The 60,832-nt window shown below is 43.0% G+C and overlaps 1 long non-coding RNA gene across 2 annotated transcripts; it reads right to left on the bottom strand.

The window, feature by feature from the left end:
• Positions 1–1,411: 1,411 nt before the first annotated feature.
• On the bottom strand, positions 1,412–42,307 carry LOC140730690 (uncharacterized). Of its 2 annotated transcripts, XR_012099659.1 has the most exons (4): positions 42,140–42,307; positions 17,952–18,066; positions 3,443–3,574; positions 1,412–3,251 (listed from the first exon to the last, which is right to left on the bottom strand). It is a non-coding gene; the product is annotated as an uncharacterized lncRNA (long non-coding RNA). The 2 variants fall into 2 exon arrangements; XR_012099658.1 differs by having other exon boundaries at positions 1,412–3,574.
• Between the last annotated feature and the right edge of the window lie 18,525 nt (positions 42,308–60,832).

Genomic DNA, 60,832 nt, shown 5'->3' with positions numbered 1-60,832 from the left:
GGCGACAGCAGCGATGGTTCAGTGATAGTGCCTATAATATTGGACCGTTCCTACAGTGTTGACTCCTCACGCGGCAATGCTACTCCCCAGTTCAGCAGCAACACATACTTAATCCAGTCACCCTTGTTCCCATTCACAGTGACCCCGAACGACCTGACTGTGGAAGCCAGTAGCTCTCCTCTACCTGATTCGAGTTCTACCCCTTTAGATATCCTAGATCCGATTCTTTTTTACTTATGGTTGTTCAGCGTGTAAATCTAATGATTTTGAGACACTGACAAGAGAAAATCTGCAGATGAACTCAGCAGGCCAGGCAGCATCTATGGAAAAGAGTACAGTCGATGTTTCGGGCCGAAACACTTAATCAGAACTGGGGACCCTTCATCCAGTCCTGATGAAGAGTCTTGGCTCGAAATGCCGACTATACTCTTTTCCATAGAGGTTGCTCTCGCATTTTGTGTGTGTTACAACAGTCTACACCTGCATCCCATACCATAGATTCCTTGCTGGCTGCGCATCAGGCGGCCAGCGCAGAGGAACAGCAGCTTTGGAAAAATAACGCTGCCCCCGCGATGGCGGCGGATTATGGTCGCACCTGATGGCCCCGTAGTTTCCTCTACGCCCTTGTTAGACTGGCACACGGCCAAGGACATGCAGGAAAATCAGGAGTGACACACCAAATACGACAGCAGTAGTTTACGTCAGGACTAATAGTAGCAGCAGAACAGCTGGTTAGAACTTGAGATTTGCCTGGAAATCCCCTGTTAAATTTGATCATCTGCCCACTCCAGAGGTACCATTTGTAAATCTACAAATAGATGTTGTGCACATGCCAGCAAGTGGGGGTTATAAATATCAGTTAGTAATAATGGACATGCTTTCTAAATGGATAGAGGCCTTTCCCACACGAGAAGGTGACATTAGGATGACAATAGTGACAGAGGAACGCACTTTACGGGGGATTTAACTAAAGCATTGGGACAAGCCCTGGGATTCTCCTGCGGGTGGCACAATAATCGGGATTAAAAGAAAGGATGAATGGAGTACTGAAAGACACTCTGGCCAAAGTATATCCAGAGGTGGGGTTGAAATGGCCTGAGGTGCTGTTAATTGCGCTGCTACCTTGAGAAATTATACTAACAGGACCACCAAACTGACCCCTTTTGAAGCACTGATGGGACGACCTATGCCCACGGGTACTAGACCCCTTTTGAGAAGTGCCCGACCAGCACTGATAGGGTCTGATGAGAAAACCTTAGAATAGTAAAGGCTTAATTAGTGTTTCCTAACATTTTTAGCCCAACACACCTCCATAGCACTTTCATTCTTGCCAACGCCACCAAAGCACCTTCATGTTTTCAAAAACTCCAAGTGTAAAAATGTCTACCATATGCTAACATGAGAAAAATGATTGTTTTAATTTTTTATTTCTCTTTAAGCCTAGTTTACACGGTACCTGTGCGCTGTACAACAGCTTCGATATCAATGTGATCCTTGAGCTTGATGGTTTTTAGCAAGAGTTGAAATATCTGGTTCAAGTTGTGACAGCAAACACCTTAAGTCCCCACACATAACAATGTCCAAGCAGTTTCTGATTTTTGTGAGTATGTGGTTCACTGCACTGAAGCCTCTTTCAACAAGGTAGGAGGATGGAAATGCAATGAAGAGCAGTTTGGCTCTTCTCCAAAGACCAGGAAACTTTGTACGACTATGTCGCCACATACCACAAAAGCCAGCATTTTTAAAAAGCATTCTTTGCTTCCTTTATCATTCTGAATTTTGATAATTTATTCTTGCAAACTCTCCTCCTGTTCTTCCACCTTGCAAAGAAATAGGTTAGTTACCCAATTTTGAAAATCCTTCTTCAGTGACTGCAAGTGTAAGCAGTACTCTTGCAAATCACCATCTGTGAAAGAGAGTGCCATACTTCCCATGCAGGGAAACTGCGAGAACATTCTTTTCCCAGTGCTTTGCTTATATATTTCCAAATTTCCAATAAAAGTGGACACTGCACTTTTTGTCTGGGTAAAATTGAAATTCTCGCCCTGCAGTTTCGTATTTAGAATACGTGTTCTTTGTCGTTCAGATCGGTTAAGTATTCCACAACTCTGCATAGAAGTTCAACCATGTTTCCCAAACTCTTGTACTCTTTGAGCAAAAATTCAACAAGTGTCAAAAAAATCAAAGAAACGTTTTAAGCAGCAGCCTTTTGACAGCCAACGCACGTCAGTGTGAAGAAGCAAGCATTCAAACTCTTCATCTTTATCTTTGCCTAACTGTCGAAATATTCTGCTATTTAATGGATTGGTTTTGTTGATAGCAGATATTGAAAACAGTCACCGGCTGAGGTTTTTGGCTGCGAGATATTGACGATCGATTGCAAACAGACTTGGAATTTCTTTCTTCATAAATGCCGCTAAACTAGCACGGTGATCTGTCATATATGGTGCTCCATCTGGTACACAAGCAATCACGTTCCTAATCGGAATATTTTTGGCCTCAATATACATTTTGAGCTCGTCATAGATTGATTTTCCGTTGATACTTGTTTTAACTTTTTTACAAAAGAGAATCTCTTCATAAACGTATCCATTTTTGATAAACCATACATATGCCATTTGCAATACCACGTGGTCTCGCAGTTGACTCATCCAGTTGTATCCCACATTCCGTTTTTGAAGCTCTGTTCACAGTTGATACCCAATGTCTTCCCTCAGTTTGTCAATACGCCGAGCTACAGAGTTATTACTCAGAGGAAATGATTTTAAAATACCGGTATCCATTTTGAGAACAGTGGTGAGGTATTTCTGATACGGCAGGCAGTATTAATTTTTCACCGATTGTATGAGATTTTCCACACTTTGTATCATTTTGGGAATGTTATAAGAAGCAATGAGACCACTATCAAGGCCATTTTTAGCTTTCTTGGCAAATGACTCGAGTGTGCAACGTTTTTCAAATGCTTCTTTCATCTTCTGGAACTGAGTAATGCCATAAGTATCCGTTTCGGGGTGTCTTCTACGGAAGTGTCCCTGCAATCGTCAGGGTTTCATGGCTTCATTAGACAGTACAGTGTTACAATAAGACACGTGTGCGTGGCTGATCCGACAGGAATAGAATAAAACCATACTCCAGGTATGCAACATTGTATTGACGCACTGTCTGTTTCCAAGAAGGATTAGAATCCAAGGCTTCACCACCTTCAGAGTTACAGAGAAGGTGCCGTAAGTATTTATCCATCATTAACGGGTCTAAATAAAAATAAAGAATTAACACGAACTGGGAATACCTATTGCATGCTGACGACGGCAGCAAATTCACGCGGATGGAACGATAGTCGCGGCAGCAAAGGAACGGCGAGGCGGCGATGACGACGGTAACAACAGTGACAAGGATGGAATCTGAATGTTAGTCGGGGTAGAGCTGGTGTTCGGCAAGCTACCTTTATACCATTCCAGCTGGCGCGGTTGACCAGTCACGTCGGGTCTGGTAATCCCCAAAGCAGGTTCACGGACTCTCCGGCTCTATTTCACCCTTTGGCACTGTACCGTTGCGCTACCTGCTTTCCGTAGACCTGCAGAGAAAGTTGAGAGGGTGTACTTGAACTTCCCAACTGTTAAATTGCATGAACTCGTTCCGTGCCGCGTGTCAAGGCATCCCGGTTGCCAATTTATGCGTCTCCAATAATGTCTGGGTGGTAAAGTCAGATGAGGTTGCCGGGTTTCAGACACATTGTGATGATCGGTGCTCGCCGCCCACAGAGCGATGATTCTTCCTGTGTTCCAGTGACTCATCTTTCTTTTTTGGAAGTGCCTGCTCTACTAAAGGTCACTCAGGTCTCCTGCCTCAAGTTAGGGTGCCGCTCTCTCTCTCTCTCCCTCCCTCCCTCTCCCTCCCTTCCCCCCCCCCCACCCTCTTCCTTCCTCCTCCCTCCTAGGTGGAAGGGACCCTGTCAGCTGCTGCTAACCACCTGTACGGTGGTCAAGGTACAAGGCAAAGCCGACTGGGTGCACGGAACCCGGTGCAAGCTGTATCTACCCAGACAGCTGAAAAGTGATGGTGTCAGACAGATAACACAGGTCGATTCATGGGAATGAGTAAGTGTGGAGGAAATATGGTGGGGTGACATTAGTTATGGAGCTCTTTAAAGTATTGGCCAATTGCCTCATTGATACAAAGCTGCAGACAAAAAAGGTCAGGTATTGAGCTTTCCCATCAAACTTCAGTCTCAATTCTCTAAAACATTACTTGAGGCTATTCCTAACACATTAAATGTGACAGGAGTACATGGATGGAAAACATTTCACTTAACAAATACTTATTGCCTTTCTTATGTAGAATTACCTTCCATTTCATCTCCACGCCCAACACCTCTGCCCAACAGGTTTGATAAAATTCTCAAAGTTAAAGATGAAGACAAAGATTGTCTGTATTTGTTGAGTGTACATCAGAACATATAATGAAATGCGTCATTTGCATCAACGACCGACACAGTCTGAGGACTGTGCTGGGCAGCCAGCAAATGTCACCTCACCTCTGGCACCAACGTAGCTTGTCCACTGAGCAAGCTTCCAATGAGTGCGGCTCAAATATTATTGCCAGCACTACCTGAGGCTGCGTGCGTGCACATGGACCAACACTGCATGCAAAATACTGACTCACAAAACTTTCCTAGTTCCCCCACTAACCTACCTCACTACCCATTCTCCGCACACTCCTGTCACTCCTACCACCTATCCCCAATAGGGGCATTTCATAGTGGCAGAGTTACTTCTGAAGCCATGTGCCATTTGGGTGAGGGGAAACTCACCCATCTGGTTGGAAGCCCAAATGCTCACCTGGGGAATGTGCAAACCTCACACAGACATTGCTGGTGATCAGGACTGCACTAGGATTTCTGGAGCTATGAGGCAGCAACACTACTAGCCATGCCTCTATAATGTTCAGCAGATCAGGCAGCATCTACGGAGAGGGAAACAAAGTTAACTCCTCTTACTAACCAATAACCTTTCATTGCATTTGGAGTATTGTGAGCAATTTAGGGCCCTTTATCCAAGAAAGGATGTGCTGGCATTGGAGACGATCCAGAGAAGATTCATGAGAATGAACCCAGAGATGAAAGGGTTAACATATGCAGTATGTGTGATCTTTCTGGGCCTGTACTTGCTGGAGTTTAGAAGAATGAGGGAGGATCTCACTGAAACCTATCAAATACTGCAAGGCCTAGACAGAGTGGATGTAGGGAGAGAGTTTCCTGCAGGAGGGGAGTCTAGAACCAGAGGGCACAGCCTCAGAATAGGAGGACTTCGCTTCACAACAGATAGGAGGAGGAATTTATTTAGCCAGAGGGTGACAAATGTATGGAACTCATTGCTACAGATGGCTGTGGAGGCCAAGTCATTGAGTATATTTAAAGCGGACGTAGATACGTTCTTGAGTAAGGGCATCAAAGGATAAGGCGGGAGAATGGGGTTGAGAGGGATTGCAGAGTAAATTCAATGGGCTGAATGGCCTAATTCTGCTCCTATGTCTTATAGTCTCTCATCAGAACCCTGCCTTCAGATAGGGCTGTTCCTGCATGGTGAATGGCACATGTCTCTGGATGTTTTGATGTACATGTCATATATCATCCTCCTCTTTTGTTCTTAACTGGCTTTTTAAGGACTTAATTGAATATATTAGGGGAATGCTTTATAACAAAGTTGATATTGACTTCAGTTTTGAGTTGGAGTCCATGCCAATGATACAGCTCAATCATACAAATATCCAACGACCATTTCTGTTTAAAAGTGGAGATAAACTGAAGTAACAATACGACTCCTGACTAAACAAATATTTGTGCACTCAATTAACCAGTGACTCAGATCAAACAGGAACATCGAGTTAAATAATGAACATAACAGTTCGTTCTGACAAACCTAATTAATCATAATCTACTGGTTTCATTCAAAACAGATCTGTGGAACATTTAAACACAGATCCAAAAATTGTATTTATATTGTTGGTGTATTTCAATCAAACATTTTACCTGCAAAATATGTATGGACAATCTCATCAACCTGGGCCTCTAAGGGTAAATAAGAAGTAGAGGGGTCAGCAGTCACAGGATGCAGTCTGGAAAAAGAACCACTGAGAATATTTTTAAATATAAATATACGTATGGTGCAGTGTGATATGCTCCAGAATCCTCCTGAAAAGGCTGATTCAACAGTTATGACACTGGGTATGGCATAGACACAAAATGCTGGAGGAACTCAGCGGGTCAGAGAACATCAATGGAGAGGAATAAACAGCCGACGTGTCAGGCCAAGACCCCTCATCTGTTTTGGTGAAGGTCCTGGGCCCAAGATGCTGACTGCCGGGTCCTGGTGCAGGGTCTGGGGCCCGAGACATCAACTGTTTATTCCACACCATAGATGCTGCCTGTTCCTCCAGGATTGTGTGTTGCTCTTGATTTCCAACAACTACAGAATCTCTTGTGTTTATGGATATTGATGAATACATTCAGTGTTGCAGTGAAAGAGGAAGAAGTAAAACTGACGGGGGGGGGGGGGGGTTCAGCCAAGGAGATGGCTTCAGTGTTGGTAACAGCAATGTGGGAGCTGCAATCCCTTCTCAGAGAGGTAAGATAGGGTAGGTGGGTGGGTATCTCTATCTCAGTGTGTTGTCATCACGTTCCAATATCTCTGTGCAGTTCTCTTTTGATCCCATCATAGCAACTCAGGATGTACATCAACTTCCCTGATACTCTCCAACAAGTCACTGAGGACGTTAAACATTTTGAAGGAGGCCTAAGACTATCCTGGGTTGTTAAAAGGGCGTACAGTGTATTGGCCTTTACTAGTCAGGAGGACGAGATCAAGAGCCATGAGGTAATGTTGCAGCTCTATAAAACCCTGGTTAAACCACATTTAGAGTATTGTGTTTAGTTCTGCTCACCTCATTATAGGAAGGACGTAGAAGCTTGAGAGAGAGTGGCAGAGGAAATTTACCAGGCTGCTGCCTGTACTAGAAAGCTTATTTTATGAAGATAGAAACATAGAAAACCTACAGCATAATACAGGCCCTTCGGCCCATGGTGCTATGCTGAGCATGTACTTACTTTAGAAATTACCTAGGCTTACCCATAGCCATCTATTTTTCTAAGCTCTAAGTACCTACCTGGGAGTCTCTTAAAAGACCCTATCATATCTGACTCCACCACCATCTCTGGCAGCCCATTCCATGTACTCACCACTCCCTGCATAAAAAACTTACCCCTGACATCTCCTCTGTATCTACTTCCAAGCACCTTAAAACTGTGCCCTCTCATGTTAGACATTTCAGCCCTGGGGAAAAAGCCTCTGACTATCTACACGATCAATGCCTGTCATCATCTTATACACCTCTAACAGGTCACCTCTCATCCTCCGCCGCTTCAAGGAGAAAAGGCTGAGTTCACTCAACCTATTCTCATAAGGCATGCTCCCCAATCCAGGTTGAATGAGCCAAGGCTTTTCCCTCCGGAGTAAAGGAGGACGAGAGGTGGCTTGATTGAGATGTACAGGATGATGGAGGCATACAGTAGATCACGTGGATTGGCAGAGACATTTCCCCAGGGCAGAAATTCCTAATGTCAAAGGGCATAATCTTAAGAAGATTGGAGGAAAGTAGAGGGAGGGGAATGTCAGAGTTATATTTTTTTCTAACGGATGCTGAGGGTGTGGAACATGTTGCTGGGGTTGTGGTGGAGGCATATTCATTAGGGGCATTTAAGAATCTTAGATAAGCACATGGCTGATAGAAAAATGGAGGGCTATGTACGAGGGAAGGGTTAGATTGACTTTAGAGTACACTAAAAGGTCAGCACAACATGATGGGCCTGTACTGTGCTGAAACATTCTATGTTCCATGCTGGGAAGTTTCTTTTATATCCACCTGGACTGTTTGTTTCAGGAGTTTGGTGCCAGACACATTGACAATATGAGCCACTCACCAGAGCAACCAGAGTACGGTCAAAATCACATGAAGGGTAGTCACAGTGGCTACTGGCAGTAGCAGCAGCAGTAATAGTTGATCGGGTCAAGTATGATGTTCTCCTAACATGTTGACTATTGGTGGGTCTTCAGGTGGCTGTAGAGGCTGATCCACATAACTCTACAATGTTCAGGTGGATTCTCTGAATGGAGTACGCCCGTGTGAGGTTTTGTTCAACGTGGGGCGGCTGATGCACAGGCAGCCATTACACACTCCTTGACAGATCTGGGTCAGGACCCAGCGGCATGGACTGAAAGATAACTTAGTACCCTTCACCACTGCAGGCTTCCTCCACCTTCGCTGCTGTTGTGATGTGACCTTCCACCTGCTCAGCTGTTAAGGTCTTGGTTGGATCACTCATTGTCTGGAACCTCACCTTTCCTCCATGGGTGACCCTATCAGGAGATAAGTGCCATAAGCTCCAAAAGACATTGATCTCAGGAACTCACAAGCCTGTCCACCATTGCAAGGTGATGCTCCTCGGAGATGAAGGGTGAATGACATGGAAGAGGTCACTGACAATGGTTCACCTGTCTTGCCACTGAACTGGGAGGATTTCACATCAGCACAGGTAAACACTGCAAACTCTTTCCTCTCTGAACCTCCCACTAGTTTTAGGGTTGTCCTTTACATTTTAGACTAAGTGGCTACAAGTCAAACTATTTTGGAAAATCCATAAGACAAGGGAGCAGAATTAGGCCATTCAGCCCATCGAGTCTGCTCCACCATTCGATCATGGCTGATTTATTACCCCTCTCAACCCCATTCTCCTGCCTTCTCTCTGTAACCTTTGATGCCCTTATTAATATAGAACCTATCAAGCTCCTCTTTAAGAATATCCAATGGTTTGGCCTTCACAGCCATCTGTGGCAATGAATTCCACAGTCAAAGCAGCACAGGATTTATTCTAAAGATGGTTAGGCACCGGTGAATGAAATGAAACAGAGGGACTTAGTAGTACAAGTGCATGGTTCATTGAATGAACAATGCCAGGTAGACAGGGTGATGAAACTGTGTTGAATACAGGAGTTGCAATGTTATTTTGCAGTTGGTGCTGCTAAATTTGGAGTACTTTATATAGTTTTGGTCATCCGTTCACATAAAAGATGTGATTAAACTAGATTAGTCCAGAAATAATTTACAAGAGGATGCTGCCAGGACTAGAGGGCCTGAGTTATAGGGAGAGGTTGGCCAGGCTAGGTCCTTACTCTTTGGAACATAGCAGAATGAGGAGAAGCATGGTAGCGTAGTGGTTATCACAATGATTTACAGCATGCCAGGAATAAGACTGAGGTTCAATTCCCACCGCTGTCTGTATGTTCTCCTGGTGATGTTGTTGGTTCCCTCCCGCACTGAGGTTAGTGAGTTGTGACTATACTATGCCCCCAGCATGTCCCCAATGCACGCGATGCTTTTCACTGGATGTCTTGATGCACCTGTGACAAATAAAGCTCACCTGTAAAGCTTATAGAAGTGCATAAGATTGAGAGGTATCAATAAGATGGATAATAGCAGTCTCTTTTCCAAGGTAGGAGAGTCCAAAACTAGGGTGCACAGGTTTAGGATGGGGGGTATGATTTTAGAGGAAGTTGAGGAGCAACTATTTCACAGAGTCTGGTGAGTATACAGAATGAGTTGCCAGAGCAAGTGGTTTGAGGCAGGTACAAAGGAATCACACAAGAAGCACTTGGATAGGTAATGGAGGGGAGAGGCCTGGAGGGAGAAGTGCAGAATGCAGGAAATTGGGACTAGGAAGTTGTTGTGCATCTAATAGTTTAGTAATATTTGAGAAATATTATAAATATATTGTTTGATTAAGTATTCTTTGTTGTTTGCATAGTGTATTATGGGTTGTCTGTAAAAGTACACAAATGGCATTCGTTATCGTGCCAACATGTCACACGTGCACACCTCACTTAAAGTAAAAAAATGAAGTTTGACTTGTACTTTGGACTCTCGGTCTTTTCCTTTAAATTGGTGCTATGGTTTGGAGTTACAAAAGAGGTGGAAAGCATGGTTGTCATAGACTCGTTGGGCCAAAGGGCCTGTATCCATGTTGTCCCACTTTGTGACTCTAAGTGAAAACACTTGTGACAAATCTCCAACCCAACTGTTCTGAAAAACACATTGATGACAGCCAGCATAAAAGTTCCCACTTGGTTGAAAACAAGTCAGCATTTGCTTCACATGCCAATTATGAACACAAATCTAATCCAGCAGTTATTCAAAGCCTTCAAAATAACTGATTTTTGTTAGCAGAAAATTTGTCTTGGCATTGTTATCTGCTTTTATGTTAACAGCTCTTCAGTTGCATAGTTGAACCATTTCATGCATCACGAAAGAACAAACACAATTTGGTCACACATTGAGTTGTTGCAGGGCATATTTGCATTCTTTTGTGCACTTAAGGCTGATTTATACTTGTGCGTACGGGCTACACTGTAACCCTGATTTTCACTTCTGCGTCACTCTACGCCGTAGCGAGCATGCAAAATGCTAGCTGGCGGAGGGGTTTCTATGCCATTGTGTTGAGTTTCTTTGTGAGAAACATGGACGAGGAAATGCATTTCAAACATTTTCACATGTCGGCAGGTAGATTTGACGATTTGGTTAATCTATTTCACATCGGTGTACGCACAGCCTACAAGCATGGCGGAGAAGAAGCAACCGGAAATGCTTAGGAGGAAATGCGATGCTACCAAGCGGACCAATCACAGTTGTGTTGCAGTCTGCATCGCTGCAACGTGTGAGTAACTTTTCTGGAGAGGTGCACGTCACCCTGCAGCGTAGGGTACGTGATACCTACGGTGTAAATGCGACGCACAAGTATAGATCAGCCTTAAGTTGTTGCCACATGATTGGCTGATTAGATTTTCCATTAATAAGTACAGGCGTACCTAATAAAGTGGCCACAGAGTGTATATTCAAACATTGTAACAGTGGAAACATGATAAACAACGTCTGCCCAGCAGGGCCCCACGAATAACAGTTCAGTAATAACCAGATAATCCTAATTAGTAATGTTGATTAAGCAATAAATGTTGGCCAGGACATCAGAGAGAACTTTATACCTCTTCAAATTGATGTAATGGGATTTTATTTTTTAATGTGTAGGAGGGAGCAGCTGAAGATCTCTGCTCCATGCCTTTTATCTGACAGCAATTCTGTCAAGACAGACAAGGGAGCTTGCCGCTGAGAATGCATGGCAGTACTTTGGTCATTTTCCTAGTCCATTAAGCTATGCAACACACATTCTTCCTACCACAGATACACTCAGTGGCCTCTTCATTAGGTACAGCTGCTCATTAATGCAAATAACCTAATCAGCCAATATGGTCAAGAGGTTCATTTATCGTTCAGACCAAACACCAGAATGAGGAAGAAATGTAATCTAGGTGACTTTGTCTGTGGAATGATTATTGGTGCCACACGGGGTGATTTGAGTATCTCAGAAACTGATGATCCTTTGCGATTTTCATGCACATTGGTCTCTAGAATTCTATAGAGAGTGTTGTGAGAAACAAAAACAAATCCAGCGAGTGACAGATCTGTGGGCAGAAAATACCTTGTTAATGAGAGAGGTCAGAGGAGAATGGCCAGACTAGTTCAAGCTGACAGGAAGGTGTCAGTAACTCGAATAACCACGCGTAACAGTGGTGTGCAGAAGAGCATCTCTGAAAGCACAACACATTAAACCTTGAAGTGGATAGACCACAAATGTACACTTAGTGACAACTGTTTTAGGTACTTCCTCTACCTAATGAAGTGGCAGCTGAGCGTATGAAGAGACAACTTACCGCCAGCATCCTGTACTGTGCTGTGTTCTAAATACAACCTATCATTTTTGTTTTGGTCAAGGTTTTGAAACCTTTCTAAATACAAAGCAGCTACCATAGTTTGCATCCAAGGTTGAGACAGTGGAACTGCCCCCACGCAATGGCTTTTCACTTTTAAAAACTCTTTTGCACAGATTTCTTTATGCAATTCACATAGAAAGACTACGCAAATCTAAGGGTAATCGTCAGACACGATGGACAACCTATCACATTTTAGCATTTTTTTTTAATGGTGTTTCATTGGCTGCAGGGTATTTTGGGATATCCAGAGTTTATGAGAGGTTAGGTACAGAAGCAAAGCTCTGCTCATTTCTACCAAGGGTTATGGCAGAAGCCACAATTTGTCTCTGAGCCATAGGGAATGGGGAGAGATGAGTCTGGAAACTCACAGGCATGAAATCAGCTAACATCCCACTGGACATACCAAGGTGATGATGTAAAAACCAGTATTGTCATGACCACACACTTCCTCCACCATGACTTCTACCTACCCTGAAAACCATCAGATCTCTGGAATAACAATTTGTCTCTACACCACCTATAGCCATTTTATTAGACCCATATACCCAAAGACCTTGTACTCAATGACTCAGCCTCCACAGCCATCCATGGCAATGAATTCCATAGATTCACCACCCTCTGACTAAAGAAATTCCTTCTCATCTCTGTTCTTAATGGAAGTTCCTTTTGTTTAAGGCTGTGCCCTCTGGTCCTAGAATCTCCCACTATAGGAAACATCTTAAGCCTTTCAATATTCAATAGGTTTCAATGAGATCCCCTCCCCACTTCATTCTTCTAAACTCCAGCTAGTACAGGCCCAGAGCCATCAAATGCTCCTCATTTGTTACCCATGTCATTGCTGGAATCATTTTTGTAAGCCTCCTCTGGACCCTCTCCAATGCCAGCACATCTTTTCTTAAATTAGGGGCCCAAAACTGCTCACAGTTCTCTAAGTGCAGCTTGACCAATGCCTTATAAAACCTCAGAACTGTATTCTTGCTCTTATGTTCTAGTCCTCTCAAAATAAATGCTAACATTGCATTTGCCTTCCTTACCACTGACTCATCCTGCAAGTTAACCTTTGTGGAATCCTGTATGAGGACTCCCAAATCACTTTGCACCTCTGAGTTTTGAATTTTCTCCCCATTTAGAAATTAGGCTACGGTTTTACTCCTTCTACAAAAATGCATGACCGTACACTTCCCTACACTATATTCCTTCTGCTACTTCTTTGCCCATTCTCCCAATCAGTCCAAGTCCTTCTGAAGACCCTCTGCTTCCTTAACACTATCTGACCTTCCACCTATCTTTGTATCGTCTGCAAACTTGACCACAAAGTCATCAATTCAATCAGCCAAATCATTGACATATAACGTGAAAAGGAGTGGTCCCAATATTGACCCCTGCAGAACACCACTCATCACCAGCAGCCAACCAGAATAGGCCCCCTTTATTCCCATTCTTTGCCATCTGCCAGTCAGCCAAATCTTCTATTCATGTTAGTATCTTTCCTGTAATACCACGGGCTCTTATCTTGTTAAGCAGCTTCATGTGCGGCACCTTGTCAAAGAACTTCTGAAAATCCAGGTAAACAACATCCACTGACTCTCCTTTGTCTATCCCGCCAGTTATTTCCTCAAAAGAATTCCCAGCAGATTTCTCAGGCAAGATTTCCCCTGAAGAAAACCATGGTGACCCTGGCCCACTTTATCATGCGGCTCCAAGTACCCTGAAACCTCATCCTTAATAAAGGACTCCAACATCTTCCCAAGCAGTGAAATCAGGCGAACTGGCCTATAATTCCTTTCTTCTACCTCTCCCTTCTTAAAGAGTGGAGTGGCATTTGCAGTTTTCCATTCCTCTAGAACCATTCCAGAATCTTGTGGTTCTTGAAAGATCACTACTAATGCCTCTATAATCTCTTCAGCTGCCTCTTTCAGAGAGAGAAAAAGAGAGAGATGCATGAGATGTCGGATCTGTGGTTCTGTCTGGCATTATACACGCTGGAATTAAGGAGATTGAGAGGGGATCTGATTGAAACATATAAGATTATTAAGGGATTGGACAAGATAGAGGCAGGAAATATGTTCCAGATGCTGGGAGAGTCCAGTACCAGAGGGCATGGTTTGAGAATAAGGGGTAGGTCATTTAGGACAGAGTTAAGGAAAAACTTCTTCTCCCAGAGAGTTGCGGGGGTCTGGAATGCACTGCCTCGGAAGGCAGTGGAGGCCAATTCGCTGGATGCTTTCAAAAAGGAGCTAGATAGGTATCTTATGGATAGGGGAATCAAGGGATATGGGGACAAGGCAGGAACCAGGTATTGATAGTAGATGATCAGCCATGATCTCAGAATGGCGGTGCAGGCTCGAAGGGCTGAATGGTCTACTTCTGCACCTATTGTCTATTATGCAGATCAGCTCATTAAGTGGATGATAAGTATTTTTTAATTTTGCTTTCTTTCCTACTGTCTCGATAGTCATTTGTCTTTCTTTCTGTATTGTATGCTGTATATAACACTGATGGTGTGGCTTCTTTTGGCTTTTAATACTTGTACAATGCCTCCTTTGTTTGCAAATCATTTGCTGCTAAATCAGAGAAAAACAAGGAAAGGGAGTTTTGAAATATTATCATTACAAGGTCATTGTCTTTACTCTGTTTCTCTCTCCACAAATTCCGCCTGATCCATCGAATTGATACAACATCTTTTGTTTTTATTCCTACATTAATACCTCTGGGTTTGTACTCTGTACTCCCTCTATGGCAAGAATGTCTTTCCTCTAATCTGAGGAAAGACATTCTTGCCATAGAGGGAGCACAGAGAAGGTTCACCAGATTGATCCCTGGGATGGCAGGACTTTCATATGAAGAAAGACTGGATCAACTAGGCTTATACTCACTGGAATTTAGAAGATTGAGGGGGGATCTTATTGAAATGTATAAAATTCTAAAGGAATTGGAAAGGCTAGATGCAGGAAGATTGTTTCTGATGTTGGGGAAGTCCAGAACAAGGGGTCACAGTTTAAGGATAAAGGGGAAGCCTTTTAGGACCGAGATGAGGAAAAACTTCTTCACAGAGAGAGTGGTGAATCTGTGGAATTCTCTGCCACAGGAAACAGTTGAGGCCGGTTCATTGGCTATATTTAAGAGGAAGTTAGGTATGGCCCTTGTGGCTAAAGGGATCGGGGGTATGGAGAGAAAGCAGGTACAGGGTTCTGAGTTGGATGATCAGCCATGATCATCCTGAATGGCGGTGCAGGCTCAAAGGGCCGAATGGCCTACTCCTGCACTTATTTTCTATGTTTCTATACACTGCAAATTGTGGTCTGGGGAAGCTCCCTCATCCTGATAAATGATATTTTTTAAAAATATCAATGAGAGAGAAGCATGGTGTGACGGACCAGGGTGAGCATAAAACTAGGAGAGCAGGTAAAGCTGAAAAAAATAGGGGTTTTAGTTACCCAAAATGTTTATCAACTTAACAGAACTGTTCCAGAGTCCAAACTTGAATCAGCTAACCAGAACAGACCTTGGTTACAACAACATAGTAAATACTCCTCAAACCAAGAGACACCACTCACCTCCTGACTGTGGGTTTATATTCGATGCTGGCCAGTCCATAGTAAATTGCAGGGGAGAGAAAACATTCCTCTCCTTAAAAAGATACGGCATAAATGAAGCAGCTCCAGAGAACAGCCCTCTGGCTGTAGCAGAATGGCACAATCCAATTATCCAGCCCCATCTAGTCAGGCTGGTGTAATGCAACAGCTCAGTCATTTGCCAGATCATCAGGAGGATGGTCGGCTACAAGACACTTTAATATGCTCAGTTGATGGTGCGGCTGGTAATTGCAGCCACCACACATGGACACCTCAAATTTAATATTTCCTCATAAGGCCAGAGGTACAGTCTCAGAACAGGAGGACATCCCTTTAGAACAGAGAAGCAATATCTTTAGCCAGAGGGTAGTAAATTTGTGGAATTCATTGCCACAGAAGGCCATGGAGGTCAGATCATTGGGTACATTGACATGATAGAATGGTGGAGCAGACTCAATGGGCCTAATTGCCCAATTCTGCTCCAGTGTCTTACGGAATATGGGGTATATTTGGGTGCCACTGTGTTGAATTTGTTCGCATTTACAGCTCGGAGTGTCGGAGTTTGGTGTTCAATTCCAATATCATTTGTACGGAGTCTGTACTTCCTCCCCGTGGAATGCATGAGTTTTCTCCGGGTCCTCTGGTTTCCTCCCACAGCCCAAAGATGGACCAGTTAGCAGATTAATTGTTAATTGTAAATTGTCCCATCATTAGGCTAGTGGTAAATCGAAGGCTGCCTGGAGGAGTGGCTCAAAGGGCTGGAGGTGTCCGTTCCATGCTGTATTTCTAAGTAAATAAATACTTAAACTGGAGATTGATAGGTTCTTGATTAGTTAGGGCATCAAAGGTTACAGGTAGAATGGGGTTGAGAGGGAAAATAAATCAGCCATGATGGAACGGCAGACCAGACTCGATGGGCTGAATGGCCTAATTCTGCTCCTACACTCTGTCTTATGGAATGGGAGAATAAAAAGGGATTTGAGAAAGCATAAAAAACTGAAGATTTCTGAAAATGCTTCATATCAGAATTGCACTAGTGGAAGCTAATTACCAAACTAATTTGTCTGAGTCTTTGCTTTGCAAAGTGTTTAAGATCAATCAACTTGCAGTATGTAGTCAGTCACTGTACTGCTTTCACACACGTACACCCAGTGGCCACTTTATTAGGTACACCTGCTCATTAATGCAAATATCTGATCAGCCAGTCATGTGGCAGCAACTCAATGCATAAAAGCATGCAGACATGGTCAAGAGTTTTAGTTGTTGTCCAGACCAAACACCAGAATGGGGAAAAAAATATAATCTAAGTGACTTTGACAGTGGAATGATTGTTGGTGCCAGATGGGTTGGTTTGATTACCTTAGAAACTGCTGGCTTCCTGGGATTTTCATGCACAAGAGTTTAAAGAGACAGTTGCAAAAGGCAAAAAGGAACATCCAGTGAGCAGCATTTCTGTGGGTAAAAATGCCTTGTAAGTAGGAGAGGTCAGAGGAGAATGGTCAGATTAATTCCAGCTGATAGGAAGGTGACAGTAACTCAGATTACCATGCTTTACAACAGTGCTGTACAGAAGAACACCTCTGAATGCATAACACATCGAACCTTGAAGTGGATGGGCTACAGCAGCAGAAGACCACAAACATACACCACCTGTACCTAATAAAGTGGCCACTGAATGCAGGAGCGAAGTAGGAATTACAATGGCATAGTTCATCTATTTGTAAAGTGTAAATGAAAAAATGTACATTTACTAAACACACAAACTGCTGGTGGAACTCAGCAGGACTCGGATAAACGGTCTCGGCCCAAGAGATCAACTGTTTATTCCTCTCCATAGATGCTGTCTGACCTGCTGAGTTCCTCTAGCATTTTGTGTGTGTTAGTCTGGATTTCCAGCAGCTGCAGAATCTCTTGTGTTATTGTGTGTACTATCTGGTTCTGTAACATTACTTAACACCACGGAAAGAAACTATGCAAGTTGCAGAGCAAAGCAGGTGCAGCCTTGTGTATGGGAACTGTCCTGGTGCTGAAAGATTGGTTAGCACACTGACATAACATGAAACAAAACTGCAAACATGCGATAGAGGAAGTCACGATGGCTCCACAGTATTGCTATTTCAGCAACAGCAAGAATTCGTCCAACCGAGGAAAAGGAAGGGATCTTTGGGAAAAGTTACCATCAGTGAGTCCTGCTGCCAAGTGGATGATATCTCAGCAGGATGTCTCCTGAAGGAACAAGGATCGACTTTATTCTCCATATACATTTACATGTATTGGGAACTTGCTGTGATGTATTAGTTCAGGGCACGACATGCAACAAAAAAAATAAACATCAACGTTCAACAACTATTAGAGAAAACAATTATATAAAATAATATTGAAGTTAAAGTACGGATAGAGAATAAAATGTACACCAATACTTAAATACCAGCATGTATTTACAATGTAAACAACACATTATAAAAATGCTTTTTTATGAATGAATTTAACCGAATGGACCTACCTTTCTGAAGGTACTCCTGTAACTGAAGTCTTCTTTCTTCAGCCAGAGACTGTTTGCGTAAGATGATTCTTAGGCAGAAAATCCAGAACACGATTCCTCCAAAGTACCTCTTCAGCTAAGATTTTAAAAAATTTTGCACACTTACTGAGATGCTCATGTTTTTACGTATTGTGTTAAAATGAAACAAATAATACAGCATGTTTCAAAAACTCAAAACATCATTTAGAGTACAGCAGGAAATTTCAAAGTTCAAAGTAAATTTATTATTAAAGTACATAAATGTCCCTATATACTACTGTACTGAGATTCATTTTCTTGCAGACATTCACAGTAGAACAGAAAATACATCAGAATCAGTGAAAAACTGCACACAAAGACTAACAGCCAAGGTGCAAAAAAACTACAAATATAAAAAAACAAATAATAATAATTTAAAAAATAACTAATATTGAGAACATGAGTTGTCAAGATCTTGAAAGGGAGTCTGTAGGTTGTGGAATAAGTTCTCCATGCTGGTTCAGAAGCCTGATAGTTGAGCGTATTAACAGTTCCTTAATCTGGTGGTATAGGATCTATGGCCCCTGTACCTCCTTCCTAATAGCAGAGTGAAAAGAGAGCATGGCTTGGATATTCTTCAAGTAAGAAAATCAAGGATCTAGTTGCTCAAGGAGGTATCGAGGCCTAAGTCTTGGAGCTTAGTGATTAGATTGGAGGGGATGTTAGTGTTGATACATAGCTGATCATCGTATATGTATAATGTATACAAATGGTTCAGATATAATTATCTGAGATGCTGGTGGAAGAATTTCTGCTTTTCAGAATAATGCTATTTTGCCATTTATGTCCACCCAAGGTAAATGCAGATTCAGATTTATTTATCATATGTACATCGAAACATTAGTTTGTGTTAACAACTAAAACACCCAGAACAGACCGCAAGTTTTGGCACACATTCCGATACCAACATAGCATGCCTCCATGTTTACCAATGTCCACAATCGTAGGGTATTTATATTTCCATAATGTTTGAGTAGTAATGAAAATATATTGTTTGATACTACCCCTCAACCATCAGGATCTTGAACTCACTTACCTATCCATTGAGATGTTCCCACAACCAATGATCTCACTTTAAGGACTCTTTATCTTGTTATTTATTGCTTTTTATTTATACTTGAATTTGCACAGTTTGTTGTCTTCTGCACTCTGGTTGCTCTTTCAGTAATCTTGTTGTAGTTACTATTCTATAGATTTGTTAAGTACGCCCGCAGGAAAATGAATCTCAGGGTTGCATGTAGGGACATGTGTACTTTAGTTCAAACTAAAGTTTCTTATCAAAGTATTCTTTGTTTATTTGCATAATCATTATGGGTTATATGTAAGAGATGTCAATGGCATACGTCATGACAACACGTATCACATGTTAGCACCTCACTTAAAAGAAAAATCAGGAAAAAAACTAAGTAGTCAAGTAATCAGCTCCTGTGTTTATCTTTCAATTCATTTCTGGAGTTGCAAAACATAACAGTGGTGAGGAAGAAGTTTTAAAACAAACCCAATATGACTACCTATCTGTTGAAGGACAGTGTTGTTTTCTTTGGAAGAAAAGCAAGATATTCAAGGTGTTTTTTTTTAAAAAAGGCAGAAAACTAACTGCCTTTTTTAGTAAGACATTTGATATGGTTCCCCATGCAAGACTCCTTCAGAAAGTAGAGAGGCATGGGATCCAAGGAGATCTTGCTTTGTGGATCCAGCACTGGCTTGCCCACAGAAGGCAAAGAGTGGGTGTGCATGGTTCATATTCTGCATGGAGGTCGGTTACCAGTGGTGTTCAGTAGGGATCTGTTCTGGGACCACCCCCCCCCCTACTCTTTTTGATTGTTATAAATGACCTGGATGAAGAAGTAGAAGAGTGGGTTAGTAAGTTTACTGATGGCACAAAGGTTGGGGGTGTTGTGGATAGTCTGAAGGGATGTCAGAGGTTACAGCGGGACATTGATAGGATGCAGAACTGGGCTGAGAAATGGCAGATAGACTTCAACCCAGGTAAGGGTGAAGTGTTTCATTTTGGTAGGTCAAATTAGAAGACAGAATATAATATTAATGGTAAGACTCTTGGCAGTGTAGAGAATCTGAGATCTTGGGGTCTGTTTTGATAGAACACTCAAAGCTACTGTGCAGGTTGACAGTGTTAAGAAGGCGTATGATGTGTTGGCTTTCATCAACTGTGGGATTGAGTTCAAGAGCCGTGAGGTAAGGTTACAGCTATACAAGCTTGTTCAGACCCCATTTGGAGTACTGTGTTCAGCTCTGATCACCTCCCTACGGGAAGGATGTGGATACTATAGAGAGAGTGCAGAGGAGATTTACAAGGATGTTGCCTGGATTGGAGGGCGTACCTTATGAGAATAGGTTGAGTGTACTTGGTCTTTTCTCCTTGGAGCGACGGAGGATGAGAGGTGACCTGATAGAGGTGTATAAGATAATGAGAGGCATTGATTGTGTGGATAGTCAGAGGCTTTTCCCCAGGGCTGAAATGGCTAACATGAGTGAGCATAGTTTTAAGGTGCTTGGAAATAGATACCGAGGGGATGTCAGGGTAAGTTTTTCCACACAGAGAGTGGTGGGTGTGTGGAATGGTCTGCCAGCAGCGGTGTGGAAGTGGATACAACAGGGTCTTTTAAGAGCTTCTTAGATAGGTACATGTTTGGAAAAATAGAGGGCTACACAGTTGGAAAATTCTAGGCAGTCTTTAGAGTAGGTTACATGGTCAGCACAACATTGTGGGCCAAAGGGCCTGTAATGTGCTGTAAATTTCTATGTTCTATGTTCAGACGAAATTAACAAGCAACAAGTATGGCCACAAATGTATAAACAGTAAGTACCAGGTGATAATAATTTTTTTAAAAAGCAGAAGTGGCTGGCTACATCAGAAAGATAGTTGTGTTTGACTACACAACAGATAACTAGATTATGAATACTGAACAAAGTGAGTGCCATTTTAAAGCAAATGCAATAAACTATTGAAAACAAGTGTCAGTGTTGTGACGTGCAATGGATGGAAAAGTATACAGTTTGCTTAGAAGTTTAACTGTTTCAGCCAAGACAGCCAAAATGAGCTTTGCTGATAATGTGAAATTAATGCAAGAATATTTAGAACAGAAACCATTGTTGACTTCAGAAGGCATTAGGTTTCCTAAGTAGAATCAAAAGGAAGGGGAGTCGATTTCAAGGCTGAATTGAAGTTGTTGCCCAAGCACTGAAAGTTCAATGATGGGTTTAGTGATGCACTGAGAGATTGTTTAGTTTGTAGAATCTTAGAAGAAAGCATTCAAAAACAGCTTCTAACTGCAGCACACTTCACATTTAAAAGAGTAGTTGAAATAGCTATATCAATAGAAACAGCAGACAGAGATACAATTGAATTGCAATCAGGAATGAAGATGAGAATAAACAAAACTGCAATGTCTCAATAGAAATCTGTCCGGCTGAACAAACCGTGTTACCATTGTGGTTGGGGCTCATGTGCACAGAACAATGCAGGTTTTAAAGTGAAACTTGCAGAAGATACAACAAAGTGGGACACACACTTGGCAGACAAAAATAAATGGACTATAGAGGGAAGAGAAAAAGATAAAAAGTCACGTTCCTGTTTCACGCCTTTGATGAAAAATCGGATAATGATGAGAGTGACACAGGACTAGGTAGCCTTGGATTTACAATGTGAAACCTAACAAGAGACAAGCAATATGGCTTACACCAGAAGTGAACAGCAAATTAAATAAAATGGAATTGCACACTGATTTGGCTGTTTCAGTCATTCCACAAAAATGACTTCCAACTGCATTTGAAAGATACTGAACTGAAGCTTGCAGACATCCAAGTAAGAGCTTGTACTGGGGAAGAGATAACTCCTGTGGGATTGGCACTTGCTACAATGAAATACAACAACCAACAAGCCACATTTGACCTGCACGAGGTAAAAACAGGAGAGCCAGCATCGTGGGGCCATGATTGGCTAAAACAACACAACTTGGTTGGAAATCCATCCACCATTTACATGCCACATCCCTGCAATGGAGTCAACAGAAAGCAAATTAAGGAAAGTACTGGATGATGCCTCGGCAGTGTTCAAGGATGGCACTGGAAAGCTCAAACATATCAAGGATAAAATAATGTTAAATGAAAATGCCACACCCAAGTTTTACAAAGCCCATCCGGTTCCTTACACCACACATGATAAAGTAGCCAGTGAGCTAGATCACATGGAGGCTGAAGCAGTTCTTTCCAAGGTAGAGTGGAGCTCATGGGCAACTCCAGTGGTCCCAGTAGCCGAGAAGAATGGGTCTATCAGCATCTGAGGTGATTTTAAGGGCACCATCAACCTAGTACTGAAAGTAGATCAATACCCCATTTCAGCAAAGTGGATTTACCTGAGGCCTACCTACAGATGGAGATGGACGACGAGTCCAAAGTGTTTCTCAGCATGAACAAGTACGAAAAGCTTTATCACTGTAATAGGTTTATTTCTGAAGTCGCATCTGCACTTGCACTCTGGCAGAAAACTATGGAGCAGGTGCTGCAAAACTGCACAGCACTGGTTACCTGCATGAAATCTTTGTTCCCAGTGAGGATGACGAGGAACATCTCCAAAATCTCCAAGGCAGTGTTAAAAAGATGAGAAGATTATGGGTCCACGACACAATGCAAAAAGGAAACACCTGAAATCTTTACAGAAGAGAATTACTCCTCTGCACATATCCTCACCATTGCAAATCAGAAGTCTCCCTATTAAGCAGAGATGATCCACGGGGAAACCAGAAAGACCCCACACTGCTTCAGGTCTACATGGCACCCCAAAACAGCTGGAATACACAGAAGTTCCCGTTCCCCCATATTTACCAGCACTGAGAGGAACTTGCCCTTGTTGGGGGTTGCCTTATGTGGGGATTGAGAGTTGTCATAGGAGTCCAATTGTTGCAGGAGCTACATGCCTGTTATCTACTCATGGTGAAAATGAAAGTGTTGGTTCGAAGCTTTGTTTGGTGGCCTGGGATAGACCAGCAGATCAAGCAGCTCGCCATACACTGTTTGGGATGCCAATATATCTGGAAGATGCCAACAGCAGCGCCTCTCCATCCCTGGGAATGGCCTGGATTCATGTGTATTTTGCTGGACCATTCACAGGCACAAATTTCTGCGTAGTAGTGGATACAGCTACAAGGTGTCCAGAAGGTTTCCAATAGCCTCCCCTACAGCCTCGCGCACTGCTGATGTATTGAGATGTCTCTTCGCAAGGACTGGTGACAGTGACAATGGACCACAGTTTGTTGCAGAACCGTTTTGGTCATTCCTGAAAATGAATGGAATATGACATGTTACATCTGCACCATACCACCCAGCTACAAATGCCCTGGTGGAAAGGTTTGTCTAGAGTCTAAAGAACACACTACACTGAATCTGTAGCTCGCCAATGTCAGCCTTGCATATCGCAATGCAGCACACTCTACAACCAACAACTCACCAGCCATGATGTTCCGTGCTCGTGCTTGGAATTCCTCAAACCCAGTCTCAGAAGGAGTATGCAGAACGAACAGCTGAGACAAACTGGGGGCTCTTCAAACAAGGAGGTTTGAAGTTTCTTTCCAAGATAGTTAGTCTGACGAGGGACTACAGAGATTTTCAAAAGTGGGTACTTGGATAGATTAAGGACAGAAATGGTTTATTCTCCTGTACAGCGAAGATTATGCCTTATGTCATCCGGAGATGACCCATCAATTAGTTGAGGAGAGGAGAGTCAATTGTTTGACAAGGATGGTGTCCAGAACCACTTCATGCAGTCCCAGAGTCAACTCCTACAACCACCATGGAGGAGGACCCAGAACCTGAAGTTGTGTCACAAGCACATATCACCTGCCAGGCAATTTGATCCCTCCCTCTCCCCTTCAGGCAACACGTTATCCCACAAGAATGAAAAATCCTCCACAGCAATTAAATTGTTAGGCCTAAATGGGACAATTTATAACTTACTATGCTGTGAATGTCAATATAGTAGTTGCATCATATAATATGTGTATATAGTTGAAATGCACTCTATATTGTGTTGGAGTTTACAGCTAAGCGGGGGGGGGAGAGTAGTGTATTTAATTTTTCAAACATATTGTAAATATACAGTGTCTATAAAAAGTATTAATCTCCTTGGAAGTTTTCATGTTTTATTGTTTTACAACACAGAATCGGTGGGTTTAATATGGCCTTTTTTGAGACTGAACAAAAAAAAAGATTGTTGTGTCAAAGTGAAAACTGATCTCTACAAAGTGTTCTAAATTAATTACAAATATAAAACACAAAATAATTGATTGCTTAAATATTCACCCCTACAAATCAGTAGTTAGTAGGTGAGCCTTTGGCAGCAATTACAGCACGAGTCTCTGTGGATAGGTCTCAATCAGTTCTGGACACTGCAATTTCCCCATTCTTCTTTACAAAACTTCTCAAGCTGTCAGACTGCATGGGGTTCATGGGTGAACAGCCCTTTTCAAGTCTAGTCACAAATTCTCAATTGGATTGAGGTCTGGACATTGATTTGGCCACTCGAGGACATTAACTTGGCTGTTTTTAAGCCATTCCTGTATAGCTTTGGCTTTATGCTTGAGGTCATTATCTTGCTAGAAACATACCTTCTCCCAAGTTGCAGCTCTCTTGCACACTGCATCAAGTTTTGCTCCAGGATTTCCCTGTGTTTTGCTGCATTATTTTACCTTCTACCTTCACAAGCCTTGCAGGGCCTGCTGCAGTGAAGCATCCCCACAGCGTGATACAGCCACCACTGTGCTTCACAGTAGGGATGGTGTATTTTTGATGAGGCACAGTGTTTGGCTTACCCCAAACATAGTGTTCAGTCTGATGGACAAAAAGCACAATTTTGGTTTCATCAGATCATTGAACCTTCTTCCAGCTGACTTCAGTCTCCCACATGCCTTCTGGCAAATTCTAGCTGAGATTTCATGTGAGTTTTATTTCCCCCAACAGTGGATTTCTCTTTGCCACTCTCCCATAAAGCTGCAACTGGTGAAGCACCCTGGTAGCAGTTGTTGTATGCGCAGTCTCGCCATCTCAGCCACTGAAGCTTGTAACTCCTTCAGAGTTGTCTTAGGTCTCTTGGTGGCCTCCCTCATTAGTCCCCTTCTGGCACGGTCACTCAGTTTTTGAGGACCGCCTGCTCTAGGTAGATATACAGCTATGCCATATTTCCATTTCTTGATGTTGACTTAACTGTATTCCAAGGGATATTCAGTGATTTGGAAATCTTGTTGTACCCATCTCCTGATTTGTGCTTTTCAATAACCTTTTCGCAGAGTTGCATGGAGTATCCATTTGTCTTCATGGTGTAGTTTTTGCCAGGATACTGACTCACCAGCAGTTGTACCTTCCAGATGCAGGTGTATTTTTACTACAATCAATTGAAACACCTTGACGGCACACAGGTGATCTCCATTTAACTAATTATTTAACTTCTAAAAACAATTGGCTGCACCAGTGATGATCTAGCATGTCATATTAAAGGGGGTGAATACTTATGCAAACAATTATTTTGTGTTTCATATTTGTAATTAATTTAGATCACTTTGTAGAAATCTGTTTTCACTTTGACACGGAAGTCTTTTTCTGCTGATCAGTATCAAACAAAGCCAAATTAAATCCACTATGATTCAATTCTGTAAAACAATAAAACATGAAATTTTCCAGGGGTGGGGGGTGAATTCCTTTTATAACCACTGTACTGTTTGATAAGGATTCTTTGTGTTTACATAATACATTATTGGTTATATGTAAAAGGTACATGAAAGTCTTATGTCATTATGCCTCACTAGAAAATAGTAAAAGAAAACTAAGTAGTCATATATCCTGGCACCTGTGTTTTTCTTTCACTTAGTTTCTGGAATTACAAAACATAACAATAAAGTTTAAAATAAGTTTAATATCTTGTCTGAAAAATGAGAATTCAAACAGTGTAACACTTAACTCGGTGTACTGTGTGACCTCTTTTCCAGAGAACTTTCAACATCATAAACAGGTCACTGTAGACATCAACAACGGCAACTTACACTAAAATTACCTCTTCTCTTTTTTGTATTTCATATTTGAGTAATATTGTCAATATATTGTTTGATTAAGCATTCATTGTTGTTTACGTAATTCATTACAGTTTATATGTAAAAGTGAACGAAGGTCATTATGCCACCGCGTCATAAGTCTGGCCACATTAAAAATGAGAAAGAATCCACATTTGTCCCGGTGTCCCTGTGTTTTTCTTCCAATTAGTTTTGTGTTTTAGAGTTACAAAGTATAACATTGTCCTTCTTGTTCTATTAACCCCTACTGGGCAATTAAGATTGTCCTTCTCGTTCCATTCACCCTTACTGGGCAATTAACATTGTCCTTCTCATTCCATTCACCCTTACTGGGGAATAAGTTGCTGGCAGCAACTAACCAGAGTTTTCTGTCCTGGGCCAAAGGTTGACTGGCCCTGTGGTTTCCACTTTCCCCACATGACTTCATATGTCACCGAGGCGAAGATCCTTCCTCTGCCAGGGGTGTGGTCTTTGGAGCTTCTGTTATCGTTTCTGTAGCTCTGGGTTTTTATGGGGTGGAGTTGCAGGCTGCATGCCCCACCCTCCTCCTTTCACAGTTGAGCTTGGCACGGTTCATGGTGGAGTTCATCCCTTCTTACTTCTAGCTAAATAGCTGGGCAGTCATTGACCCAAAACAATAGCTCTGTTTTTAATTCTCTCCACAAACATTACCCAATTTTAGAAGCATTTTCATATTATATATAGAGATCCTCCCAACTTCCCTTGAGGGAAGTTTGAAACTAGTTAATGATTCAGCCATTGTTTGAGATTACAAAGGATAAGGTTTCACTGGCAGGCTTGTTAGCACTTGAAAGATTTAGAACATGGAAAACCTACAGCACAATACAAGCCCTTCAGCCCACAATGCTGTGCTGAACATGTACTTACTTTAGAAATTACCTCAGGTTACCCATAGCCCTCTATTTTTCTAAGCTCCATATACCTATCCAGGAGTCTCTTAAAAGACCTTATCGTAACCGTCTCCATCACTGTTGCCAGCAGCCCATTCCATGTACTCACCACTCTCTGCATAAAAACTTACCTCTGACATCCCCTCTGTACTTACTTCCAAGCACCTTAAAACTGTGTCCTCTCGCATTAGCCATTTCAGCGCTGGGGAAAAGCCTCTGACTATCCACATGATCAATGCCTCTCATCATTTGTTGCCATGATATTAGTAGCATGTTATAAACTGTCCAAGACATCAGAGACAACAGTCTTATTCTTCATCAAAATATTGCTACAGGACCTTTGAAATCTGCCTTTGACAGCAGATTAGGTGCTTTAACATCTTAACTGGAAGATGGAAATCTAATAGGGCTGCATGTCTAGTTACAGTAGGTAATGGGTTCAAGGCTCCAAGGTGCAACTTAAAACCACCATCTCCCAAATTAGATAAGAGTGTTAACAACTGAACCATGGTTAACAAAGTTGTTTAAAAGATACACAGGGTAGAGAAAATTAATTTATCAGCATTTGCCAAAATGTAACATTACACCTCATTGAATAAACTGAAACTGCATGAATTATTTTGCTTACCTTTTTGAGATCTCTTGCTAATTGTGTTTGAAGACCTACCAGCTGATTGTACTCTTGAAGGAGGTATTTTTGAAGTCTCTCTATATTTATTTTCATCAATGTCACTGGAGCCTTTTGTCCAAGTATCTTTGGACTGCCTTGTAGAACATAGAACATTACCAGCTCAGTAGATGGGAGGTGGTGGGGTGCTAAGTTCATATCAAGAAAACTCTCTCAGTTCAGGTGTCAGGGAAGCCTAAACTTGACAATGTTCCGCTGTCTGTAAGGAGTTTGTACATTCTCCCCGTGATTCTGTAGGTTTCCTCCAGTTGCTCCAGTTTCCTCCCACATTCCAAAGCCGGATGGGTTGGGGTTAGTACGTTGTGGACATGCTACATCAGATGCGCAGCAACACTTGACAGCTTCTTCCAGCACATCCTCAGACTATTGCTCATTGACGCAAATGAGGCATTTCACTGTAAGTTTCGATGTACACGTGACAAATAAAGCTAATCTTTCATCTTTAAACACAGAACACAACAGCACAGTACAGGCCTTCAGACTATAATGTCCTGCTGACCCCTTAACCTACTCCAAGATCAATCTAACCTGCTCTTCCCACATAGACCCCCATTTTTCTTTCATCCATGTGCTATGAGTCTCTGCCTCTATCACCACCTCTGGCAGTGCATTCCACACATCCACCGCTCTGTGTGAAATACCCACCTCTGGTCACTCTCCTATTCTTTCCTGCAGTCACCATAAAATTATTCCTTGATATATTATCCATTGCCACCCCAGGAAAAAAAAGTGCTGGCCATCCACTCGGTCTATGTCTCATCATCTTATACACTCTGTCCAGTCACCTCTCGTCTTCCCTTGTTTTCCCTGGGGCTCACTCAACCTATCCCCATAAGACATGGTCTCCCATAGAGGCAGAGAGCACTACAGCACAGAAACAGACCCTTCAGCCCAAAGAACTGTTATTCTGCTGAGTCTCATCGAACTGACTATACCTCTCCTGTCCATATCCAAAACTTCTCTTAAAGTTTGAAATTGAACCCACACCCACCATTTCCACTGGCAGCTTCTTCCACACTCACACCACCCTGGGAGTGAAGATCCCCCTCATGTTCCCCTTAAATATTGCACTATTCACCTTTAACCTATGACCATGGATGGTATAGGTTTTGTGCTCTCCATTGAATTTCCCGGTTAGTTTACCAACCTCAGCAAGGTTGATTTGAATGAAACCATGGTCTTTGGCACCAATAATTCAGCCGTTAGCAGAGCATTTGCATGGAACATGAAGATCAACAAGTTCTCCTGTGTCGTTCTGCGTGTTGGATTTAATTCAGTAGGAGGACGTTTATTCATTTATGATGGCGATCTGCACCCCCCAGGTGACTGCAAAGTGAGGCCAGCACGGCAACGTAACAGATAGCAGAATGCTTTACAGAGTCAGCGACCCAGGTTCAATTCCCACCGCCGCCTGTAAGGTTTTGCATATTCTCCCTACGAATGTGTGGGTTTCCTCCAGTTGCTTCGGCCTGACTGGGCCTGTTACCATGCTGTATCTCTAAGTATATAAATCAGGCACTTGCAACTCAGGGAGGACCTGTACATGCAAATTCTTTGCCTACTCAGCAAGTCTTGCTCGCCTTTTCCAGTTCAAGGATGCATGCTTAGCCATTGCTGTGCTCCCGCTCCCTATACCCATGATGGTGTGGCTTGGCACAGCGTAAACACTCTCTATTGATTCACTGATGATACAACTGCTGTTGGCAGAATCCCAGGTGGCAATGAGGCAGAGTACAAGAGTGACACACGTCGGATGGTGAAGTGGTCTTGCAACAACAACCTTGCACTCAACGTCAGTAAGAACAATCGCGTACTTCGAGAATGGGTAGTCGAGGGAACACACACCAGTTCTAGAAAGGTCAGCATTGGAAAAGGTGAGCAGTTTCAAGTTCCTGGGTGTCAACATCTCTGAAGATCTATCCTGTGGCAACATTTTATATATTATGAAGAAAGCATGCCACTGCATCCCCTTTATCTATCCTACTTATAATCTCCTCAAAGAATTCCAACAGGTTTGTCAAGCAAGATTTTCCCTTAAGGAAACCATGCTGACTTTGTACTATCTGGTCCTGTGCCACCAAGTACTCCATCACCTCATCCTTAACAATTGACTCCAACGTCGTCCCAACCACTGAGGTCAAGCTAACTGGTCTATAATTTCATTTATGCTGCCTCCCTCCTTTCCTAAAGAGTGGAGTGACATTTGCAATTTTCCAGTACTCCAGAAGAGTCCAATGATTCTTGAAAGATCATTACTAATGCCTCCACAATCCCTACCACTACCTCTTTTAGACCGTAGGATGCAGTTCATCTGGTCCAGGTGACTTACATACCTTTAGGCTTTTCAACTTCTCCCTTGTAATAGTAACTGCACTAATCCTCTTCCCTCACACCTTTCAACACCTGGCACACTGCCAATCTCTTCCACAGTGAAGACTAATGGAAAATACTCATTTAGTTCATCTGCCATCTCCTTATTCCCCGTTATTATTTCTCTTTACTCACTTTCAAGTGGTTCTATATCCACTCTCAGCTCTCTTTTATTCTTCGTATACCTGAAAAAGCTTTTTCTATCCACCTTGATATTGTTTGCTAACTTGCTTTCATTATTTCATCTTTTCCCTCCTAATGATTCTTTTGGTTGCTTTCTGTAAGGTTTTAAAAAGCCCATCCAGTCCTTTACAGTCTGTTTTTCCATTTAGTCTCATTTCCCTCACCCGGGCCATAACCCTCCATACCCCTCCCATCCATCTACCAATCCAAACTTCCCTTAAGTTCTACAATTCGAATCCACATCCACCACTTCCGCTCGTCCCACACTTCCACCATCCTCTGAGTGAAGATGATCCCCCTTCAGCTCTCCTTCAATACTTCACCCTTCACCTTTCACCTTAAACCTATGACCTCAAGTACTAGTGTCACCCACTCTGAGGGGTTAACCTTGTGTCATTTACCCTGTCTGCATCGCACTTCATTTTGATACACCTCTCTCTGTGCTCCAGCAAATAAAGTCCTAACCTACTCAACTTATCCCTGTAACTCAGGTTAATAGATACAACACTGAGTTGTGTCATCTGCAGAAATTCTCTGAGGATGAATACAGGGCCCTGGTGGAGGACTTTGTCAAATGGTGCAAGCTGGATCATCTGCAGCTCAACATCAGTGAGACAAAAGAGATGATGACGGACTTTAGGAAGACCAAGACTGCACTGCTCCCTGTTACTATTGACGGAGAGGATGTGGATGTGGTGAGGACCTACAAGTACCTTGATGGGACCCTGGATGACAGACTTGAGTGAAGCACCAACACAGAGTCTGTGTACAAGAAGGGCCAGAGTCACCTCTACTTCCTGAGGAGACTGAGGTCCTTTGGAGTGTGCAGGGCTCTCCTTCACATCTTCTATCTATCTGTTATCTATGTGGTGGTGTGTTGGGGCAATGGCATCAACATGGGAGATGTCAACAGGCTCAGTAAACTGATTAGAAAGGCTGGTTCTGTTATAGAAGTCAAACTGGACACACTGGAGTCTGTGGTGGAACAAAGGACCCAACGGAAAATGCTGGATATTCTGGACAATGTTTCTCATGCCACCTTGGTTGAACAGAGGAGCAATTTTAGTAATAGACTAAGGCAGCTGCTCTGTTCCAAGGAGCATTATATGAAGACATTCTTACCCTTGGCTAATAGGCTGTATAATGAGTCAACCTATAGCCGGGGAAGTGATATCCTCCTCCTCCTGTTAGACTGTCACTAACCTCTGTGTACCAGAGCTCTGTTTAAGCTCTGTTTGCCACACCCTGCTATCAGGGATACCCTGTGCAATACTACCAATACTACAGTGTGGGTGTGCACCATTACAGTATAATATTACAGTAGTTCTTGCACTACCATCTTTTCAGTGTGAACTTGTAAATCTTGTCATCTTTGACTTGTAAATCTTGTCATCTTTGACTTGGAAATCTTGTACATCTTATTTTTAGGTAACTTATTGTTTATTCTTCTTACTTCTCTGCTAATATTTGTATATCTGTGCCCTTGTAATGCTACTGTGACACTGTAATTCCCTTTGGGAACAATAAAGTATCTATCTATCTAAATCTGAACGTGAATCTGAAATATTAATCCCATGTGTTATTCTTGCCACATTTACATGAACTGAGTCCTTGATGGAGAGGATGTGGATGTAGTAAGGACTTATAAGCACCTAGATGTGAGTGAAGCATCAACACAGAGGTCTTGGCTCAAAATGCCCATAGATGCTGCCTGACCTGCTGAGCTCCTCCAGCATTTTGTGTGTGTTGCTTGAATTTCCAGCATCTGCAGATTTTCTCTTGTTTGTGATTACATTAACTCCCCTCGGATTCTACCAGCTATCAATGGAATTACCAATTCCAAATAACTACAGATCACCAGTAGGATTGATGGAAAATTTGATGTTTGATGCTGCAGGATTGCAGTGGGCCTAAAGGATCTGGTGTCTTGTTGGGTCACCCCGTCACCCAAGAGAAAAGGTAATCCAACACGTGACAGTCTATAAAGGCCAGGACAGCCAAGCTTTCCCTCGGACATGAGCCTGTTAAAAGAGTGAAAGTCTTGCGTCACCTCTCCTGATCAATAATCATTGATTTCTTCTAGAAAGAACAGCCAGAAGAGGTAAAATTTGTATGAAATTTGATTACGTTATTAAGCATTGAACATTACAGCAGGGTACAGGCCCTATGGCCTTTGCGTCGGCATAATAACCTACTTCAAGGTCAATCTAACTCTTCCTTCCTACACCGCACTCCATTTTGCTATCACCCATATGCCTATCTAAGAGTTTCTTTAACTTCCTTAATGTAACTGCCTCTATCACTAACCCTGGCAGTGTGTTCCTTGCACCCACTACTCCCTGTGTAAAAAAACTTACCTCTGACAACCCTCTATGATTTCCTCCAATCACCTTAAAATTATGCCTCCTCGTATTAGCTATTTCCGTCCTGGGGAAAAGTCTCTGGCTATCCACTCAATCCATGTATCTTATCACCATGTACACCTCTATCGTCACCTCTCATCCTCTTTCACTCCAAAGCTCTAAAGCTTGCTCAACCTATCCTCGTAAGACATGCCCTCCTATCCAGGGAGCGTCCTGGTAAATTTTACCTCGTTCAAAGTTAATTTATATCAAAATTCGCTTAAGCCATTATATACTACCTTGATATTTCTTTTCCTGGAGGCATTTACAGTAGAACAAAATACATAAAGTCAATGAAAAATGACCCATGACTGACATACAACCAATGTGCAAAAGAAGACAATTGTACAAATGAAGGAGATAGATAGCTAGATAGATAAGGGAAACATGAGTTATAGAGTCCTTAAAAGTGAGTCCATAGTTGAAGTGATTGAAGTTATCTATGCTGGTTTAGGAGCCTAATGATTGAAGGGTAATAACTGTTCTTGAAGCTGCTGATATGGGACCTAAGGCTCCTGTACCTCATTCTCAATGGCAGCAGCAAGAAGAGAGCTTGACCGAAATGGTGGGGGTTGGGGGGAGTGTCCTTGATGATGGATGTTGCTTTCTTGTGACAGCGATCCTTGCAGATGTGCACAAATGGTAGGGAAGGCTTTGCCTGTGATGGACTGGGCCGTATCCACTACTTTTTATAGGCTTTTCCGTTTTTAGGCACTAGGCGGTGATGTTAACTCTCCACTGCGCACCTATATAATGAGGTGACCAGAAGTGAACATTGCAAATGAAATTTGTGGTATTAAAACTACAAAGACTAGAATCAAGGAAGTTATTTTAACCAGACCAACAACAGCCCAATACAAATGTTACAATGGACCAATAATTCCATATTACGTGGATGGGACCAGGCAGTGAAGCCACCTAAGGTTATTAGCATGTGAGTTGCATTCTAATACGTAAATACAAGAGCGATACAAAGTTGATCCTCCCACCCCACACCGAACAAAATATAACGTTGGCAAGATGGAAGACTAACCAATAAATAATGCCCAACATGACATTACTCTTGCATCACTCTCTTGCAAGAAAATTTTTAAAGAATGAAAAAATTGTATTTGCAAGAACTCAGTTCTATGCCTACATGCAATTATACTCAGATCGGCGCAGAAATCCTGACATTGAAAGATTACAAACCCTTCTTTGATATGCAGTTATTGTGTGTTCATTATTCTAACTTCCATCTCAAGATCATGTTCATTGTCATTCAACAAAACACGTGCTAAACGAAACATCGTTCCTCTGGGGCCAACGTGCAAAACACAGTGAAGGTAGTCGCACACGGTCACATACGGCAGGGCTACGATCCAACACATACACTCACACAATATTAGCACAAGTCCCTGTGGTGTGGCCTGAAGACTGACAAAGTGAGAGAGCAGGTTTATGTAAGACAATATCATGTTACCGGCACTATTAGAATAAAACAAGCACTCGTGTGAATATGAGAAACAGCAGCAATATAAGATGAAAAGTGACCAGTGCAGGAGAAGGGGTGGGGGGAGGTGTGTGTGTGTGTGTGTGTGTGTGTGTGTGTGTGTGTGTGTGTGTGTGTGTGTGTGTGTGTGTGTGTGTGTGTGTGTGTGTGTGTGTGTGTGTGTGTGTGTGTGTGTGTGTGTGTGTGTAATGGCAGGACATTCAGTGTCTTCAAAGTGTTAAGAAGTTGAACAGCTTGGGGTAAGAGGCTGTTACACATCCTAACACAACAGCTGTACAGTGCAATACATACAGTATACTATAAACTTTATATATAAAACAAACAAGCAGTTCAAAAAGAGAGTAAAAGTGGTGAGTAAAAATAACAGAGAGCAGCATCTGTGAAGAAGAGTTTTGTTGAAATAATGCACAATGTTCATCAGCACTACAATCTGAGTAGTAGTCTGCTCTCCGCATGAGGCTTTTCATTCCAGAAAACCACCATCCTCTTCTCTCAATTCCTCCGTCTCCACCACGCCTGCTCTCAGGATGAGGCTTTTCATCCCAGAACGAGGGAGATGTCCTCCTTCTTCAACGGAAAAGGATTCCCTTCCTCCACCATCAATGCTGCCGTCCAGCATTTAGTGTGTGTTGCTGAAATCTGAGTGTGCTGGAATGTGCAATACACTGGCATTTTTACACCAGAAGGATCGAGTTAAAAACACAAACATACCAACTAGCTGCAGTCATCAGACAAGTGGGAAAAAAAATCAGAATCGCCTGAAGCAGGTAAAAGTCACTTAGATTTAACTCTCTGTTAAATCCAAGTTATTTCTAGGATAAGACAAAAATTTCAATGGTCTGCAATACCCCTTTACACATCATTAAACAAATTAGTGCTCAAAACTAAGTATTTAGCTTTTAGCACATTGGCACTGAAGCCAGTATCTCCTTTGCCAAATTGTTACCTCCCTCAGAAAATTGAAACTGCAGATCTGAGATAAAAGCAAAAGCTGGAACCTGCTGGATGCTGCCTGACCTTCTGAACAACTGCAGCACTTCCTGTTGTTATCTCCTTCAGCTGCCGCAGCAAATGCTGTTTCGTTAGAATTTCAGCGTGGCCATCGTCCTTTGAATAATGCATTGCATGTAAATTACAGCTGCGACACTGAAACTCAAAGTCCAAGTGAACTTATTATCAGAGTACGCACGCTCAGCGGCCACTTTATTAGGTATTCCTGTTCAGTAATGCAAATATCTAATCAGCCAATCATGTGGCAGCAACTCCAAGCATAAAAGCATGCAGACATGGTCAAGAGGTTCGGATCAAACATCAGAATGTGGCAGAAATGAGATGCATGTGACTTTGACCATGGAATGACTGTTGGTGCCAGATGGGGTGGTTTGAGTATCCCAGAAATTGCTGGTCTTCTGAGATTTTCATGCACAACGGCCTCTAGAGTTTACAGAGAGTTGTGTGGAAAGCAAGAAACATCCAGTGAGTGACAGTTCTGTGGGTGAAAATGCCGTGTTAATGAGAGAGGTCACATGAGAATGTCCAGACTGGTTCAAACTGACGGGAAGGTGACAGTAACTCTAATAACCACACGTTACAACAGTGGTGTGCAGAAGAGCATCCCTGAATGCACAACACATCGAAACTTGAAGTGGATGGGCTACAGCAGCAAAAGACCACACTGGGTTCCACTCCCGTACCTAATCAAGTGGCCACAGTGTCTATATGACAACGTATACTGAACTACATTGAAATTCAGTTTCTGGCAGGAATGTGCTGGAAAGTAAAAGAAATACAGCTCAGTACCATTCAGCCAGGTTTTCAACCTCCCTCCGATATGCTGATTCATCATCACGTTTGATCCGGCCTACAACACAGGTGTCATCAGCAAACTTGAATGTGGCACTGGAGCTGTGCTCAGCCACACAGTCATGGGTGTAAAGTGAGCAGAGCAGAGCGTGGGTGTCCAACAACTAATTTGGTGAAACATTTCACTATCATTCATTGATGTGTAGAGACGTGCTTGTTCCGTGGTCAGTTCCTTGGAAGTGTGCAGTGATGTATCACAATGTTGTTATTAACTTTGATCCCTAACACAGAAAATGATCCAACTGTTCAAACAGATTAATATCTCACTACTCAAGATCGCTTTAGTAATTTCAAATGAAGTTGGTGGTCCAGGAGACTTAGGTTCCACACCACCAGAATCAGGAAAAGTTATTACCCTTCAACCATCAGGCTCCTGAACCAGCGTGGATAACTTCACTCTCAACAACTCTGAATTGATTCCACAACCAACAGACTCACTTTCAAGAACAATTAGTTTTTCTTTATGTTAGCACAGTTTGATCATTCCTCATAGCAATCGATTCCCTTGTCACCATTCCATAAGTAACTTGCATTTATTTATCTATCTTATTTAGAGAGACAGCACAGTAACAGGTCCTTTCAGCCCAATGAGTCTGCACTGTGCAATCAACCTATTAACCCATACATCTCTGGGTTGTGGAGGAAGCCAGAACACTCAGAGGAAACCCACATGTTCACGGGGAGAACAGAAAAAATTCAGAATCAGAATCAGGTTTATTATCACCGGCATGTGTTGTAAAATTTGCTAACTTAGCAGCAGCAGTTCAATGAAATACATAATATAAATGAAAAAATAAAAATAAAGCAGTAAATCAATTGCAGTATATGAATATTGAATAGATTAAAAGTCACGCAAAAACCCAGAAATAATATATATTAAAAAAGTGAAGTAGTGTTCACGGGTTCAATGTCCATTTAGGAATCGGATGGCAGAGGGGAAGAAGTTGTTCCTGAATCGCTGAGCTTGTGCCTTCAGGCTTCTGTATCTCTTCCCTGATAGTAACAGTGCGAAAAGGTCATGCTCTGGGTGCTGGAGGTCCTTAATAATGGACGCTGCCTTTCTGAGACACCACTCCTTGAAGATGTCCTGGGTACTTTGTAGGCTAGTACCCAAGATTGAGCCGAATAAATTTACAACCCTCTGCAGCTTCTTTTGATCCTGTGTAGTAGACCCTTCCCCCACCCCATACCAGACAGTGATGCAGCCTGTCAGAATGCTCTCCACGGTACATTTATAGAAGTTTTTAAGTGCTTTTGTTGACACACCAAATCTCTTCAAACTCCTAATGAAGTATAGTGACTGTTTTGCCTTCTTTATAGCTGCATCAATATGTTGGGACCAGGTTAGATCCTCAGAGATCTTGACACTCAGGAACTTGAAACTGCTTACTCTCTCCACTTCTGTTCCCTCTATGAGGATTGGTATGTGCTCCTTCATCTTAAAGTCCACAATCAGCTCTTTCATCTTACCGATGTTGAGTGCCAGGTTGTTGCTGCAGCACCACTCCACTAGTTGGCATATCTCCCTCCGGTATGCCCTCTCGTCTCCATCTGAAATTCTACCAACAATGGTTGTATCATCAGCAAATTTTTAGATGGTATTTGAGCTATGCCTAGCCACACAATCATGGATATAAAGAGAGTAGAGCAGTGGGCTAAGCACTCACCTCGGAGGTGCACCAGTGTTGATTATAAGTGAAGAGGGTATGTTATCACCAATCCACGCAGATTGTGGTCTTCCGGTTAGGAAGTCAAGGGTCCAATTGCAGAAGGAGATACAGAGGCCCAGGTTCTGTAATCTATCAATCAGGACTGTGGGAATGATAGTGTTAAACGCTGAGCTTTAGTCGATGAACAGCATCCTGACATAGGTGTTTGTGTTGTCCAGGTGGTCTAAGGCCATGTGAAGAGCCATGGAGACTGTGTCTGCCATTGACCTATTGTGTGATAGGCAAATTGCAATGGGTCCAGGTCACTGCTGAGGCAGGAGTTCAGTCTAGTCATCACCAATCTCTCAAAGCATTTCATCACTGTAGATGTGAGTGCTACTGGGCGATAGTCATTAATTCTTAGAGACAGTGGTGGGAATTGAACCCAGGTTGCTGGTAACAGTGTTACACTAACCACAAAGCTACCATGCCTCCAAAATGTCCAATCCAGACAACACAAAGCACTTCACCAATAACTACTGGAGAAGGAACAGGGGAGCCTTAAGCGGGTGGTCAAGAATTACCTTGAGAAGAAATAAAGTGAAGTGGCTTCCAGTGGTCATTAAACAGATGGCATATTTTTAGGTACTAATTGAACAGATCTAGATGAGGATAACTCTTAAAAAAAGTTTTCATCTGGAATACAGAGGTTGAAAGCATCGTCAAAGTATAGAATTTTTTTAATGGATTTGGACAAATGTTGAAAAACGGAAGGCCTTTGGGAAAAGGGCAACAGAATATGATTACTGAACATCCTTTTAATGAGTCAACATAAGCACAATAGGTGAAATAACTTCCATCTTTGCTGTACTCACTGGTATCTGGGTAACAAACAAGATGAGGGTCCAGAGGAAGTGCACAAGAATGAAAGGATAAACGCATGAGGAACGTTTGATGGCTCTGGGCTTCTACTTATTGGAGCTTACATAAGAACATAAGAAATAGGAGCAGGAGTAGGCTATCTGGCCCGTCGAGCCTGCTCCGCCATTCAATAAGATCATGGCTGATCTGACCATGGACTCATCTCCACCTTCCTATCTTTTCCCCATAACCCTTAATGAATGAGGGAATGGGGGAAATCTCATTGAAACCCATCAAATTTTGAAAGGACTAGACGGAATGGATGTGGAAAGATTCTGGGAGCAGAGAGCACAGCCTCAGAATAGAAGGACGTCCTTTTAGAACAGAGATGAGGAGGAATTTCTGTAGCCAGGGGGTATGGAAGCCAGATGGCTGCGGAGGCAAAGTTATTGGGCATACTTAAAGCAGAGGCTGATAGGTTCTTGATTAGTAAGGGCATCAGTGGTTACAGGCAGGAGAATAGGGTTGAAAGGGATAATAAATCAGCCATAATGGAATGGCAGAGCAGACTCAGGGGGACAAATAGCCTAATTCTGCTACTATCATTCTGCTAAATCATTCTATGATTCAGAACATTAATTAAAATCACTGCTGTAATAGAGGAAACAGGCAGCCATTTTGCATAACGCCAAGACCAACTACACTGGGCGGCAATTTCTTTCAAAAGTGTTGCTTCCACTGAAATGTTTTGTTTATGATAGACAGCTTGAAGCTGACCCAAATACAATTTCAGAATTCATGGATCATGTAGGAATTAGGAAAAAAAAGAAATTGACTTTTATTGAATATAATGCAGTTAATTGCACGATGGACAAAATGCTGGAGGAACTCAGCAGACTAGGCAGCATCTATGAAAAATGTACATTTGATGTTTTGGGCCAAAATCCTTTGGCGGGACCAGAGATGAAAAGCTGAGGTGTAGATTTGAAAGGTGGGGGCAGGAGAGAGAGAAACACCAGGTGATAGGTAAAACTTGGAGGGGGAAGGATGAAGCAAAGATCTAGGAAGTTGATTGGTGAAAGAGACAGAAGGCCATGGACCGCCTGGCGTTTCTCTCTCTCCCCTCCCCCCATCTTTCAAATCTACTCCTCGGCACTTTTTCCTCCAGTCCTGCTGAAGGGTTTCAACCCGAAACATCAATTGTACTTTCTTCCATAGATGCTGCCTGGCCTGCTGAGTTCCTCCAGCATTTTGTGTCTGTTGTTCGGATTTCCAGCATCTGCAGACTTTCCCTTGCTTGTAATGGCATAATGGTGCTGATGCTTTGCAATAGTTCAACTACGCTAAAAATGGTTTATTAATGATTTTCATTTGTGCTCAGTGTCTGAGGCTTCTTGCTTAAGTGTCCAACAATAATCAGCCAGCATTGATGGATTCCCATCAATAGCAAAAGCAGAAAATTAAACTTTAGTAACATGTTGCATTTCATGGTTTTGTATGCTTGAAACATGTTGTCAACCAGTTGCATGTGGTTTGGTGCTCTGTAGTTGCCAAGGAAATTTTGAACAACTATCCCTGAATTTCTCTGCTCCCACCAGAGTTATTCAACTTACCTGTTATTGATGACCTGTTTTATTTGTGGACCAATAAAAATGCCTTCCTGGATCTTTGCAGTTATTCTTACTTGAATTATGAATTGAAATATAGGCAATTTTTTAAAAAATGGTGTTTTATAGGAAAATTTCATGGTGATTTTCATGTTTAGAGGCCCAAGATCCACAAGATACACTCAAAAATATTCAGGAAGCAAAATTTTTGTTGTCCAGTGCTATCAGTTATGTTCAAAAAGCAGTAATTTTTGTCACTGATAGCTGGTGAGAAATAAGCAGTATGACAACTCAGAACTGTTTCACTCACTGTGATTTCAAGCATTCAGGTTCAGATCTGTGAAGAATTTAAAGTATTGACAATCATCCTAAATATCACAATGAAATTAAAGATATGAAGGTTACAATTTTCGATAGCATTGTATGAAGGCAGTCCATTAAATACACAATTTGTCACTCAGTTTATCTTTTTCATCCCTTTTTAACTATTTCCATGAAATTTTGGCTAACTGGGACAGCTGCTTAATTGGACAAAAATGAACTGGTCCTGATGTGTCCCAATTAACAGGAATCCACAGTATTGAGAACGAGTTGTAGAGTCCTTGAAAGTGAGTCCATAGGTTCAGGCATCCGTTCAGTGTTGAGTTGAGTGAAGTTATCCATGGTTCATGAGCCTGATGGCTGATGGGTAGTAACTAATTCAGTACAAGTGTGAACAACTGAGACAAGACTTACATTTAATCCAACCCAGGGAGGGATCTTCTTTTCTATGAAATTAAGATTTATTCAATCCCAACAACAATCAATCTGAACACAATTTAGACCAGAAGAGTTTATTTGTTTGGGGGCTGACTTGAACCTGACGTGTAATTGGGTTCCGTCCAATTCAGGCTGGGTAGCTAATGCTATGAGGCCTTCTCCCCCGACTACTGGATGTCATAAGGCCATATGGGTTACAGAATGGATTCCCATCTTTTCACTTAGTTCCTTTGGTCTAACACAGTTCACATTAAACATAGAACAATGCGTCGTAGAACAGGCCGTTCAGCCCACCCATTCCCTGCTGATTGTCGAGGATGCTAATCTCTGATGGGCAACTCAACAAAAACAGAATAAGCTTAAGATTCTTTTAATGCACTAATGTTCAGTGTCACAGACAGAACAAAATTGTACTGGGAAAAAATCTCTACCATTAACTCATGATTGTTAATTGGGACTATAGTCCAATTTAAATAAACAATTATAACAAAGTACCCCTTCCTCCATGCGAGTTTGGATACTAAAAGCAAGTCAATATGAAACTTATATTTGAGTTTCATGAGAATGAAGATAAACCGATTTTTTAAAAAAAAACAAGAACAGCTGAAAATACTCAGCAGGTCAAGTAGCATTTGTGGAGAAAGATAAAGCAATAATTCAGGGCATTATAATTCACCAGGTCAGTAAGGTAATGACCCAGGTGGCAATAATTCACCAGGTCAGTAAGATAATGACCCAGGTGGCAATAATTCACAGGGTCAGTAAGGTAATAACTCAGGTGGTAATAATTCACGGGGTCAGTAAGGTAATGACCCAGGTGGTAATAATTCACGGGGTCAGTAAGGTAATGATTCAAGTGGCAATAATTCACCAGGTCAAGCAGTATCTGTGGGGGCAATAACAAGTAATAGTTCAGGTGGGCAACATTCCCTTAAGAACTTCTGCCCTTTCAGCTTTTTGATACACTCACATGGAGGGGATGGGCAAGAAAGTTAACATTGAAGATTGACCTTAGTTACACGGATTTTTTCTTCAGACTTAAAGCAACAAAACAGGCAAGATTAGCCTTTCAGAGCAGATGTAGTTAAGCAAATAGACATTTAAAAAAATCAGTTTCGAAACATTAGCTTCCTTTTAGGCATGAAATGAAAATACGGTAAGTACTATCTCTCCAGACTGCAACACCATCTATCTGTTTTAGTCCCAAGGCACGAACCATATACTCTGACCCACCACACCCCGGTCTTTCCAACACTCCCCTTGCCTACCGTTTCATTCCATTCGTGAAACTGGCTGAACATCTTTTTGCAGAGAAGAGATCCCTCTAGGTAAATTACACATACTTGGCACACATCAGGGGAAAACGGCAGAACTTCCGTGAAGTGATTCAGGAAAGAAGTACCGCGTGTGCTTATTCGTTTCGGTGGAAAGAAAACATTCTTTACCACATAGCGCGCTCCCAGAAAGTCGCAGCTTTCCTCTGTGTCTCCGATAGTGAACTGCATCTCTGCCCAAACCGCGGGCGAGGCGAGCGCCAAATGCTCGGCGAACGAAGCAGGGCTCAAGGGGGCGGTGTCAGGTGAGGAGATTTCTGGGACGGTGTAATTCATCTTCGCAAATACCACGACTTCTTCGGATACCATGCTGTGGTTTCCTAACCTTGTGCAAGATGGTCCTTCGCAACGCACGGTAGAGACTTCCCTCCCTCTCGCAGTCCTTGCCTTCAGGTCTAATTCTTGTCACCGTTCCCCAGGACAATGCAGACTGAGGCGAGAGGCTACTGACTAGATAAAAAACGTCTAACAGAGGTCTCCTCAGTCCTGGAGCGCTGCAGCAGAGTGCTTGAGTCTTCAAAATTGCTGGATGCAAAAATAAATATGCTATTCTACGGTTGAGCGGGAGGAGGATGCGCTCCCAGGAGGCAGAGAAGTTCCAAGTCCCACACCACCAGGAGGCAGAGAAGCTTGAATCCCACACCACCAGGAGGTAGAGAAGCCCCAAGTCCCACACCACCAGGAGGTAGAGAAGCTCCAGGTCCCACACCACCAGGAGGTAGAGAAGCCCCAAGTCCCACACCACCAGGAGGTAGAGAAGCCCCAAGTCCCACACCACCAGGAGGTAGAGAAGCTCCAGGTCCCACACCACCAGGAGGTAGAGAAGCTCCAGGTCCCACACCACCAGGAGGCAGAGAAGCTCCAGGTCCCACACCACCAGGAGGTAGAGAAGCTCCAGGTCCCACACCACCAGGAGGCAGAGAAGCTCCAGGTCCCACATCACCAGGAGGCAGAGAAGCTCCAAGTCCCACGCCACCAGGAGGCAGAGAAGCTCCAGGTCCCACATCACCAGGAGGTAGAGAAGCTCCAGGTCCCACACCACCAGGAGGCAGAGAAGCTCCAGGTCCCACACCACCAGGAGGTAGAGAAGCTCCAGGTCCCACATCACCAGGAGGCAGAGAAGCTCCAAGTCCCACGCCACCAGGAGGTAGAGAAGCTTGAATCCCACACCACCAGGAGGCAAAGAAGCTCCAGGTCCCACACCACCAGGAGGTAGAGAAGCCCCAAGTCCCACACCACCAGGAGGTAGAGAAACTCCAGGTCCCACACCACCAGGAGGCAGAGAAGCTCCAGGTCCCACACCACCAGGAGGTAGAGAAGCCCCAAGTCCCACACCACCAGGAGGTAGAGAAGCTCCAGGTCCCACACCACCAGGAGGTAGAGAAGCCCCAAGTCCCACACCACCAGGAGGCAGAGAAGCTCCAGGTCCCACACCACCAGGAGGTAGAGAAGCCCCAAGTCCCACACCACCAGGAGGTAGAGAAGCTCCAGGTCCCACACCACCAGGAGGTAGAGAAGCCCCAAGTCCCACACCACCAGGAGGTAGAGAAGCCCCAAGTCCCACACCACCAGGAGGTAGAGAAGCTCCAGGTCCCACACCACCAGGAGGTAGAGAATCTCCTTGTCCCACACCACCAGGAGGCAGAGAAGCTCCAGGTCCCACATCACCAGGAGGCAGAGAAGCTCCAGGTCCCACACCACCAGGAGGCAGAGAAGCCCCAAGTCCCACACCACCAGGAGGTAGAGAAGCTCCAGGTCCCACACCACCAGGAGGTAGAGAAGCCCCAGGTCCCACACCAGATGGCAGAGAAGCCCCAAGTCGCACACCACCAGGAGGTAGAGAAGCTCGGAGACCCACACCACCACGCAAGATCTTATAATCCCCATAGATGGTTCTTGACTGCACATATGCAGCCAAGGTTGTTTTCAGCACCTCACGAGGAATCCTTGGGTCCATTGATTGGCTCTATTTCGTTCCGGCCAACACTGTATCGCTTGATGTTGCTCAACTCATTGGCAGCAACCTCTTTCCTTGGTCACATTTGGGTATATTTCAAGCAGAGTTTGATAGCTTCCTGATTAATAAGGGTGCCAAAGGTTACGGGGAGAAGGCAGAAGAACGCGATTGAGAGGGATGATAAATCAACCACAATTGAATGGTGGAGCAGACTCATTTGGCTGAATGGCCTAATTCTTCTCCTATATCTTATGGTCTTAAAGGAGAGGAGCCTTTTTTTAAAATTTGGTATCTTGTAATTTTGTAGACATCCAACAGTCTGCTCTCAGCCTCCTCTGTTCCAAGGGAAACAACCCCAGTCCATTTATTCTCTCCAAGCACACAAGATTCTACAGATGCTGAAAGTCCCGAGTAACACACACAAAATGCTGGACAAACTCAGCAGATCAGGGAGCATCTATGGAAAGGAATAACGAGTCGACATTTTGGGCTGAAAACCCTCAGTGCAGATGACTGATGCCGCTGATGTAGGCTACAGGGCTATTTTTAAAAATACCACATCTTCTTAAAAACACACACTTTTATGGTCAAATTCACCCTGAAATTTGAGAAGGAGAAGTTAAAGTCAGATATATCAGTAAAGGAAAATACAGAGGCATGAGAGAGGAGTTGGCCAGAATTGATCAGAAAAGAACACTGGCAGGGATGACGGCAGAGCAGCAATGGCTGGAATTTCTGGAAGCAGTTCGGAAGGCACAGGATATATACATCCCAAAGAGGAAGAGGTATTCTAAAGGCAAGATGATACAACCATGACTAACAGGAGAAGTCAAAGTCAGTTCAAAAGCTAAAAGGAGGACATATAATAGAGCAAAGATTGGAGGGAAGTTAGAAGATTGGGAAGCTTTTAAAAACCACAGAAGGGAACTAAAAAAGTCATCAAGAAGGTAAAGATGGAATATGAAAGTAAGCTAGCAAATAATATTAAAGAGGATACCAAAAGTTTCTTCCGATACATAAAGTGTAAAAGAGAGGTGAGAGTGGATACCAGGCCACTGGAAAACAATAGTGGAGTGGTAGTAATGGGGGGCAATGAAGTAGCAGATGGATGCTGATTTCCTGCAACAGTGCTCCTTGTAGCGCTCATTTGCAGGTAGGGCTTTACCTGTGATGGGCTGGGCTTTTCCATCCAGCAACATTGGTATTTCCAAACCAGGAGAAGATAAAGATGGAGCTCGAGAAGGCTGATAAAGGAGAACTTCCTTTCAGATGAAGCATTAAGTGGATAAACCTTCTGCTCTCCCTGGAAAATTTCTTAGATACCATGGGGCTATTTTGAAGAAGGTGTAGGTAAGTTAAGTGAGTGGGCAATAATGTGGATATTAAGCAGGTAGTGTATAATGTGGAAAATGTAAAATTATCCAATTTGGAAGGAGGAATTAAAAAGCGAGTTTTCGCAAATTTCTGCAGTTGTACTGTGGAGAGCATTCTGACCGGTTGTATTGCCCTCTGTTACAGAGGTACTAATGCACAGGATTGGAAAATGTGCAGAGGGTGGCAAACTCAGCCAGCTCCATCATGGACACTAGCCTCCCCACCATGGAGGACACCTTCAAAAGCCGATGCCTCAACAAGTTGGCATCCTTCATTAAGGACCCTCACCAACCAGGACGTGTCCTCTTCTCATTACTACTATCAGGGAGGAGGTATAAGTACAGAGGCCCAAAGACACACTCGATCTTTTAGAAACAACCTCTTGCCCTGCGCCATCAGATTTCTGAATGGACAAAAAACCGATGAGCAATACTTCACTGTTCTGCTCTCTTTTCCTACTACTTATATTTTTTTCTTTTGTTTATTGTAACTTATGTATTACACTGTACTACTGCCATAAAACAATACCTACACACAAAAAATTAAATAAGTAGTGCAAAAAACAGTAGAGAGGTAGTGTTCATGGGTTCAATGTCCATTCAGAAACCTCATGACAGAGGGAAGAAGCTGTTCCTGAATCACTGAGTGCATGCCTCCTTCCTGATGGTAACAATGAGCAGAGGGCATGTCCTGGGTGATGGGAGTCCTTAATGATGGATGCCATCTTTTTGAGGGAAAACTCTTTGAAGATGTCCCGGGTGCTCTGGGGACTCACTGTCATATTTGGCACTGGTGGGTTTTAAAATTCAAATATTTTATATTCGTACATGTGTATTGGAATGCAATACGTGTGAATTTAGGAGGTCTATGTGCAAAGATTTTATAAAGATCTTGTTTCTGTTTCTCTGCCTCTGGGTTCGAAGTCTTGTTTTCACCTTACTAGGTTGACTTCAACGTTGCCCCATGGGCTTTCAGCTGAGTAACGCCACAAAGTTGCTCATGTCCTCAAAAGCATTTTGATTATTCTAAGTGCTGACTCAGGGTGCAGTTGTCATAAAGAACTGACCCCCGCCTCTGGGCAGCTGCTGGGAACTGGGCTGTGACCTGCGCGTCTCCCATCCGTGCAAACCCTTTCTCCTGTTACAACGGTCAGCACAATTGCGGAAATGTGCCGAGGGTCAGCCCGGGACTCAGGTTCCCAGTGTCAGTGACCAGTGAGAAACGCCAGCCTCTCTCCATTTCTCAACGTCCTGCGAGTCACTGGAAACGTTTGCAAAGCGGAACAAGGTAGAAAGGATCGTGCATGAAGTCACTCCACTGTCACCAGAACGTCTAGTTCGAGACAAGTACGAAAAAACACTGGTGCCACACTGATACAATCTCGGCAGCTTGTTCCGCGGGCTGTGTTTAGTGCGTCAGCCTGAGGATTAATACGACTGATCACATTTTAAAGTACAAACTGTATCTTATTGTATCAACCATTGATACAATCTACCTTCTGAGAATCATAAACACTAGATATTCTGCAGAGGCTGGAAATCCAGAGCAACTCACACAAAATGCTGGAGGAACTCGGCTGGTAAGGCAGCATCTATTGAGAGGAGTAAAGCATTGATGATTTGGACCAAGACCCTTCCTCAGGACTGCAAAGGAAGGGAGAAGCCCCATCCCTCTTACCTTCCAGTCATTGGGCAAAAAAAAATTGCACAGTACAAGATTTTTGCACACACTGGCCACAAATTAGAGGGAACATTGCTTAGCTTGTGGTAGAGTCACCCGTGGTGGTAAGATCAAAGGGGAGGTTACAGACAATGAGCGATTCCACCAAGACCTCAACGGTGGACTTGGCGGGAGATGATGACTCATCACAATGGCATTGAAGCGGAGGAATCTGCAGCTGTGAAGGTTCCCTAGTCATCTTGCATTTCATGCAACTGGATCCTGACCCCGTTCTGTCAAGGACCATGAGGTGGCAGCCAGTGCATCAGCCTCCCCGCGTTAAACAGGTGCTCTCCATTAAGTGAATACCCTTTAGGAGATAATCACACTTGACTTGCGTGATCACACCACTTCTTGAGATTGAACAGGCCGTCAGATGGCACCAAATACATTTGAATTGCAAAGACCGCTCCAATTTCCAGTAAATGAGCAAAACATTTACAGATTCTGGAAACATGAAATAAAATGCCAGAAACCCCCAGCATGTCTTGCTGTCATGGTCCGGTCCATGAGGTCCGCGTTCTGGTTCACGGTCCGGTCCGTGGACTCCAGACTCCGGGTCTTCCGGCTGTCCCCTGTTTCAGTTGGGCTTAATCATAGGCACCTGATTCTCGTCTTGAGGCTGGAATATAAGTGGCCCTGGGTTCAGTGGGGTGGCTGGTTTGTCTTGTCAGTATCCCCTTGGAGCAATGTGCTGGTGGAAGGCGAGAGCAGCCTTTTGTGATCTCTAGGCCTGGTTGGAGGACCACTGTTTCATGGAGCCCTGTTGTCTCTCATTGGAGCAGTCATCAGGGTACGGATTTGGCTGTTTCTGTAGGTTGCTGGCTGCCCTGAGACTTGGAGACACCCTGGATTGAGCTCCCTTTCTGTCCTTGCCTCTGTGGGGTGTCAGGCTGTCCTTGCTGTTACCCTGAGGCTGGATTGTTCCCTTCCCTTTCCCTCTCCATCTGAATCCCTGACAGTTTCCTTGGTGGTTTACCTCGGCAGTCATCCTGGCCCGGCATCCAAGAAAGGGGCCTGGCCCTGCAAAAGCATCCTGGCCCTGTGCTCTAAGAAAGAGTCCTGGCTCTGTACTCAAGGGCCTAACTGACCTGACCCCTGAACCTAAGCTGTGTCCAGTCCTATAGCCACATCATGTCCTCGCCTAGTTCTGGGGTCTGAGCTTGAGTCAAGACCCAGGTTCTGGGTCCTTGTCCAGTCTCTGGCTTGAAGTCCAAGCCCAGGCTCCTAGTTCCCTGTTCCTTGTCCAGGTCCTGCTTTCCTAGCCCAAGTCTGTGTTCCTGTCCCAGCTCCTAGTCTGTGTCCAGTCCTGTTCCTAATTCTAGTCCAGTCCAGTTCCCAGTACTTCAGTGTCTGTCTTGCATTTGGGTCTGTTCCCAATGCCCTCCCCTTATGACACATGAAGTATTTATGGAAAGAGATTTTAGATCAATGAAAGGTCTTTGATTTGATACCTTAAATCCACAAGAAACGTCTGCAAGGAGCACTACCTCTTGAAAGCAGCATCCATCATCAAGGACCTCCACCATCCAGGCCACGCTCTCTTCTCACTGCTGCTAGCAGGAAGGAGATACAGGAGCCTCAGGTCCCACGCCACCACGTTCAGGAACAGTTATTATCCTTTAGCCATCAGCCTCAGACTAGTGTGGATAACTTCACGCACCTCAACATGATCTGATCACTGAATGCAATCTATGAACTCACTTTCAAAGGCTTTAAAACTCATGTTCTCTATTATTTATTTACCTTTGTATTTGCAGTTTGTCTTTTGCACATTGGTTGTTTGTCAGTTTTTGTGTGTGATTTTTCATTGATTCTCTTGTATTTTGTTCTGCTGGGAATGCTTGCAAAAATAACAAATTCAGGCTAGTATATGGTGACATATAAATACTTTGAACTTTGAAATATTTTTCTCACATAGATTCCACCATTTACCATTTTAACTCTGACTGCCACTCCTCCTTTACAATCAGATAGTTCGTCTCAATCCTCTGATCCTCAATTTTATCTCCATTTTCTAAGACAGAATGTCCACTAAGAAGTCTGTGCAGTGATTTTATTTATTTTTCTGTAGAGGTACAGTACAGTAACCGGCCTTCTGGCCCAGTGTGCCCGCACTATCCAATTACACCCATTAGCACCAGGGTCCTGGAGGAACATTGTTTTGTTTTTACTGTGTACTGTACCAGCAGTTTATGGTCGAAATAGACAGTAGGTGCAGGAGTAGGCCATTCAGCCCTTCTAGCCAGCACCACCATTCACTGTGATCATGGCTGATCATACACAATCAGTACCCCATTCCTGCCCTCTCCCCATATCCCTTGACCCCGCTATTTATAAGAAATGACAATAGACTTGACTTGATCATTTGGGTTTCCTCCCACATTCCAAAGGTGTACATACAATTAGTTTTAGTGAGTACAGGAAATGGGATGTTATGCTGAAGCTGTATAAGGCATTAGTGAGGCCAGATTTGAAGTGTCGTGTGTAGTTCTGGTCACCTCCCTACAGGAAAGAAATCAATAAGATTGAAAGTGCAGAGAAAATTGACAAGGATGCTGAGGGCCTGGGTTATAGGGAAAGGTTGAATTGATTATGATTTTATTCCCTGGAATGCAGGAGAATGAGGGGAGATTAGGTAGCAGTTACCAAAATTATGAAAGGTATTTGTAGGGTAAGTGCAAGCAGGCTTTTTCCATTGAGATTGGATGAGAATCGAACTAGAGGTCATCAGGTAAGGGTAAAATGTGAAATATCTAAGGGGAACCTGAAGGGGAACTTCTTCATTCAGAGTGTGGTGTGAGTGTAGAATGAGCTATCAGAGGAAATAATGAATGTAGCTTTGATTGCAACATTTAAGAGAAGTCTGGATAGGTACATGGATAGGATGGGTCTGGAAGGCTATACCCAGGCATGGTGCGATGGAAGTAGGCAAAATAACATTTTGCATAGACTCGAGGGGCCAAAGGTCCTGTTTCTTTGCTCTAGCACTCTATGACTCTAGCATTGTGACCTTTGCTACAATGTGGAGAATGGTTGTAACGAGGCCACTTAACTGAAGGAGGTGTGAACGTAGAACTTCTCCCATAAGGCATTGGAGCAGAATTGGGCCATTTGACCTATCGAGTCTGTTCCGCCATTTGATCGTGGCTGATTTATTTTCCCTCTTAACCCCATTCTCCTGCCTTCTCCTTGTAGCCTAGTGATTAGCATCTTATCAGTTGGTTCAAGAGATAAAGATTTAGTTTCATTTCAGAATGTTGTATTCTATAAACAGATATCAGGCAATTCTCTCCTTCGCTGTTCTTTTCTGATTCAACAGTAAGAGATGTCCACAAACAAAGGAGACACTTCACGTGAGTTAAAGGTTATGAAAACACTTTATTGGAATTATATAAAGAACAAAATACACTAAGGAAGAATACTGAATGAAATCGAGAAGGGAACAAAATAATGCTTATCGTTCAAAGTAAATTTATTATCAAAGTTCAACTACAGGATGTTACCATTTTCTTGCAGGCATTGACAGTCAAACAAAGTACAACAGAACCAATGAAAAACTACACACAAACAAATACTGACTAACAATCAATGCACAAAAGATGTCAAAATAAGCAAAACCAAAAAAATATAATACTGAGAGCACGAGTTGTAGAGTTCTTGAAAGTGAGTCCATTTAATGAACTTATCTGTACCATACCAGAGGGAACCACAGTTATTCAACAAGCAGCCTTCTCCCTCTACCCTAGTGCTAGTTGCGACCCAGCCTGAGGGAAGATTCCAGTTTGCACCAAGAAGGTGCATCTTTTCATACCTTTCAAAAACTATTTACCCTCATAGGACAATATTTGGAGATACTTGCACCTGCAGAATCAACTTCCCCTTTCCAAACACACGTTTTTCACCATCAGTTCTCAATGGTGTAGACTGGTACTCACACTAAGTACATAAAATCATAGCTGTGGACTTGTTCCCTTGTACATTCCCATATACCAGACTAATATTGTTTTGAGTTAAAAATGTACATTTTATGTTATACATTATCAAAGTTCAAAGTAAATTTATTATCAAAGTACATCTATATCACCATATACTATTGAGATTTATTTTCTTGAGGGTATTGACAGGAGATACAAAAAAAACAATAGAATCAATGAAAACTACACACAAAGATGGACAAACAACAAATGTGTTAAAACAGACAAATAATAATAAATCAAAAAAATAATAAATAATATTGATAACATGAGGTACAGAGGCCTTGAAACTGAGTCCACAGGTTGTGGAACCAGTTCAGTGTTGAGGTAAGTGAAGTTATCCACATTAGTTATGGAGCCTGATGGTTGAGGGGTAATAACTGTTCCTGAACCTGGTGGTGTGGGACCTAAGGCTCCTATTCCTCCTTCCTGCTGCAGCACTGAGAAGAAAGCATGGCCTGGACAGTGTACACCTTTGATGATGGATGTTGCTATCTTGTGGCAGCGTGCCTTGTAGATCTGCTCAATGCTGAGGAGGGCTTTTCCTGTGATAGACTGGGCTGTATCCACTACTTTTGATGGCTTTTCCATTCATGGGTATTGGTGTTTCTATATCAGGCTTCTGTGCAACCAGTCAGGATACTCTCCAGCATGCATTTCTCTAAATTTGTTGAAGTTTTGAACAACAAAGAAACATTGAAAACCTACAGCACAATACAGGCCCTTTGGCCCACAGCTGTGCCAAACATGTCTCTACCTTAGAAATTACTAGGGTTATCCATAGCCCCCTATTTTCTAAGCTCCATGTACCTATCCAAAACTCTCTTAAAAGACCCTATAATATCCACTTCCACCACCATTGCTGGCAGCCCATTCCATGCACTCACCACTCTCTGTGTATTAAAAAAAAACTTATCCCTGACATCTCCTCTGTACCTACTCCCCAGCACCTTAAACCTGTGTCCTCTTGTGGCAACCATTTCAACACTGGGGGAAAAGCCTCTGACTATCCGCACGATCAATGCCTCTCATCATCTTGTACACCTCTATCACCTCATCCTCCGTTGCTCCAAGGAGAAAAGGCTGAGTTCACTCAACCTTTTTCATGAGGCATGCTCCCCAATCCAGGCAACATCCTTGTAAATCTCCTCTGCACTCTTTCTATGGCTTCCACATCCTTCCTGTAGTGAGACGACCAGAACTGAGCACAGTACTCCAAGTGGGGTCTGACCAGGGTCCTATATAGCTGCAACATTACCTCTCGGCTCCTAAATTCAATTCCATGATTGATGAAGGCTAATACACCGTATGCCTTCTTAACCACAGAGTCAACCTGCGCAGCAGCTTTGAGTGTCCTATGGACTTGGACCTCAAGATCCCTCTGATCCTCCACACTGCCAAGAGTCTTACCATTAATACTATATTCTGCTATCATATTTGACCTACCAAAACGAACCACTTCACACTTATCTGGGTTGAACTCCATCTGCCACTTCTCAGCCCAGTTTTGCATCCTATCAATGTTCCTCTGTAACCTCTGACAGCCCTCCACACTATCCACAACACCCCCAACTTCTGTGTCATCAGCAAACTTACTAACCCATCCCTCCACTTCCTCATCCAGGTCATTTATAAAAATCACAAAGAGTAGGAGTCCCAGAACAGATCCCTGAGGCCACAGGTCACTGACCTTCATGCAGAATACGACCCATCTACAACCACTCTTTGCCTTCTGTGGGCGAGCTGGTTCTGGATCCACAAAGCAATGTCCCCTTGGATCCCATGTCTCCTTACTTTCTCAATAAGCCTTGCATGGGGTACCTTATCAAATGCCTTGCTTAAATCCATATACACTACATCTTCTGCTCTTCCTTCATCAATGTGTTTAGTCACATCCTCAAAAAATTCAATCAGGCTTGTAAGGCATGACCTGCCCTTGATGAAGCCATGCTGACTATTCCTAATCATATTATAACTCTCCAAATATTCATAAATCCTGACTCTCAGGATCTTCTCCATCAACTTAGCAACAACTGAAGTAAGACTCACTGGACTATAATTTCCTGGGCTATCTCTACTCCCTTTCTTAAATAAGGGAACAACATCCGCAACCCTCCAATTCTCCAGAACCTCTCCCGTCCCCATTGATGATGCAAAGATCGTTGCCAGAGGCCCAGCAATCTCCTCCCTCGCCTCCCACGGTAGCCTGGGGTACATCTCATCTGGTCCCGGTGATTTATCCAACTTGATGCTTTCCAAAAGCTCCAGCACACCATCTTCCTTAATATCTACGTGCTCAAGCTTTTCAGTCTGTTGCAAGTCACCAGGATCCTTTTCCATAGTGAATACTGAAGTAAAGTATTCATACCGAATCCATGCAGACTTCATGTGTTAACAATAGAGTATATCCATTTTAGCATATACTAAGGAGGAAGCAAATTTAACTCTTTCCTTACAATTTCTCAACTCAAAAATGTGCCAACAATGTCTGAATTAAAATAGTTAATTCCACTAAACACATAGTCACTTATTGTGCTTTATACATAGAAAGATGAGTCAATGCTAGAACAGATTCTTATAACTCTGTTCCTCTACTCTTTTAATGTATTTAGTCCCTCTAAGAAATCCCTGAAGGCATTCAAAAATTGGCATAAAAATCTTAGTTGGTTCTTCATCCATACTGGGTGTCAGTAGTAAACTTTGTGCAACAAGTTATTTTCTTGTTGGCACCACCAGTTAATGAACAAGTCCAGATATTGCTTGATTTTTGTCTTTTACTGAGATAATTTTAGTATTTTGTGGTTAATAAGACGGAGGATTCATTCGACAATTTGTGTTCTCCCGTAACTTATGTGGGTTCCTGATTCAGATTAATTATATTTATCACATACACATCAAAACATACAGTGAGATTTGTAGATTGCGTTAACATCCAACACATCTAAAGCCCACAGGTGACTCCACACATTCCGGCACCAGTATAGCATGCAGAACAACATAGAACACAACAAGCAACAACAGCAGCAAAACTAGCCCCATTCCTCCCTCCTACCCATCCCCTGGTTTCCTCCCACATTGCACAGGTTAGGCTTAGCAAATTGTGAGCATGCTATGTTTGTGCTGGAAGCATGGTGACTCTTGTGGGCTGCCTCCAGCACATCCTCGGACTGTGTTGGCTGTTGATGCGAACAACGCATTTCACTGTATGTTTTGATGTACGTGTGACAAATAAAACTAATCTTTAAACCTTTAGCATATGTTTAGATATTTACAGAAAAATCATTCCATTTCCATCTCATACCATCTAAATAAGTGACATTTCAGATTGTCAATACCAATTATATCTCGTAGAGCAAGCTGGCAATCTGCAAAAAACTTAATTTGCATTGATGATATCACAAAGTAATATTCAGAGGTTAATGTGTCTATCAGCTTGGACTCCAAGGCTAGACCATTAATGGAATTTTCCCCAGACAATACAGAGACTGCACTTTCAATAAAGGCAAATTGCCATCCAACTCCTCCCCAGGTCTAGGTCAGTTCACACAAGCTTCATTTATGATTCATGTAAGTATTGCCTAAAAATTATGTATGTATATGATAATGGCTGTCTATTATGAGTCCAATGTCTGTGTCATTTTTTGTTTATGTATAGTTTTTCACAAATTCTGTTGTACTTGTTTTTCTGTCAATGCCTGCAAGAAAATGAATCTACAAATAGTGTATGCAGACATATACACTTAGTGGCCACTTTCTTAGATACACCTGTACACCAGCTATATAATCAACCAATCATGTAGCAGCAACTCAGTGCAGATGTGGACAAGGGATTCAGTTGTCGTTCAGACCAAACATCAGAATGGGGAAGAAATGTGATCTATGTGACTTTGACCATGGGATAGTTGTTGGTGCCAGACAGAGTGGTTTGAGTATCTCAGAAGCTCGAAGTTCGAAGTAGATTTTTGTCAAAGTAGGTAAAGCCACCATATGCAACCCTGAGATTTATTTTCCTGTGGGCATACTCAGCAAATCTATAGAATAATAACTATAACAGGATCATGAAAGATCATCTAGAGTGCAGGAGGCAACAAACTGTGCAAATGCAAATATATATCTAAATAGTAATAAATAATGAGAACATGAAATAACAAGATAAAGTGTCCTTAAAGTGACATCATTGATAGTGGGAACATCTCAATGGATGGGGAAGTGAGTGTGGTTAACCCCTTTGTTCAGGAGCCTGGTGGTTGTGGGTAGTCACTGTCCTCGAACCTGGTGGTGCGAGTCCTGAGACTCTTGTACCTTTGACCTGAAGGCACCTGTGAGAAAAGAGCATGGCCTGGGTGGTGAGGATCTCTGATCATGGATACTGCTTTCTTATGACAGTGTTTCATGTTGATGTGCACAACAGTTGGGAGGACTTTACCTGTGATGTACTGGGGCAAATTCACTACCTTTTGTAGGACTTTCCATTCAAAGGGATTGGTGTTTCCATACCAGGCCATGATGCAGCCAGTCAATACACTCTCCACTACACATCTATAACATTTTGTCAAAGTTTTAGATGTCATGCCGAATCTCTGCAAATTCCAAAGGAAGTAGAGGGGCTACCGTGCTTTCTTTGCAATTGCTATTATGTTCTGGGTCCAGGACAGATCCTATGAAATAGTAACACCCAGGAATTTAATCACAAACAAGAGAAAATCTGCACATACTGGAAATCCGAGCAACACACACAGAACAGTCCTGCTGAAGGGTTTCGGCCTGAAACGTTGACTGTACTTATAAGTTCCTCCAGCATTTTGTGTGTGTTGCTCAGGAGTTTACAGTTGTTAACTCCCTCCATCCCTGATCCTCTGATGAGGACTGGCTCAAGGACTTCTGGTTTCTGTCTCCTGCAACTTACCATCAGTTCCTTGGTCTTGCTAACATTAAGGGTGAGGTTGTTGTTATAACAGCACTCAGCTAGCTTCTCAATCTCCCTCCCATATGCCGATTCATCACCACCTTTGATTTGGCCAATGACAGAGGTGTCATCAACAAACTTGAATATGGTGTTGGAGCTGTACTTAGCCGCACAGTCGTAAGTAGAGCAGGGGTCTAACCACACAGCCTTGTGTGCACCTGTGCTTATGGACACCATGGAGGAGATGTTGTTGCCAATCGAACTGACTGAGGTTTACAAGTGAGGAAATCCAGGATCCATTTGCACAAGGAGGTATTGAGGCCAAGATGTTAGACCTTGCTGATTAGTTCTGAGGGGATATTGGGATTAAATGTTGAGCTGTAGTCGATAAAGAGCATCCTGATGTTTGCATCTTTGCTGTCCAGGTGTTCCAGGGTTGAGTGAAGAGCCAATGAGACGGCATCTGCTGTGGACCTGCTGCTCTGGCAGGCAAATTGGAGCAGATCCACATCACCTCTCAGGCAGGGGCTGATACGCTTCTGCTGATCTCCTGGGATTTTCATGCACAACAGTCTCTAGACTTTACAGAGACTACATAGGTCAGAATGAAAAACATCCCGTGAGCAGCATTTCTGTGGGCGAAAACACCTTGTTAATGACAGAGGTCAGTGGAGAATGGCCAGACTGGTTAAAGCTGACAGGAAGCCAACAGAATCTCAAATAACCACTGTGTTAAAGCAGTGGTGTGAGAAGAGCATACTGTATCTGGATGCACAACACATCGAACCTACAACAGCAGAAGACCATGAACACACACTCAGTGGCCACTTTATCAGGTATTTTAATAATAAATTTACTTTGAACCTTGCAACACGTGTGTACTTCCTTATGATGGGAATCTGCTGCCCAAAAGTGAGATATTAGGGTGGGGAAATTGGCTGTCACAGGCCAAACAAGGGCCTGGAGTTGGGTAGATGAATGAGTAACTATGTGGGAGATCAGTGGCTTGGGCCCAGTTCATGTTCCAGAAGCAATTGATGGGTAGATGGGCAGAATCAAGTGATATTAGTGTAAATGGGACGATGGCCTGCACTGTCTACGTGACTCACTGGAGTTTAGAAGTATGAGGGGTGAATCTTATCAAAACCTATTGAATAATAAATGGCCTAGATAGAGTGGACGTGGGGAGGGTGTTTCCAATAGTTGCGGGGTCTTGGACCAGAAGGCACAGCCTCAGAATACAAGGACATCCCTTTAGAACAGAGATGAGGAAGAATTTCTTTCGCCACGGGGTGGTGAATCTGTGGATTTACTGCCACAAACGGCATGGAGGCCAGTTCATTTGATATATTTAAAGCGAAGGTTGATAAGATCTCATTTAGTCGGGGTGTCAAAGGGAAGAAAGCAGGAGAATGGGTTTGAGAGGGATAATGAAGCAGCAATGATCGAATGCCAGAGCAGACACAATGGGCAGAATGACCTAATTCTGCTCTTATTTCTCATGGTCCTATATGTTGAAGGACCTGTTTCTGTACTATCTGATTCTATTAATCACACTTTTGAGCAGAGGGTATACCAGCAGAATGCAAATATTGAGTAGTCACCAGTACAAATAAAGTCTATTCCCAATGTATGTTGTGTCTCAGTCCTGTTACGTTTTAATCCAACTAAAATCCATGCAGCCAATTCATTTCATATAAATGTCTGTGGACCATTCTTTCCCTTTGTCATTCTGATGGCTACACCCAATTGCTACTGCTTGGATGCATGCCAACATTTCTAATCCTGATTACTCAGTGATCTGTTAAAAAGTTCACACATGGGCTTGGATCCAGTGTGAGAACATAATGAATTTAAGATGATAAGACCATAAGTCATAGAAGCAGAATTAGGCCATTGAGCCCATCAAGTGTGCTCTGTAATTCCATCATGGCTGATCTGAAATCTGCAGAATCATAAGTCATAGGAGTCAAATTAGGCCATTTGGCCCATTGAGTCTGGTCCACCATTCCATCATGACTGATTTAGTATCCCTTTCAACCCCATTCCCCTGTTTTCTTCAAATAACCTTTAACACCCTTACTAGTCAAGAACCTATCAACCTCTGCTTTAAATATACCCAATGATTTGTTTTCCACAGCCGTCTGTGGCAATGAATTCCACAAATTCACCAACCTTTGGCTAAATAAAATTCTCCTCATCTTGTTCGAAAGGATGTCCTTGTATTCTGAGGCTGTGTCATCTGCTCCATGAGAGGAAACATTCTCTCCACATCCACTCTATCTAAGCCTTTCAATATTCGATAGGTTTCAATGAGAACCCCCCACCCCCACCATGCTTCTAAACTCCAGCAAGTACCATAGCCTGACTGTAAGTTGGAATATTCTGGTAAACACAGGCATTTTACTGTATAATAGTAACTCATAGCTGTGTTTGAACGTCCCACCTTGTTTAGCTATTGATATTAATGAAATTATAAATTATACACACTTGAAATTTACCTTACAGGAAGCCACAAAGGAAGCCCAAAAGAACCCAATTTTTTTAAAAAGGCCAACACCCAATGCACAGAAAGAAAAAAACACAAATCATGTAAATACAGAAGTGAGCACAGCATTCTGAATCACTAAGTCCTTAGATCTGAAACCCTGGAGCAGGCCCAAACCCTCGGTCTCAGTTCATCACAGATGGCCACGAAGCTCACAGACATGAATCACAGCAGAGAGAGGGGAGAGGAAGCATAATCTGCCCCTCTCACCTCCAGTCCAACACCCTGCCTTTCCAGTCTATCTAGGCTGGCGTTAATATTGTCCAAACAGCGGATCATACCTGGCATTAGGACCTGGGCCCCGCTGTAGTGAAACACTCTGGGCTAAGGCCAGCCCGAAGCTGTTCTCAACCTCTCCAGATTGGCTCGAGTCTTACAGTACCCGGTGTTGTTGGACAGGCATTGAAACTCCTCTGCCTCAACTCCTCCTCTGCGAATCGCTCACTCTAACTGCTTCATTTTTGCAACACACCAGCACAGCTCACCCCGTGAATCCACGTCACCTTTACTCAGCTATTCATTGATTGTGGTGATAGTTTACCACAATTTACTTCAGAAAAGGTGCTATTAATGTTTTTAGTTGAATTTCTTGCCATTTGAACTCCCAGTAAGCTCTCGGGTCACCTTCAGTAGCACCATGTTAAACCAGGTCATAGTGATCATGGTCACTATGGCACCAACCCAATATGCCTCTATTTCCTTGATATCCAAAAATTTATAGATCTGTTGTCCTACAAATATCCTGTGGTCAGAGACTAGAACAGAAAGTCAGTGGCTTTAAAGTGTGGTTATTTAGATTTAAAATGTACATTATTATGTTCAATTAAATTAGTTAAAATAAAAATGTTCAGAATTTTGGTATCTTACTACATTTAAAACTGGTTTTTAAGGTAAAATCTCATTTGCATTGTAGTCTCTAGTGCAAAAAGAAGCAAATCTAATCTCACTGCAGCACATGCAAAATGCTGGAGGAACTCAGCGAGTCAGGCACCATCTGTGCACGGAAGGGAATAAACAGTTGACATTTCAGATGTGACTCCTCATGAGGATTGGAAAGACGTCAGAATAAGGTTGCGGGGGGAGGGAATGCGATAGGTGGACCAGGTGAGGTGTAAGGTTGGTGGGTGCGAATGGGAGATGAAGCTGAAAGGGGATAGGTGGAAGAGATAAAGGGATGAAGGAGGAATCTGATCAGAGAAGACAGTGGACCTCAGTGGAAGAAATGGGGGTAGAAGCACCAGAGGGAGGTGGTGGGCAGAGAAGGGGGGAACCAGAATGAGGAATGGAAAAAGGGGGAGAGAGAAATTACTGACAAGTTTGAGAAATCAGTGCTCTGAACATCAAGTTGGAGGCTATGCTGATGGCATGAGGTGCTGCTCCTCCAGACTGAGTGCGGCCTCATCATAGTAGTAGAAAAGGGCGTAGACAGGAATGGGAAGTCAGAGAATAGCCACTGGGAGATCTTACCTTTTGCGATCGACAGGGCAAAGGTGCTCAACAAAGCATCTCCCAAACTGCCTCAGGTCTCCCTGATGTAGAGGAGGCTGTACCGTAAGCACCAGATACAAGATGACCTCGTCAGGCTCACAGGTGAGATGTCACCTCTCCTGAAGGTCAGTTTGGGGCCCTGAATGATGGTCAGAGGTGTAGGGGCAAGTGTAGTACTTGTCATGTATAGGGAAAGTGCCAGGAGGGAGATTTGTGGGAAGTACAAGTGGATAAGGGAGTCACATTGAGAGCAATCCCTTTGGAAAACAAAAAGGTGGGGTGGGAGATGTGCCCTGAATGGTGAGATAGGGAGGTAGTGTACTGGTGCAGCCTCTATCAATGACACCCAACATAAACTGGGAGATCACTTTGATGAACATGTGGACAAACCCAGTAGGAATTGACCAATTCAGCTATAACTTTTGAAAACAGTGGGTATGAGAAATAAAGCTCTAGTCATTTGAGTATAAATTTAACATAAGCAGCTTATTTGATGACAGAATACACGAGCTGAAATAAACTTTTCCAATGCATAACAATGGATAATGTTCCATCAGGCCATACAATGGTACCTAGTTGGGATGTGCACCAGGTCCAGTCCTGAACTCTGATGTCTAAACACTGTTCGCATGTACTTCCTGTGACTGAGTGGGTTCCT

Source organism: Hemitrygon akajei, chromosome 1, assembly GCF_048418815.1.
Source record: "Hemitrygon akajei chromosome 1, sHemAka1.3, whole genome shotgun sequence".
Taxonomy (NCBI): Eukaryota; Metazoa; Chordata; class Chondrichthyes; order Myliobatiformes; family Dasyatidae; genus Hemitrygon; species Hemitrygon akajei.
Note: the sequence above shows the minus strand (reverse complement) of the source record. Positions and strands in the feature narration are given on the sequence as shown.